The following is a 72089-nucleotide window of genomic DNA, read 5'->3' on the forward strand; positions in this document are numbered from 1 at the left end:
CTTGGCTTTCACGTTTCCCAAGCAGAACTCTGTCCAAAGGATGATCAACTTGAACCCATTGAGGAACCATTCCTGAACGAGAAGATGCTAGCGGTTCTTATGGTTTAAGTGATGCTGATAGCAATACATTTTATGTTAAAATACATTTAATAATTAGCCATGTGCAGTGCAGAGGAGGAATTCTTTCACTCCCTGTCCCTAAGAATAAACAAGCAAATACATACATTGTTGAATGGAAACCTTGTAATTCTGTGATATCTGGGCCGGAATATTGGGCATTTTTCAGCTTGGGGCCACAAAGCATTGTAGAGGCAATTTGTTAAATATTTCTACACAATTGGGGTAAGAATTATTTTTTAACATTTTTGAGCGTATAAAACAAATTATATTTATTATTTCTTTCTTCAGACTAAAGTATACATGAGACTTTCGTTCCGAAGGAGAATGGCTGAAATATACATTTCATATCAATCGTTCACTCCTGACATCACTTTATTGAGTTAAAAAAAAAATGCCCTCAACCATCAGCTAAATTCGGTAGCTACCACGGACATGTAGAAAGCTTAGATACACTGAAGAGTGGGTCCTTGAACATAAGAAATAGTTCTGTTTCTGTAATGTTTCCGCTCATGCTGTTATTTTCCACTGACAGGTAAGAGTGAGGTTTTGACACTCTTACTATAACACAGGGTGTTAATCTTATAATCACCCTGTCAGCGCTTTCTGTCGGAGTGTTAATGGCCACCTTTCAGCCACTCAGAGGCTCCTGCCAATGAAAATAATACCGGCACCCAGCCAACCAGAAGTCACTCAGCTACTTTCTTCCTCATCTTTTTAAAGCAATGAATAAATTAAAAGAGAAGAACGTACTGGCCTCCGAGGCAGAGTCCGTCTCTGTGTCCTGCTTCCTCGTTTCCGCAGCCGGCTCTGGGTCCGGGGGCGCGGCCGGCACTGTTCCCTGGGTCGGAGTCTTCAGGCTGCGTTTCGGCCATCCTAAGTATTTCTTAGTTATGACAAAAATGCATGCAGGAAAAGACCTCGCCTGAACTAGTGTAATACTGAATGCAAATGTAAAGACTCCTTTCAACCAGATTGAAAGAGGCAACTACTAGTATGCAATTGAGAATCACCAAGAACCGGTGCATTTGAAGGGGACGGTGAATGTTCACGTGGGGATGTTTACTATACAGTGGAAGCCTCTAGGGTCCACTTCATACACAACTTTGAAACGGTCAAAGGAAAGGAAATTATAATGCACTAAATGTTTATGTTCTGTATTTGACTCTTTTTTGATGGCCTGCAACTTTTGTCTCTTTGATTAATCAGCAACCAAATTAAAGATTAGGAGGGAAAACAATGAGTTAATGGTGGAGGAAAAATTATCTCACCAGCTGATGATTGCCTTTCTCTGATTTTCATCTCACTCCTTTGATTTTTCTTTCCTCCCTCAGCTTCTAAAGACACTCTTTTGGGTTTGAGGACTTCCATTCTGTGTTTCCTGCTGTCTTTAAGCTTACCTAAGTTATATGCGGCCACTCTATTTAGAAGTTCAAAATTAGTGCTTTGCGTGTGTGTGTGTGTGTGTGTGTGTGTGTGTGTGTGGCTATATGTTTTTGTAACATACTTGGCAAGAAAATGGCTCCATGATATATAATTTCTTATTGAAATATCATGATATTAAATATTACAAATACATTATTCCCAGTGAAATGCCTATTCATAAATCTATGACGATCATAACCACAAAGATCAGAATGAAAATAAACACATAGTGAGCTCAATTTCTCACTTTTTATTTCACCTGAGCTGGTGTGCCTTTTATATCTCTCGTGTGGAATTTAAAAAGAAGTGACTTATAAGCAATAGTACTATGAGTAGTATCGATTGAAATGAAGAGTTTCTGTAATAACTTGTCTGATTTATGTGATGGTAAAGACAAATTTGTCACCCTTTTCTATGAATCATAACACTTAGATGGGGTTTTATTTTTCCTAATAGCAGACTGCACATGGAAAACATATTTCCAAGAAATAAAATCCAAACAAATTTGCAATGTTCCCTTTTCATTGACAAACTTCAGAGACATGTATCAGCAGAACTTTTCCCGGGTTTGGCTGCAAAAGAGAGACAACAATGCACCACCAAGTTTAGCAGCAATTTTACGAGTACATGGCTCACATACTTTTCTGAGAGACGTTCCCTTTCCAAAATGCCGATGAAAACAAACTCCAACTCAAATTGAAAGCTAAGAATCCAAAGTTCAGTTCAAAAAATGAATGGCAATTCCATCAGGGTTGTATTGCATATTGTATTTTTTTTTCCAGAGACAGAAGGCTGGAGTAGGAGGAAGTCATTGAGTAGAAAACCAAATCATGAGATAGTTCAACTGACTGTCTCATTTTAAGCTACGATACTTAACCCAAAGAAAATGTGTCGAATCTAAATCAGTTCTGTCTCAGATGCTTCATGTGGTAGAATTTCAGTGAAATTATGGCCTATGCAAATAACTGGTTTCTAAGGCATTTTAATAGATTAATTATTTTAGCAAAAAAAGACACTAGCTTCCCTTAAGTCTTTAATTTCATCTGTGAAATGAGATCAAATTCGATGAGGATTCTCCCACTTCTTCCAGAAGAGAATCTGTTTTTAACTCCTTAAAATGTCTAGTGTTCTCTGAGAAAAGAGACAGGGCTGGAGAGTCGTAGACAGACATGTGGGTGCAAAGTGATGTCATGTCTTTGTTCTTCGCTGAGGAGGTGGGGAGTGGGGAAGGTTCAGGGTCAGGTGTGACAGCAGCTGGCTACCCACATCCCTGGGACACTCTGTTGACTCAGCAATCTACCCTGTTAGACTTAAAGTCCTGTTGAATGTGACCAGTGACTTGGGGACATTCCATTAAATGATTCTGTATCACATTATACAACCTGTCTCAGACTATAATTTATTTTACTCATCAAAGACATTTTATCACCCTATCGAATATACACCATTTTTTCTAAAGATACAGAGAAAATTTCAGCTTTTTCTTCTTTTGTCTCATATTTAAATTGCATGACTTAAGTGGGTATTTCTATTTACATTTCTATTCAGTACTCCAAAGGAGCAATCAATAATCTGATTCGATTTTCATCAAAGCAGTATGCCTGTAATTTAAAAATAAAGTATTTTCACATTCCTTCTATTTCTCACTATCCTATAACTTGCCCATCCTCAAAATGGGGGGGCTCTATTTCCACGGCCACCATCTTTTTCTTGCTCCTGGGTATTCCAGCCTTGAGTGTCTCACGTTCACCTGAGCTATGTTTTCTAGGTACTAGAAGACACGGCATAATATCAGAGGGCTTGTGTGTGTGCGCACACGTGTGTGTGTGTATGTTGAGGGGTTTTTTGGTAGTTAATCCATGTTGAGTAACAAAAAGAAAAATTCTAATGAGTAATAAAAGGCATCACACAGCTTTGTTTGGTAGCTGTGTACTGACATACAAAAAGACAGCAACAATCATGGTGAGTACATCACCGCAGTTGTTTACAAGCTGCAGCAGCACCAATCGGGTTCCAGGTTGGCTCCACACAGAGGGACTCCACCGGAAGGGCACGAGGGAGCTCCCGGGAGTAGGGGGAGGGCTAGAAACGAGCAGCTTCGGAACGGCCTGAGCTGGTCTCTGCAGCGAGGTTCCCGGACAGCTGGGCTGGGGAGGGGAGCGGGTGGAGACCGGCGCTCAGCTTCGGCCCCGCTCCCACCGCCCGGGCTCTGAGTCCATGGCCTCGCCAGCCAGCGGGAGGAGACGCGGAAGGCACCTGGCGTTCCTGTTCCACCAAGGTCACTCTCAACAAGGAGAGGCACATCTGCAGATTAAATTGTGGTTTGGGGCGGCCAAAACATTCAACTCCATTCCAGTAATATTTATCTTTACAAGCGAGGCACTATGGTTTCTTACCCATGGCCAGGAAACTCATATAAAAATGCGATGGTTGGGTAATGAGAAGAGAAGACAGGAAAGGAACTTACTTTTATAGACACTCTAAAGCCGACCAGATGAAGTCTTACGTTAACATACTCTAATAGCAGCACACCATTAGTGAATTCGACGTTACAGGTCTAAGTCACGGGGCGGCAGGGGACGGCTGAAAGAAACAAGTGTTAAGACATTTACTTGGGCTGATGACAGTTTGCTACTAATTAAATCATTAACTGAGGGTTCTGCAACGCTTTGGCAGCACGCAACCTGCTTGCATCCGCTTCTCACACCTAGTTTGAAGGAGTACTCTTGCTTGCTTTCTATCGTTAAATAAACTCTGCTTAATTAGCAGTTACCTCCTAAGGTTTGCCAAGCGTAGCTTGGCATCCGGTCTAACTAAACACAGGATAAACTAAGAACAAACTTTAAGAAAATTACTTTATGGCCTTTTATTAAATGCGCCAGGTGGAAATGCGAAAGAACACAAAATAAGTCAAAAAAACAAATTTCCTACAAAGATATGAAAAAAATAATTTTTAAAACTTGGGAACGCTCGGGAGAAAAATGAAAGGAGAAATTGAGAAATGTTATGTAAATGGAGATTTAAAAACAAATGATATCCGTAGCTACTCTATCCTCCCGCAAACAAACTTAAAAAATGGAAATAAGCAATCGTCAATCCAACTGGTTTCTAGTCACACTCCAAAATGGATCACCACAGTGTACTGCAGAGAACCAAAGTTTCTTCCCTCACCCAGGGAACCCAGCTAAACCATTTTTAAACTTTCCAGTCTTAAAATCTGCTTGACACAACATAGCATCAGGAGGTCAAACTGACCTACGGAACCGCTCGCTAGCACTGACGGGCTAGAAGACACAGCCTGTTGAGACTGGCCGGACAGCCGGCCCGGGCTTGGAGAGAGCATTTGTGTTGTGAGGCCTGCAGAGAAACGAAACCCGGCCCCTGCTCTCACCCCAAACCCTCTCGCGGAGATGAGAGGGATGTGGCAGAAACAAGGAACTAAACAAGACAAACCCCAGGAAGTGTTTCAGTTGTGCAAGAAAGTAGAGAATTGAGTTGAAGCTTAAGGACGAGGCGGGGTTTTAGGAGCTGGTGGCAGCAGAGGGACCGTCCCAGCGAAGGCAGGGGTGGCCCCGAGGGCGGAGCCGGGCGGGCGGGCACACCCGTGGTACTGGGCGCAGGAGTCCGGAGCAGCGGCTGAGGACCCCGTGGGGTGGGACAGGGACGCTTTGGTGTTGATGGATGAGCAGAGGATTCGCCTGGCCAGATCCGCCAGGTCTGGAACGGCAAGAAATGATGTTGATTAGCCGGGGCGTCACACCAGGGGAGCCTTGAAAAGCTTGCGGGAAGGAATGTAGAACTATTTGTCCTTGAGGCAGTGGGACGTAGCAGGATGACAAGTCTGTGACATAAACCGGGAAGGAGCCTGGAAGGGATTATCTGCAGGACCCATCTCCTCGGTGTTCCTGCGACGTGATAAATACCAACAGGTTTAAGACAGAAGCCGGAATCAACTGAGTCATAGCGACCAGAAAATGTCCTGCCAAAGAAGTAGGAAACCCACAGTGACATCAATGATATGACTCAAACGGCAACAAAAAAAGTGTTTTAATGGAAGGGCAGTATTAATCAAGTGATTGGGAGGAAGTGTCAGCCCCACGGGACCCAAGCGGCTCGGCCACAGTTCCTCAGGCCTCGAACCCCGGGGCTGAGGGCTGCCCGGCCTGCAGCCCGTCCCCCTGCCTGCAGCCGGCACGGCGCTGCCGTCCGCGGCCGGCGTCTGGCGGCCGGTGCATTGATCTCTCTCCCTTCTCAGACCCCACTACGGGGGCGGAGAGGGAGGGGGCGGGAAGGAAAGAGGAGCAGGAGGGGAAGGCAGAGGAAGACAGAATGAGAACGGGTAGAAAACAGAAGAAAGCAAGAGAGGGGCCAGACACAGACCAGCAATCTCGACTGAACTGCTTTCTGAAAGATGGCAGCCGCACGGATGGGAAACCATCTTTGCAGAGCAGAAGTGTCAGGCTACGTGCCTGCAGAGGATGTCAAAAAGAAAGATCATTTTCTCCTGATGAACTCTGGGCTAGGAGGCAATAGATTGCCCAAACACACACACACACACACACACACACACACACACACACACACACACACAACATACAGCACAGACCTGAAAACGGGGGGGCGCTGTTTGAAAAATGTGAGCATGGGAAAACTGTCACCCCCACCCAATGTCCCCGCCGCCCCGTCATGGTTCCCAGTGTGTGGAGCTGAGTGGCTGTCCCCTCTTAGGGACCACCGCTGTCCCGCGGCACAAACACACCCTGCATGTCTCCTCCAGACGGGACGTCGGGAGACACTGAGCCGGTGAACTTGAACCGGGGGCCCCCAGCCTTAGGGACGACAGGCGCAGAAAGGCGTGGCGATGAAAGGCCGTAATGGCACATGGGACAGTTTGAGAAAGTCTTTAAAATCGACACCCCATCGCCTCCCCTAACGCTTCTCTCAGAATCCGAATTGCTGGGGACAGTAACCCCAGAGGGAAGGAGAGATGGCTCTTCCCTGGAGAAACACCGGCATCTCAGAAGAACGATGCCTGGATGTCGACACTTGGAAATCTCCCAAGAAAAAGCCGGTTCATATGCAGTGACGTTCTACAGACAGACCTGCATTCACAAACCCGCCCAGACGGGCACACAGTGTCTAAGTAATCCCTCTCTAGCGTTCTCTCTTTAATATCAACGAAGAACAAAATATCATTTGGGAAAAGCCTGCAACATAAAAAATAAGACCAAAATGCAAACAAATCAGACAAAAGGGAAGAAGAGGAAACTTGAAGAAGTAGAAGAATGGGTTTAAACGTCTCCAGCTGCTATCACCAGCCATCACACAGTCAGAAGAGCTCCTCCATCTGCGACACGCTGACAGACAGGCGGGCAGAAGGCCCTCGGGGATCAGCGAAGAGCTCTGGAACACTGCGAGTGCGGTGCCGCGAATGACGTGCTCTCGGGACTCTCAGGAGAGGGAAGTTGGGTCTCCCAGGAGCGCGAGGTCCTTCCTGCTGGAAGACACCTTTCCCAGCCAGAGCCCGCAGGCACGGGGCAGGCTGTCGGAGTGCAGTCACCCTCCTGGGCGCCTCAGCCACTTTCCACCATCGGCTCTGACACATGGAGACTCGATCAGGTGGTAACTGCGTCATTCACAGACGTCGTGCGTCACAGAGTTGCATCTGGACCCCTCTTGTCATTGTGTTCAACCTTCAGGCAGGCTGCTTCTAAGGAGATGCTGTGTGCGTGCATACATGCGTGTGTGTGTGTGTGTGTGTGAGAGAGAGAGAGAGAGAGAGAGAGAGAGAATGCCGTTAGTAGAATCTCAGGGAGGAGCCGGGCTAAGAAGACGTCCTGCTTTGGGATGTGTTCACTAAAGCACTTTATTCATCTGAAGCTCGAATACTGATTCCACGTGTGGGACATACAGTCTTTACGTTTACTTTCAGTGGAATATAACTTTTTGTTTACCAACTAGTATAAAATATAAGGTTCATGCAGAGAGGCACTGACAATATATGTATTGTATTGACTAAAATTAGTAACCTAAATGTTATTAAATATTTAATTATTTTTCACCATTAAGTCTTCACATTACCCTCTTGTCCTGGTGTTTCAGTTTGGGGAAAGCTTAATATTCTCTCTGTATTACTTTTTAAAGACTAAAAGTAGTTACATTTGTTTAGTACAGGACCCATGCTAATGGGTGATGTTCAATAATATCTTGTTCAGTCTTCACTGTAAAAGTTGTCTTTACTGTGACCAGAGGGGAGAGAGGAGGGAATTTCAGGGGAGAATGGAAGGGTTTGCAGGAACAAACTTAAAGGACACGTGGACAAAAACTAAGGGGAGGGTGGTAATGAAAGGGAAGTGGGGAGGGTTGCGTGGGTGGGCTGGAATGGGAGTAAAAGGGATCAAACTGTACCTGAACAATGATTAAAATTAAAAAAAATGAAATATAAAAAAAAAAGTTGCAGTGTTTAAATCTGTTTGCGTAAGACCCCATCCATCCGATCTATTTGCCTTCATAGACCGTTACACCACTCTCAGCATTTCCTGAAACACAGTGTTGGAATTAGACCCCAAACACTCCAAGTAAAATAAGACTAGAATTTTGTACAAACCCAAAGCGTCGTATTAGGTTTCTGATAGTTTTCTTGCCTGTCACAAAATATCAGCCGGCATCCTCAGGAAGTAAAGAAAGTAAGAGAGAATGTTGTGAAGCGAGTAGTAAACTATTGTGTTTCCTCCATAATTTGTTTGTCATGAATGAAATTTATTTATGACTGTGATAAACTGGAAATTTGGGACTAAGAAATCCACTAGCTTTTGTACATGACTGACCTTCTATTCCTCTGTTTTTTTTCCCTTCTCATTTCTCAAACAATTAGTATTCTGAGGATATATAATTATAAATGAAATATAATACTTGCATTTACCCCTGCTCATCATATTATATTACCTGCTCACATAGTCTTATTCAATTATTCTGAAACTTAGCCACAAACGTGTGCTTCTCTGAAGTGCTTAGTTTTTACTACAGAATCTGTAACCGCATCCTTCATTTCCAAACCATCGTTATGATGGTAAGATCACATTTGCTCAGGACCAACCCAGCAGAAACCCGTCGGCAGTATTTCTCCACCAAAAACAGTTCGTCATGCGTCACATACGCAGTGCTCACCGTTACTTCCCCTCCAGCCCACGCCGCGGCGACTTACTAGGAGCACGACTCGGGTGCCACCCCATGGAGAAATCATTTCTGCCTAGCAACCGAGGTGACACGGGACAGGATATTGAAGAGAAATTCTTTTTGCTTTTCTCAACATATATTGCTGGTTTACACATTTAATAATTCTATTCTCCGTTATTATTCTGTCGAGCTTCGTTCATGATTGTTTTTCAGAGGTTTCCACGCGGTGATGTCAATCTTGGTGTGGGTTCTGTAACGTGAGGCACCTAGCCTGCTCCGCCGGGGACTTCCAGGGTTCCTGCTCTCAGAGCTCCTTAGAGGCTGAGGTCTCCTACTCCCACCCCCACCGGCGGCTACACGCCCAAGCCCAGCACAGAGGGAGCTGGTACAAGTGTCCGTCTCTCCACTCACCCCTGGCCAGGGCTTAGCCACATACCTTCCCAGCGCATCCTGGGGGTCCAGCTTCTCTTCAGTCCGCACCTGGGTGCTGACTGGGACACTGCCCACCGGGACACTGACAGCCTCCTGGGAGTGAGAGACGGAGGTAAGTGAGCTCTCTCTCTCACCCCGTAGACAGAGTTCAAACTCACAGTTGTAAGTGTTCTCACCAAGGTCAGGAGAACAAAGTAAGGATTTCAGCACAGAGATAGGAAATATATAGTGCTGTCTGGCCCTGGCCAGGCAGCTCAGTGGGTTAGCACAGCCTCCCAATACATCAAGATTGGAGGTTCGACCCGCGGTCAGGTCACATACAAGAATCAACCAATGAATGCACAAATAAGTGGAACAACAAATTATTGCTTCTCTCTCCCTTCTCTTCTCCTCTTCCCCCCTTCTTCTTCTTCCTCTCCCTTCCTCTCTATAAAATCAATAAATAAAAAATTAAAAAGAAAATATAATGTATATCTATGTTTCCTTATTTGAATCAGAACAGCAATATTCATTGCTTTTTAAAGGAGTCAAGTTTGTCTTTAAACATCTTCGTGAATGTTCAAAGGAAATGCATGTCATTTTACTTTCATACAATTTGCAGGTATATAGATACACTTTTTTATAGAAATATCTTCTCTTGTTTTTAAGATTTTATTTATTTTTAGAGAGTGAAGGGAGGGAGATAGAGAGAGAGAGAGAGAAGCATCAATGTGCAGTTGCTGGGGGTCATGGCCTGCAACCCAGGCATGTACCCTGACTGGGAATCAAACCTGCGACCCTTTGGTTCACAGCCCGCACCCAATCCACCGAGCTACGCCAGCCAGGGAAGTATATAGATACTCTTATATCTGAAATATAACTACCACGTGTCACTCTTACATATCAGATATTGTCAGCATATTTTTAAATTCTGGTAAGCTCACTGCAGTTCAGATGAAGAAGTCTAAGAGTCTTATCCAAGCAGCTGTGGTCCCTATTTGAATTTTAGCCTCAATTATTAAAACCTCAAACCACAAAATCCCCCTAGGAAATCTTGCATAAGCATTGTTCTCATTGAAAAGGGCTGGGATCAGAAAAGGAAGCAAGAGGTTCATGCTTTAGTTGGCTTTAGAACCCCAAAAACCAAACGGCCAACTCTCCTTCAGATGTGTGTTCATAACCCCTTTTAAAGGCAATGGAAATGATCTGTGTGGATTTGGAGAGCGCACCCCCCCAAGTAAGCAAATTCAGAAATGCCAAAAACAACCAAATGTCTATGCTGCAAAAAAAAATTGGCTTCAACTTTATTTTAAAAAAACAATTTCATGCAATAGGTCAAGTAAACCTATTCATCAGTGATAGAATGTCTATGACAAATTTGAAGGAAAGACTTAAAAAATGTTTTAACCATATTTCTTTTCTGGCTTAACCAGAAAAACACAGTTGCTATACTAGTTTTGAAAAAGCAGTTATTTATGCTTCTCTAAATCAAGTATCTCATAATTCAAAAAGTTGGTTATTTTCCTACCGGGGCCTGATGGGAACATTTTCATATTTGCTAATGACCTAGCATGTAAAACAGACTTTATGCGGAGAACGCTTCTAGAATAGCAATCCCTCAGAGACAAGGTAATTTTCTTAAATAGCCTCAAGAATGTGTCTGATAGACAATATTAATTTGGCAAAGGAGAGGTGAGTAGGGGAGGAGCAGACAGGGGAGTGACTGTTTTTGAGGATGTGGGCAGGGAGTCTTGCCGAAAACACTGAGTACCCTATCCAAACCACAAAGGTTTACTAAACAGAAATTTAAATCAAAAGGCAAACAGGATGTGCATCTGGGATACATTTTTGGACACATACTTTTAATACCACATGAAAGCTGTACCATCCAGATGTGAAAGCAATACAATTTAAACAGAAAAACAAACAATGCACTAAGAAGTGCAATCGGACGATAGCCTTTAACCCAGAGCACCCCCATCCCCCCGACCCCCAGGGAGGGAACTGGGTCACAGATGCAGCAATCTGTCCAGTCGCAGGAAGAGGTGGGGCAGGTCCTGTCGGCCTGGGTTTCCTCACAGTGGAAGAAGCAAAATAGCAACCCGGCTTTAGGAAACGCTGAGCTTTGGCAGCCTCTGCCTTCTGAGTTTCTTAAGTTATCTGCTTGAGACTGAAGTGGAAACTTATTAGAGCCAGCACTGGAGTATCAGATCAACTTCAGGAAGGAAAACAGAGGGGAAAAAAAGTTGTTGGTACATACTGTACCCGGAGTGTTGTTATGAAGCAAGAAGTGAGTAAGGACGTCGATGAGTTACCTAAAGCCAGTCCTCTTATCACAGATACGAAGAGATGATGTCATTAAAACTGGTGCACTTTGGGATTTGGAAGTGAGAAAGTCTTTGCTGAGACTTAAGAAAAGAGCCCGTGTGATGGTAAATAAAACTCTTCATCAAAAAGCTGGAAGGGAAATGTTTAGGGTATTGCTCCATTATTTTTCAGATTCTTAAATTTACTGTCTGAGGTTACAAACGAGAGGGAGCTCAGCAGCCACAGAGTCATGACTGCAGCTTCACGGGTTGTAAAATAGCAAATTTTAAGCATTTACATTCTCCATGTTTCTTAAAATAAACACAATTCTCCAAGTCCAGAGCCTGTAACAATGTCTGGTTCTTCCATCAGGTCGTAATGAACCCGGACAGATGCTGTCTGCCCAAGTTCCAGACTAAGCTGTTGTCAGTTGCTGAAACTTTTCATTGAATATGAGTGTCTGAAATAGGCATTTGGGTTTTTCTCCCCACATAAGTTTTGAAGATCAGAAATGAAAACTTCCAAAGTTTGGTTGCTTAAATACTTGCTTTCTTTAAGCTTTATCTGCAATAGTCTTCAAACTTAAAGTGAAAAATACTAAAAAAAGTTAAAAGTTATTTTTTAAGACTTTATTTACTTTTAGAGAGGGAAGGGAGGAAGAAAGAGAGAGAGAGAGAAACATCAATGTGCGGTTGCTGGGGGTCATGGCCTGCAACCTAGGCATGTACCCTGACTGGGAATCAAACCTGCAACACTGAAAGTTATTTTTGATGGTGACAAAGCCACATGTTTTACAACTTATGCTGGAAGGAGAAGAGTTTGGGAAAAAGATCAGCTTACCAAACACAATTATTTAAGAGAAGTAGATTATTGATATTTATGATTATCTTAGGAATATTTAAAATTTGCATTATTTCAGTAAAAATATTTTTTATTTTGTATAACTTTAAGTATTTTTTGACCATTTTGCTTTCCTAAATAGGACAGAGATTGAGCTGCCATGGTTTGCAAAATGATAATAGCCACAGAATACTATAAACCAGAAAGTGGAGGATAAATACAGGGGCGGGCAGAAGTGGGTTTACCGTTGTAACAGAAATAAATAAAACAATAATTAATAGTGCAAGAATAAGCCCTGTGTTTCATGTACTCTCACCTATACACCTACTTTTGCCAACCCTATATTGATTTAAACCCAAGAGGAGCATATGGCTGGGTTTTCCTTTCTCTTCTGTCTCATTAAATGGGTAATATGGCATTACTCTTCATTCACAATTGGCTTGTCATGTATTCTTCTCATAACAGCTTGTTATATGTTGACACTTGAATTATTTAATTAACATATTATTAGATTTTTTTCTTCTCCTTTAACATTTTGAAACTTTGCTTTCCATTAACATATTTATTTGTTCTTGAATCTTTTAAGGCTATATACCAAGTTTCATTATATTAACCATGTTGAGGAGTGCCCTGTAGTATATCATTAATGGTGGACCGATACCTAACAAAGCCCCACAAATTTAGCGGCTTAAAAAAGCCCAGTGGTTATCTCGAGGTTCAGGCACACTCCACCTGGGTCCTCTCCCAAAGGGGAGCCGACAAGGTGCAGGCTGGGCTCGGGGCCCGTCCCCCGCGCGGACGACGGTGCCGGGTAGAGGTCAAGGCCGTGTGGTCGTGGAAGTCAAGTCTGCCGTTTCCTCGCTGGCTGGGGCTGCTCTCAGCTCCTGGAAGCCGCCGTGGTTCCCGGTCGGGTGACTCTCTCACAACTCGGCATCTTATTTCTTCAAAGCGAGTCAGGGAGACTCTCCCTTTAGCCTGTAAGTGGAGGTCTTATATAGCATACTGCCTGCCATCACGGAGTGGCTACCCTTAACCGTTTCCATGTCCCGTCAGCCTTGCGCCCGCGCACAGGGAGAGGGTTCCATGGACAGGGGCGTCCTACCCGTGGGCCGTGTGTGGTCCAGAACGGCCATGAATGCGGCCCAACCCAAAATCATAAGTTCACTTAACACACTATGAGATTTTTTTGTGATCGTGGGTCGCGATGTATTTAACATGTGGCCCCAGACAACTCTTCTTCTTCCAGCGTGACCCAGAGACACCGAAAGTCTGGACCCCGGCTGGGGCTTACCAACGGAGAATGGAGGTCACCCAGGCGGTCTCTGAAGCCTGCCTCCCACGTGGAGAAATTCCCATTATTTTACTGATTTGGAAGGACACCCTATTAGAAACTATTTCAGGCATTTGAAGCAATACTATAAATGTGAGAGATGCTTATGTTCTTTTTCACATGAAATGAAATTTCTACTGAATATAACTACGTGCAGAGAATAAAAGGTACAGCTATAACTTGGTTCCCTATAAAACAAAACTACACAAAATATTTGCTTCGAATATTACCACTTAATAAGAATGCTTTTAATACAAAACTGATATATTTTAGTGTCTCCCTCTGTGCTATTTTGAAATTCACTTCTTTTGAACATCTGTTATAGAAAATTACTTTTCCTTTCCTTTTTTATTCACTTATTTGACAAATATATATTGGGTCTCTTCTATATGTCAGGCTTTTTGTTAAGCTCTCAGAATGTAAATTACAGAATGATGACGAGTTCCATCTTTGTCGATTACTAGCAATTCAACATTGGACAAATCACTTCACCTTTCCTTCCTTAGTGGACTCAACTTTCAAAGAAATATGTCTAATTTTGATACCACTTCATTTGCAAAATATTCCCAAGTAAAAGGCACACCAAATGCCTTTTGAGAGTTCGGCCTAGTGACGGAGGGACTGTCACAGAGGTGGCACTGTCATCGCTCAGCGGAGCACCCAGAAACACACGCAGAGTGTCACGTCTGAGATGAGCTTTGATGGACGAGTGGGAGTCAGCCAACTGTGTCAGATGCATTTAACAGCGAATGCAAGCAGGTGCATGAGAGCCCATGTGCACGAGAAACTCGGCAAATAAATCGGCCAGATGGAATGCACTGTGTACACAGAGAGCTGTCTGAGGCTAACGTGTCCAGATAAGCACGGGCCAGATCAAATGCGCACAGGCTGGAAAGCTCAGAAGGGGTCCAGAGTAATGGGGAGCAACTGAAAGACGTTAAATGAGAAGTCAAACAATTGCCCTGTGCTTTTCAAAACTTCTTCTGCAGAAGATGAAAACATATGAAGAGGAAATCCCGTGCAGATGGATGTAGGAGGCTATCACACGAAGCGAGGCCAAGGGTGAGAATGGCTGGCCGAGACGGTAAGGGCAAGATGGCTGCGAGATGGCTATTAGGGAGGGAGTGTATCCAGTACGTAATGGCTGATTGGAGATGGGACATGAGGATGAAAAAGAGGGAACAGGTGACTCGTTTCTGATCAAGTCGATGGCTGTTTCGTTGTCTGATCGTGGGAATGGAGAAGTTTGGGGAGGAAAGAAAGATGAGTTTAATTGGGGAAAGTTAAGTTTGAGCTTGAGATGTCTTTGAAACATACTAGGGAAGATTTCCAGTCCATAATATGATCTGTAGTTATAGATCTTAAGAAAAATATACTTGCTGGTGTATATATTGGATATTCATCAATGTTTCCATATCTAGAATATCCTTAAGTGCATCCGGGTAAAGTGAAACACACCCCAGATTGTATAGTGGTATTAAAGTGGTGTTAGAGGAAGTAAAGCCTGAGAACCATTGGCCAGAGCTCCAGGATAAAAACCCGGCCACAAGAGAATCCCAGAAACCAAATGGTGTGAAAGAATGAAGATGGAGGGAAGGAATCACATACCAAATGCTACGGAGAGACAGAGAAGGAACAGCAAGCAGAAGAGACTGTTGGCGATGCTGCGGGTGCCCTCGACATGCAGTCTCGGGGGGCAGCAGGAGAGGAAGCTTTAGCCCGGCGGGCTGAAAGGTGGGAGGCGGGGGATGGAGTGTGAGAAGCACAAGGAAGCCGCGCTTGCAGTAGAGCCGGCAATGGCAAGGGCAGGCATTAGAGCAGCGCTTATAAATGATGTTGGAGACTTTCTCAAGGTGTGGACGTAGCCAGTGATTCACTCAGGCACTCTATGTAAATAGATCTATCGATCCATGTGTTCCTAGAGAGAGAGGAAAAAGGGGAGAGAAAGATATGCAGATATTTATAATATATAAAGATATACATGTATATATCTTCATGACAGTCTTGCTTCATGATGTATTCTTTACCCTTGGTAAATATAAAATATCTATGAACTAGAATGACAAGCCAAATGCTTAATACCTTAGACCATTAGTGGAATCTAGAGGGTTTTAGAAGAAAAAAGTTTTCTCCCCGCCCAGCCTGGCCTTCAACACTGTGGCCTCTCCGTCGACCCCGGTCCTCGGTCCCAGTGCCCCAGCTGTGCCCCGGTGACGGCGTGCGACCCGGCACGGTCCAGTTCCCGCAGCTCCGTCCCCAACCCCCGCCCCGGGGGCCAGCGGTGAGTCTGGCAGAACCCAGGCCAAGGCCTACTCAGGAAACACCAAGGAGGAAAGAACATTCTTCAATTTCAAAAACATCACCACCATCCTACATGGAATAGATCGGGCATGTTTATATACCCGGAGTGAACGGCAGGCAGACAGGAGGAGGGTGGAGTCAGACTACACAGAGCCAGTGGGTGGACTGAACCGCCACAGGCAGAGGGCACAGCCTCAAAGCTCAGTGAGAGGAATTTGTCTCCCAGGACGGCCCTGCCACCGACACGGGAGAGAAGGGCTGGAGACTTGTAGCATCATCCATCATTGCTGCACTGCCTCTCTGCTGTCCAAACCTCCCGCGTCTGTCGTGTACCGCAGTCATGTTCCGTGAGTGCTGTCGCTGGGGGGAAGGTTCCCATCCTTCTGTGCCCCTCCCTCCAGACAAATCCGAGTCGTGTTGTTAGAAAAACAACAACCCCGACCATGCACAACATCAGCACAAGTGTCTCGTCGTTTGGCTCGGACGAGAACAGGAGCCAGACCCGAAGTCGCAAAGTGGCGCGTTCCCCACATCAGCTGGTTTGGGTTTTAACCAGGACAGACGCCTTGTCTTGTATTTTCTTTCACTGTTTCCTTTTATTACGTTTCCTTTCATGGCTTTCTTTTATGCAACTGCGGGCATGAAATATGGCCACCAGATTTCAGATGATTAGTTCATTCAAGGCGGAATATATATCCCTGTTTCAAACAGGGCATCTGTCTGCTCTCGGGAATGTTAAATAATGACAGCAGCACAACAACCAGGCAGCTTAGGGTAGGAAATGAAAACCACCGTGCGCTCTGGAACGCTTGGGAGGACCTCTGGGCGGAATGGCATTAAGTAGTTGGAATTTGTGGTTTCGGCCACCGGGGTTAGAGCGCTGCCTCCTGAGCAAAGTGCCTGATCTTTTTTCAAAGATCAGAAGAAACACTGGCCCTGGGAAAGGCTGGTCAGAGCATCCTCTTTCCAGGCGTCTCCGCCGTAGATATTGATTCTGTGTGCCTTGCAGGGCCGTGTCCTCAGTTACAGCCAGACAGAGAAGGGGGCAGGTCTTCTTGGGAAGAGGCAGGAGAGAGTCTCTGAGGGCCGCATACCAGTTACAGGGCCGCCGTCTTGGGACCCCTTCCGCTCGGCTGGGAGAGACAAACCCGCCGTAACTGTAGATGCCTTCAGCGGGAAGGCACAGAAGCGAGAACACTGATGCAGAAAGGAATCTCGTTGGAGACCCATTTTTCTACTCCACTGCCTGCTGCTTCTCTCCAGAGTCACAGCTCCAAAACTGCATAGCGCGTGATGAATGTAGGCAGTGCACTCACAGAAAAAAGAAAAAGAACATAAAATGAAATAAAGCCCCCCTCTTACTCTGCCTCTGCCATGGGGAAAGGGGAGAAAGTGAATGCTGACGTTGTGGTAATACTGCGTCCGCCAGGTTTAATCTCTGCGATCAGCTAATGTTGGCTTATGTGGCTAATGAGGCTTTAGAAACTCGAGTAAGTGGAGGACCTTGAAATGGGGAAATTTCCTGAATTATCCAGAAGAGAATTCATGTGAGCACCCTTATGAAAGTGAGCTGGAGGGCACTCTGACCACAGACGGAGAGGGAGGGGGCTCTGTGAGGAAAGCCAAGGTCAGCAGAGTCAGAGAGAGGAAAACCCTTGCCACTGGCCTTGAGGTCGAGGAAGAGGCTCTGGTCCAGGAGCTGCGGAGTCACGGGAGGAGCTGGAAGAGGCAGGCAAGTGGTTTTTCCTCCACTTTGCCTCTGGGGAGAGCCTGGCGCTGTTGACACCTTGACCTCAGCCCAGTGCAAGCCCCCTGGGACGCTGAGCCACGGCCCTGGGAGAGGAGGAAGTATTTTTTCCACTCGGGTTTAAGCCGCTCAGCTTGTAGTGATGTGTGGCAGCACGCACAGGAAAGTAGCACACCGCACGTGGTTGTGCTCTCTGAGTGGTTGAACCATCGCCCTGACGGTTGCATAAATCACGTCACCAAGGACTGGTTTCCACTATCGTGTTCCAAGAAAACGTCGTCCCACTTTATGCCACAGAGGGCTCCAGAAAACAGTGAGAGAATTTCGATGGCTGTGACGTAATATAAATAATTGTTACCTTCAGAATATCGTAATCTAGAAAATGAGAATAACATTATATGACAAATTCTTTTTCTGCCAGGCAACCCTACAGAGACCAAAAAAAAATTTTTTCTAGTAAAAATAAAAATGATGTAAACGATGGCCCCATGAGCCCTTTCTGCACCACACTCTTTTTCCCAGCAGAACCTATGAGGGTGTCCGCACAAAATTAAAATAATAAAGCAAAGTTGACTGATAATTTTTCAGTATACTGTTAAATAAATGAAAATGTTTATTGGGAAAAATTAGTTTAATTATCATTAAGGTAAGTGGAATCTAATCAACAAAACAAACAAACAATTAAGCAAGCAAAATACAACCAGAGACATTGAAATAAAGAACAAACTGACAGTGACCAGAGAGGCGGGGCGGGGGAGATACTGGGGGAAAACAGGTCGAGAACCATCAAGGAACAAGTATGAAAGACCCATGGACAAAGCCAAAGCGGGTAAGTTCAAGGGTGGCAGGCGGGGATGGGTGGGACCTGGGGGGGCGTGGGGAGAGAAATGGAGACAACCATACTTGAAAAACAATAAAAAATTATTTAAAAAAAGATAATTACACTTATTTTAAAAATAAGATCAAAGATTTAAACTCAACTTCAAGTATTTTAATCAGTAGAAAACAATCATTTGGGGGTTTTGCTTTTAAAATTGTACCTATTTTCCAAATTTCTTAATTTATCAATCAATTGTATAGGGATCAAGTAAAGCCTTCAGAATTAATGAATTTGACATGTTTTATAACTCATAAATTTCAGTTATGTATAGCCACTTAAAACATTTTCCTGGCCATCTTCCCCAAATATAATTTTAGGCACTCTATATAATATAGGCACTATATAAATAGGCACTCTACTAAATTTATTTTAATGTGAAAGAAGTTCATTCCATACCATCTGAAACAGCACTCGTACTTTCCCACTGGAAAAGTGTATTTCAGTAAACACTTATTGAACATTTCCCTCCATTTCCTTTATCTCATTTCGTATGCTCACAGATTCTCACCTGCATTTCTCTCCGTCTCCCAACTGGTCACTTGGCACTGCCTTTCCTTCAACCACCCGTTTTCTGGTCAGTTACCAGAGCAATCTTTCTAATCGCAGTTATTCCCATAATTGGAAATTTTCAATCGCGCTATATTGCTCTTAAAACCCACAGTCCCTGGTGTGTTGTACAAAGACCTCCGTGAGCACCTGCCATTCTCTCCGATCTCGTGCATTGCTACCCACTCTCCAGTTTAACCCACAATGAAACACTGGAAGATCCTCCGAATTTGCGGTTGCTTCTGGCCTTTGCACAGGTCTCTCTGCCTGAAAATACTTCTCCAAAATAAAGTATCTAGAGGTGGTTAGGTATATGCATCTCCAGAGTCTCCAGGAGACCGATGTAAGCTGTAAAGACCCAAAAAAAGAGCAGGCCTGAGATCATGGATAAACTCCCCTTCACCTCCTCAAGGTCACGTGGAGGTGTGCTTCCAGGCGAGAACGCTGTTGCTTGGCAGTCCTTCCTCTGTCGCGCGTGCAGTGCCCTGCGCTTGGTTCCGGGCGTTAATGAGTGTTTGCCGCTCCCCGCTATAAACTGAGTCTATGAGAAACGTTTCTAAACCATCAGGAAGACTGCAGAGCAGGCTCCTTAGAAGCCACGCTGTTCAAACGTATCAAAGCCTTAGCTTGTCTCACCAGTAGAACGAGGTAAGCAAACCCTGAAGTTTGGAGGATTCAATAAAGCAGAGCTTTAGAAACGCTCCGCACGGTGAGCGGCGCACAAACACAGCTGCTGTCCCGTGCAGACGCGCTGGCCTCCCGGGCCCGTGTCTGCCTCGTTCTCCAGTGTCCTCCGAACGAGGAAGAACCGTGATCGAGAACAGGCAGAGCTTTGTCTCTGACGCGTCTCAAGAGAATGTTACCTAGAGGACGGTGTTCTACAAGGTTTCTGAAAGGCAGACCCAGTTCCCGCGCCGCCCACGGCATCGACTTGGAGTCCAGTTCTGGGCGACGTGTTTACTTCTAAGAAGGGCACGATGCTGATGGGCCAGCAGAGGTCTAGGGCCTTTCTCGCCACGGTTTCCAGAGGTCATTGCCGCGCGCACGGTCCTTAGGCCTTGCGTCTTTCCTCTGTTCCTGCGCGTGCCCGTTCGCCGCGGCGTCTGCTGCCTCCCTGACTCCGGCAGCTCTCCTCCTCCCGTCCCGCTGCCCAGTGGGCTCCCACGTCGTCCCCACGCCCCAGGCCGACCCACAGCCGCCCCCGCCGCGTGCCGCCTCCCACCCGGAGTTAATCACGCGCTCCTGAGCGCCAGCGTCATCTTCGTAGGACTCGAACACTCGTGTGCGCCAGGGCCCAAGTACAGCTTTCTAACGCTCACACAGTGGAAGGGCCGCATGGCAAGCACATATGTTTTGAAAAAGAAATTAATGATGAAAGAAACTCCCGTATGTTTCTGTTGGACATCCCTGGGTAAAAATACCTATTCCAGTATAATATTTATAAATAATTAACTACTGGTTTCTACGTCTTTCTCTCCACTATACTATTAGGTCTCTGAAGGGAAAGGTTGGGTTCTGCTTGTTTGTATCCCCAGAACCCAGCATGACGTTTAATAAAGCGCACTCAGACTTTCTTTTAATGAATTAATAAGTAGAAGCCGACGCACCTCCATTAGAGCAAAGGCTAGAGTCTTCAGTTATTTACACAATTAAGAAGAAACGCTGTAGTCTTGCCATCGTTACATATTCAATTCAAGCATGCTTTTGTCCCAATCTGACAACGAAAACCTGAAATGTGCAAATACCTTCACAAAAGTTACTTTGTCTCTGAGTGATGTCATGGGTTGGAGCTGCCCAGGCCTGCACTCAGTCCCGCTGCGGACGGATACCGTGGGCCTGCGTCACGGTGATACGATGACAGATAGCAACACTTCAGACCACACAGCATGCGGGCGAAACTGGATGGCACGGTTCAGTGAGTCATCACATTTTGAAACTTTTTTGAACGCACAAGCGAAGGAGTTTTTTCTCCCCTCTCCCTGGCTCCCGTCGTGGAGAGAGGATGGACCCCCGCGTAGCGGGACTGAGCAGCGCTTTGGGGCGCACACTCCGAGAGGCTGGCCCGGCTCGACCCGCGGGCTGCGCCCAGCGGGCAGAGGAGAAACAGAAACTCAGATGTAACTGCAGTCAGTGCCACCTCCGTTTCTTAAAGACTGAACTCTGAGCAACCGCTGGTGAATGGAGAAATTCTTACGGCATTCATCGGTATAAATATTTCATACAAGCATGTAACCAGCTCCACATGAGTCAGCAGGGGACTCCTCGCACGGAAGGACTAACTGGTCGCTATCAGGATGTAGAAGAAGCAGAGTATCTAGGCAGACCCAAGATAAAGACCTCTGCTCAACATCTGCACAGAGATTTCGACAAACAGGAACTTGGATTGTGCTGTTTTGTTTTGTTTTTATGGAACCTAAACAAAGCCTGCTCACCCAGCTGTGCCACGTGGAGGGGTCTTTTTCCAGGTTCACATGGAGAATGTAGGTGGTGGAAGAGTGGAGAAAAGGCGGGTCCCAGCGCCCGACGCTGGCCAACTCCGATCCCTCCACGGCACCCTTGGAAGTGTCTTCACAGATATCAGTGAAGCAAAACGAAGAGTTGGATAACCAGCCAGTAAAACTTCATTTTCCTTTTCTTTTTCCCTACCCAATAATGGGAATGGAATGAACTGTATCAGAACAATTTGCTTTGTTTTCTTAACCATTGTCTTTCTGGGCTTATAACTCATTCTTTCTGCATTGTTGGTAACTACTTTTACCATCATGACAGGTGATGAGTTCTTCAAAGTGCGGCTCAGCAACACCACCTCTGCGGCCTGTTTACCCAGAGTGTACAGGAGGTGGTCAGGGGCTTTTCTTTATCAACTCCTGCTTCTGAGTGGCGTCGTAGCTCAGTCACCTGCCAGTAGTTGGCGATCTTTAGAAGCGCGTGGATCCTACGTGACCAAACCCACAGAAGGAGAAGCAGAGCAGGAAGGTCACTTTGCGTTTCCTCTGGAGAGCAAAGGGTTACGCTCCCACCTGGAACTCTTCGCATACACTTGTTAAAAACTAACATACCGTCTTACCAAAGGCATACATTTGTTTGGAAGCACAAAAAGGTTTGTGTAAGAATAAAATGTTCTCCTGCCCTGGCTGGCGTAGGTCAGTGGATTGAGCGTGGACTGGGAACCAAAGTGTCCCAGGTTCGATTCCCAGCCAGGGTACATTCCTGGGTTGCAGGCCAGAACCCCCAGCAACCACACATTGATGATTCTCTCTCTCTCTCTTTCTCTCTCTCTCTGTCTCTCTCTCTCCCTCCCTTCCCTCTCTAAAAATAAGTAAATTTTTAAAAAATCAAGATTAAAAAAAAAAAAAGAATAGTATGTTCTCCTGCCCTGGCTGGTGTGACTCAGCAGATTGAGTGCTGGCCTGTGAACCAAAGGGTCACTGGTTCAATTCCCAATCGTGGCACATGCCTGGGTTACAGGCCAGGTCCCCAATGGGGGGCACTGGAGAGGCAACCACACACTGATGTTCCTCTCCCTCTCTTTCTTTCTTCCTTCCCCTCTCTCTAAAAATAAATAAATAAGTAAATAAATAAATAATTTAAAATATTCTTTAAAAAAAAAAAGAATAATATGTTCTCCCGAACCACCTGTGCCAGCAATGCTGTGTGCCGTGAACAGTCAGATTGTGTGGTGTGACTGAACTCGGAGATGCAGAGGATGGCTTATGTCACCTCACTTGCCAAACTGCATTTTTAAAAACTCTAACACTTGGCTTATTATTTCAAGAAAATTGCCTTCATTCTATTGTTCTTATTTTATTTGGCAAGTTAAGCACTGGTTACCAACTGCATAGACCTCATATGTGTCCAGGTTGTTAAAGCAAATAAATGAACACACACACCACCCAAAAATTCCCCCAGGACATTTTCTCAGGGGCAGGACAGCAAACAGAAACTCAACAAACAAGCACTGGAGACAGTAAGGTGAAGGTGGGTGCCCCCACCCCCCGGGGTGCTGGACATGGTGTTGAATGGCGGTTTAGTGTGGACAGTAGACCTCATGGAGGGGCAGAAAGAAAATGGACCGGAAAGAGAACCGTCCCTGGTGAATTGGCTGGGTTTTGGCAGTGATTTTAAGAGTTGTCAACAGAATAAAGGAAAGAGGAACCCCGTGGGCGACAAGAAGACGTTTGGGAAGGAATACATTGCAAAAGCCTGAGGGGAGAGACTCCCTCCTTCGGGCAGCCCTCCCTGACTGCAGGAGCACTCCCCTACTCCACCGTCGTTAAAGCAACGGACCGGACCGCGTCAACTTCTTCCGCGGTTGGCGACACCAGGGAGAAGGAATTCGCCTCCCCACAAATCACAGCTGCTGTGACCTGATTCCGTATACTTACCAAGTCTCAGAGCAAAGAACGGGTAACGTGACCCCCCCTTAAATGGAATAGCTCGGGGGGGGATCAAACGCGCACACATTTGTTGTAAAGTGGCGTGGCCTCTATGAACAACCGTAGGGTGGATGTTTCAACAACAAAAATCAAAAGTGGAATTAGGGTATGATCTGGAAATCCCAAGTCTGTCTCTGTTTATCTATCTAAAAGAATTTAAGTCCGGATCTTGAAGAGGTGTCTGCACTCCCACACTCCTGTCCATTTTTGAAAGGGCAATGCTGTCCGCTGCTGTACAGATTAGCCAACTCAGAGATCCTGTTGAAACCAAGAGTCCTACAGAATGTCCATCCCCACAGGAAATGGATTTCAAAGGGAGATTAAATAGACATAACAAAGATTTGCTTTCCGCCCGACTCATGAGAAATTTATTAAAAGTAGTCATTCCCCAAGTTGTTCTGAAAATGGCTTTTAGAAATCCCTGAATTAAACCATTCCATCGGACCCCAAAATTCAAAGTTCAAGAAACTGCCGACCCCTCTGTTATCTTACACAGGGTTACCATAGTGCTTTATCTTTATTTTCATTAGGAAGACAATAAATAGTAAGGCCAAGTATGCTGTATATACGTACAGTGTTTTTCCTTCTTATTCTAAGTCTGAAAAATAATACATCTGTTCAACATCACGACCGCTCTGGAATTCTCATCGAAAACTTTCCTGACAGAGTATTCCAAGAATACCCTTTCGTTTCCTTTCCACGGGCGGCTTTAAATCCACTGTAAACAACCGGAGCTCAGCCTTTCCCTCCGCTCCTTAATGCCCTTTCTGATAAATCAAAGAGCAGGGACATCTTAAATGATATGTTTGTGCGTTAGATATTTAGTTTATCACTTATTTCTTCCCCCCGTCATTCTCCCAGATACGAGCTGCCTGTGGACGGAGATTCAACAGGATGCGTGCTGTCAGCCGCTCTCTGTCAGCGTTGCCTGGGCGCCGGATCGCACAGGATGTGCCCGCTGCTGCTGCTGCTGCTGCTGCTGCTGCTGCTGCTGCTATTTTGGTCCTGGTTTCTCTGCTGGAAAAACAGATCTGCTTTTCTGGGAAGCCTGACCCTTCACACTGGCTGGCCTGGAGAAACTCGTTTGCTGGGATTCTAATAGTTGAGTGCTCTCACACTGCCTTAAGTGTTCATCGTTTTTCTCCATGGCCCCTCCAACATGTCACTGCTCCAAAACATTGGGGTCGCCGTACTGGCTGCAGCGTTTTGGCATGGGCTTACTGGAATCAAGGGGGTCTATGGGGGCATCTTCACTCACATCATTTATTTTTGCCTAACCTACAAAGTCAATAAAATCTGATTTTGTTCTATCCTTTCCTGTAAGATTTCACAATTCTCTGCTTTATATTTCTCCCTGCAGGTTAGTGTATCACTTTTTTTTCATGCTAAATCTCCACTCTACACGTTTTAACCGTGATACAGCTTGCGTACATTCATGTATATATAGATTATGGCACTACCTACGTTAATGTAAAAAGCAGTTTCCCCTAGCTGGTGTAGCTTGGTGGATTGAGCGTGGGCTGCGAACCAAAGTGTCACAGGTTCAATTCCCAGTCAGGCTACATGCCTGGGTTGCAGGCCATGACCCCCAGCAACCGCACATTGATGTTTCTCTCTCTCTCTCTCTCTCTTTCTCCCTCCCTTCCCTCTCTGAAAATAAATAAATAAAATTCTTGAAAAAAGAAAAAACTTAAAGTTAGGTAGAGAAAGTCCTATTTTGTTTAAACTCAACATGAAGACAACACAAACTCGGTCTGGATAGTGCTTGATGTATAACCATTCTTCTATTAATGTTATGAGAATAGTATGTACACAATGAAGCATGATTATTAACAGTTAATAGGTGTTGTAGTTTAAAGCATCTCCAGTGAACAAAAAAGATATTTACTATTCCCCATAAAGTGTTTCTGTTTTCCACTTTTAACGATTTTTTGTTCTAATTTTTCATGTTTTCTTCTTTGCATCTTAAAATACATACATTCTGAGATCACAGATAATTACTTAAGTGCATATTTCTGTTTTGACTCATACTCTGGCCAAGAACCGAAGCAAAGGATGAGGACAGGGTTGACTGACTTTCCTCCAGAAAGAAAAGGAAAAGGAAAAGTCAGTGTAAACACAGCCATTCGGAACACTGCGCATTTCCGTCCTTTGGAAATTTTGGAAAGCGACAGCTCCACGCGGCGGCCCCGGACGGTGTGAGTCTGCGCCCTGTGAGTCCTGCGCGTGTGACCCGCTCCGCTCCGTGGCTGCGGACCCTCTCTCTGCCCGCTCTCCGTGATCCAGACTGTGGTCATACTCGAAAATTAAACGGGACCCTGCCTTCTCTTTCGTTGTACTTTCTTTTCTTTCTGCTACATTTTTGACGATTACACTGACCTTGTAGTTTCTCCACGAAAAGATCTACCTGCGAAGAAACAAAGAAGAATCCATCACTCTGAGTCCCTTTAATGGACCGTGCAAAAAGGATTTGGTTAGAGAGAAGAATTAGCTCACATAACACCCTGCCCATTATCAGGGGAAATCTTGTCATATCCTGGCCAGCGCACCGTTTGGGGCCGGGGGCGGGGGGAGGAGGGGGGAGGGGGGCACGGATCTTTCATTCGAGGCCCTGAAATTGTCTGAATAGTCAAAATACCAGTCGATAGCAAGTAAGCTGTCCGCCAGTATAAGGTGCAGCCTTTTAAAAATGGGCTGTGTTTGTCAGTGGGTTGGCCGAAAAGTCTGTGTGATTTTTTTTCCATAAAATAAAAGATACATTACTTATTTTCACCAATAACTACTGATTTGGCTATTGATGCACAGAGGCCGGGGGTGCTGCTAAACATCTTCCAAGGCATAACACAGCCCCACAGGAAAAGAATTATTTGGCAACAACGTCAGTAGTACCAAGAAATTCTGCAAACCACTCTTGACACATTTGGTGACAGCACCTTCTCCATGCACCACACAAACCTTTTTCTGCATTTCAGTTGCATTTTTATGTTCCTTGAAATAATAACGCATAATACACGAAAAATGTGTGGTTTCTTGCATCTTCATTATTAAAAGGGCTGCACAAAAATAAACCAATTTTGATACGGTTTTTCAGTGCACACTGATATGACAGCTGTCACAATACAGTCTAACAAAATTCTTCCAAATGAAGTTAAAGACAAGGTAGTACTACCAGAGCCATCATATGGAAAAAAACGTGACAGTCTTTGGGGCCAACCCAATATAGTCAAGCAGATATGTTGCTTGCAGGGTGATTTTGGCAGCAATAATGGGTTTTATGTATATGTGCCTTTTCAGAAATCTGGCAAGCGTACTATCACAATGAAATTCATTGCATACAAATGTTAAAGCATATTTCCAGAAGAACAGAATGTTTGGAAGCAAATGATATAGCTAACAAGTCTTATTAAAGTGACTCAAGTGAAATTTAGTTTTCTTTTATTGCCTGACGGGCTATCTATGAAGAAACTAGATTATATACTCGTGAGTTATTCTTTTCTAACTAAAAACAGCTCTTCTTACCTCTTCTCACAGAGTTCAGCGGGGGCTGTTCTGAGCGTGTTCACACGGGAAGTCGCTACACTCCCTGCCCAGGCCAAGGCGTGTTCAGGCCAGCTCTCGCCTGCAGCCTGACCTGAGGGACAGGCCCGGTCAGTGGTCTGAGCCCACCAATTACCCAGTCGTTTAAGCAAGAGACCTGTGCAGTTTCTCCCGTTTCAATCCAAGTGTTTGGTGCTGTAAAATATAGAGATATTATCTTAGAACGGGTGACAAAACTCCCCAAGGAAAGCCCTCAGCCCATGGCCATTAACGAAGCAACAGAAACCAAAGGGGCTGAGCGATCCCCCCCCACCCCCCAGTCCCCCGCACCCGGCCTTCTCTGCCATAGTCTCTCCACGGGCTCGATTGTAAACACATACCACCGTATGGGTACAATAGATTTTTGGCTCAAAACTAAACATATGTAATGTAGCATTTTTTAAATTTTCTTTTTCTTGTTTAAACTTTTTGTGCAAACTTATTTGCAAGGAAGGTACTTTAGTTGAGAGCTTTTCTCTCTTTAATATGTTCTGTCAAATATTTCCTTTGTGTCTAATAAGATGCTAAGCATTGTGGGGGTATTAAAGACTAGGTTTGGGGCAAACAAGTTACACACTGCAGATAAATCACCTGAAATTGTATAAAACAGGCATCATCTAGTCAGAACGCACAGGACTTTGAAGAAAGAGCGATTGTATAGGAGTCAAGAAGAGAACAAGGAACAACCCTACTAAAGCTCATCCATAGTAGGTGCTGTCCCCACGTAGCACCCATCACTGGGTAGGCGTTCCAAAAACACTTATTGAACAGGGAAAGGAGTTTGAGGACTGAGTAATCTGAACTGTATAATGCATCCTACAAGTTGGAATGTGAGTCGAATGTATAACCTGGTGAGTTGAATAAACCACAGTTCTGTGGCGATCGTCCAGCTTTGGTAAAAATGAGAGTTTCCGACCGATGTCAGAGACATCTCCGGGGCCGGTGAGGCATGGTGGACAGGACCCTGAGGGAGAGCGGGGGGTGTGAGCCCAGGGTTCCAGAAGTCCCCCGCGCTGTCTCACCCGTGGGTCCCGCCCGGAACCCTTGCAGGGCGCGGAGGATGGCTCCCACGGGCTCATTCAAGAGCAGAAGGGACGGAGCGTGTCCGACACTCGCGTGTGAAGCTCCGTCATATTTATTTTTTTTAAAGATTTTATTTATTTATTTTTAGGGAGGGAGATAGAGAGAGAGGGAGGGGGGGAGAGAGAGAGAGAGAGAGAGAGAGAGAGAGAGAGAGAGAGAAACATCAATGTGCGGTTGCTGGGGGTCATGGCCTGCAACCCAGGCATGTGCCCTGACTGGGAATCGAACCTGGGACACTTGGGTTCCCAGCCCGCGCTCAATCCACTGAGCTATGCCAGCCAGGGCTGAAGCTCCGTGGTGTTTAGAACATGCAGTTTTAACACCTGTCCTTTTGGGTGCGTCCTCCTCCTCATCATCCTGTTTCCCACCCTGGCTGCTCCCCTTCCCCACCCCCACCCCCAGCACTTTCATAGGAGGAAGCAGCATCTGAAGTTGCACGATCCATCAGAAAACAGCCTCTTCGGACAGCAATGTTGAAGTGAGTGCTCCCCAAAAAAGTGTGGGCGAGCCTCTCGTGTCCTTGCCTGACTACAGACAAGAAACACATTTGTGCGGTAAAGGTGGTTCAGTCTGCTCGATGTTCCGGGGATGGCATTGATCCAAAGTCCCCATGTCCCACCGGCAGGACAGAGGCATCCTGTAGTCGTGGTGTCCCTACAGAACGCAGACCACCTGGGAGGGCGGCCCCCCACCGCACCCTCGGGGGCACTGTTGACAGAGAGTGCACATCGCATCACCATCACGGGGGTGGTGGTCCCCGTGCCGCAGCTGCTGGCCTGTGACCCCCCGAGAGAACTCCGCAGTCGGCTCTTTCTGGCCTGTCGCCCCCAGAGGATGCCAAAGGCTCAGCCCTGCTCGCTTGGAGGGCTGACTGAAGGAAACGCCGCGGGCCCCGGGGAGTCCTCGGAGCTCGTGGGGAGGGAATAATGCAGCCGGGGAGCCTAGCGGGGCATCTGCCGCGTGGCTCAGGTCTGGGGACAGTCAGGCTACACGGGAAGGGGAGGGCACAGTTCACTCGCAGTGCGAGGCCGACCTGACACAGGGAAACAGCAGCTCCTGCTGGGGAAGGGGTGTGGTCCGAGGGCTCTGGGCCAGGGCAGGTAACTGTGCTGCCCCCCCCACCCGCCAGTTACCTGCGGGCAGGTGACTCCTTCTGCCCAAATTCAGCTGAACTGGTGCTTCCTGGTTGGACCTCCCGTTCTTCTTTATGGTCAACAAATTACCAGAAAAATGTTGTCTTCTCAGATTTTTTTAAATAAAACTGTATCTGATCTCAACATATGTAATGTTTTATTTATTTAAAATAGAAGTTAAACTTGTATAAGTACGTTAAGATGATTTCTGCTGACTCAGGACTTACCCAGGACCCTTCTCTAAGAGAGTGATTTGAAAATTCCTCCTAGAGCCCTGGCTGGCGTAGCTCAGTGGATTGAGCATGGGCTGTGAACCAAAGCGTCACAGGTTCAATTCCCAGTCAGGGCACATGCCTGAGTTGTAGGCCATGACCCCTAGCAACCGCACATTGATGTTTCTCTCTCTCTCTTTCTCTCTCTTTCTCCCTCCCTTCCCTCTCTAAAAATAAATAAATAAAATCTTAAAAAAAAAAGAAAGAAAATTCCTCCTAGAGACAGAGCATCACAAAAGAAAACGCTCATTGGTCATAAAAAATATCAAGTATAAAACCATTCTTTGGGGAAAAGGAGCATAATTTTTTACACTAATGACATCTAGAGATTAATCTGTCTGGGTCTCCTAGACACAAGTGAGGAACTTCAAACAAATTCAATTTTCCCCAAAATGAGCTCATGTTCCCCACCCTCCATCCACCCCCCATCTCCTTGTTTGTATATTTATTCCTAATTTACATTTTAAAAATCAAAGTTTAGAAAACCATTGTGCTCAGTGTAAATATTTAGACAACGTAGGCAAGTTAAAAGACGGTCAGAACACCTAAAAACGCACCACCCAGAAATAAACTGAACAAAACCTGAAACGAAAACCTGTCTTGACTTCTGGGTATTTCTGCCCTGGGAATATTTCCCTCTGTCCGTAGTGGAAATTGCGCATTTACAAACATACAAGACCTGACAGACGTTCTATGACAAAGCATCTGTTGTTCAGACTGTTTTGTTACCTCTACCACTCAGTGTTTTTGTATGTCCATAAAGTAGAGCTACATTATTTATTTTGATATTGGGATCATAACATGACAATTTATAATTTTTCCACCACTGCATATTAACTTTTCCAGTCTGGTGGGTAAAAAAAAATGATATTTCATTGTTTAATTTAATTGCATCCCTGCTATTTAGTCAAACTGGAACATTTCCAAAATAGTAATGACTATTTGTATTTACTTGTTTGGGAAAACGCCTGTTCAAGCTCTGTGACATTTTATTCTACTTAGTTGTTTACCTCTGTTCTTAATAATTTCTGAAGGCTATCTGTGTAGTCTTGATATTAGGCCCCTTGTATTCTACACGTTATAAATACTATTCCCAGATTGCCATTCACTATGTGGAAATAAATTTGCATGCAGTCGTCCCTGTGATCTGCAGGGGGTGTGCTGCAAGCCCCCCAGTGGCCGCCTGACCCCCCAGAGAGTACTGAACCTCCTCTGTGCTGTGCCTTTTCCCACATGAACATACCCGTAATTCAGTTTCATCTATAAACGAGGTGCGATAAGAAATCCATAACTAATAACAAAAGGGCACACTTATCACAACGCACCGTAATAACAGTTACTCGAATGTGCTCGCTCTCAAAATATCTCGCAGTCCCCCCTGTTCTTGCGAGGCTGCGAGACCACGCCGCGGGGGTGTGAGGAGAGAAGGGAGGTGCTCGGAAACGCCTGCGATCCCAGACAGGAGCATCGCTCATTCCCGAAGTCCACAGTTTGGAGCCAGAGCTGCGTGCGGGACTCCAACCACAGGGAGTGGAACTTCCGGTTAAGGGGGACGAGTGTGCGTGAGCGAATCTGAACGGCAGCATTGCTATTCCCATAAATGGAATTTTCACCTTGGGTCCCATGCCTCTTTGTGGACGGCTGCCTGGCATCACACATCGCAGACAGACTACACAGCCTCTTGCATTCTGGTCGGTAGGCAAGGGCCGGGCCCAGTGAAGTCAGTCAGTATGGAGGGCTGTGTGGGCACAAGATGCGGCAGGCGGGAGGAAGGAAAGGCGGACTGAGAGGATGGAGAGAGAAAGCACTGCCTGCGGGAACATCTCCCCATTCAATTGCTATTGCCGTGAAAGCAAAAGGCCTGCAAGAAGGTACTGAGCTTAGAATGCGAGCGCTTCCCACTGGTTACCAACCATCTCGGTCCAGCAAGGCGCAAACTCTGGGCCTCCGATGTGCGGATCTGAGCCATCATCTGCATCTCAGCAGCAGCCACAGGCTGAGCTTCAGCTGTCACTGCACAACGATTGGTCCTCCCTGGGCGCTTTCAGAAGTACGACTGGCTCCCATCTGATGAGAAAGGTCGCCCTCCAGCGACCAGGCTCTCTCGTCACTTTCCCAAAGTCACCTGACCAGAGCGTGGTCAGAAGCATCAGAACCAGACAGACGGGGTAGGGGGTCGATTCCCTCCACTGCACCCCATAAGGAGTGTCTTCACCGTGTAACCGACGCTGGACCAGCACACCCAAACCCGGCCCCCAGGTGTCGCTGTTTTCAGAAGGGCAGGGCCATCTCTGCATCCACTGCTCCACGACGCCGTTTCTCCTGCCTCCAGTGGCTGACCACACCCACTGGGATCAACGCCCTTCTCAGGTGAGCTGGGCTACCGTCTGTCTGCAGGTCTGTCTCAGAGACCGTTCTTCCCGTTCTTCCTTTTCTAAGAAAATGACTTGACGTAGTTCCCTTCTAACCCATTATTTAAAGTTTAATTATCAGAGCACCACGGCCTTTCCAAATTAGATGGTCTAATGTTATCTCCCAAAGAGATCATTTAAAATAAAATTTCTAAAATATAACTTCCAAGCCCTGGCTGGCATAGCTCAGTGGATTGAGCACGGGCTGCGAACCAAAGTATCCCAGGTTCGATTCCCAGTCAGGGCACAAGCCAGGGTTGCAGGCCATGGCCCCCAGCAACCACACATTCATGTTTCTCTCTCTCTCTTTCTCCCTCCCTTCCCTCTCTAAAAATAAATAAATAAATCTTTAAAAAAATAAAATAAAATATAACTTTCATTAGTAGCAGTAACAGAAAAATCCTAAAATTCCTGTTGTGGTGGAGGAGGAAGAAGAGTGTGTAAGGGGGATAAGCGGTAATGGAAAAAATACAACAAAAATAAACTCGATCACTGCTGTATATGTTAACAACAATGCAGAAGGACAGTAAGGTACAGTATTGTATAGTATAGTATTGTATAGTACGATATAGTGTAGGTAGATATTTTTTAAATGAGGTATATTCAGAGTGGAAAAACAAATAATTTCTGCATAGAAATGTTGAAATAAAGGTAAACCCAGTGAAAAGACTGCAGTTTCAAAAAGCCCAATCGAAATGTGACAGCCTTTTAAACTCTATGAATAGTATTATTCTTACTTGTACTTCTTGTGCAGATTATGTAGACATTTGCATTTTATTTCTACACACACTGGCTGGTGAATCAAGGGTGGCATGCTGGGATTTGATATGACTTTATTGTTCTGCATCCTTCAACAGAAACTGTAACAAAGCAGCAACGGCTCAAAAGTAAAACACCTGGACACAGAAAAAAGTTCTAAAAAATAAAAAGGAAGAATCCTGGGTCGCCTCTTTCTGAATAGCAGAGGGCTATCACGTGTGCAGCGTTTTCGGTGTGACCCTCGGGGTCGCCTTTGTCTTCCTGCGCCCTAAACCCACCTCTCGCAGACGGGTCTCCAGCTTGAGGGAAACTCAGACTGCTCTGGCTAAATGAAAGTCCAAGCTGGTTTCTCCACTCCTGTAATAAAAACGACGTGTGCCGTGCCGGGTTCAGGTGTTCTGGGTTTTTGAAAATACGCAGTACATTTGATAATGAACTTGCGGCTCAGAGGGCCTGCAGGATGCAGAGCACACGGCGGGGAGAAACAAGTACGCGCGGCACCAGCGGAATGGGAAGGCTGCCCAGAGCGCGCCCCCTGCTGCACGATTAGTTTGGGAATTAGGGGTTTGCGGTGCTTCCCCCCATCGAGGGGGACTTGGCAGCGTTCCCCAGGACTGCAGAGATAGGTCGGCAGGAGGGGAAGAATGAGGCCCAGGGCTCACAGCCCCCCCCCCCCCCCCCCCCCCGCTGCGCTGGGACGTAGAGAAGGGTTCAGGACCCAACTGGGCTCCGGCCAGGCAGAAGGAGACCGTTTCTCTGTGGCGACAGTAACCATGACCGGTTCAGTGCCCTGACGTAACAGGTCCGCGCTGGGGGAGGAACTGGTGGTGAGGGGGTCTTCTGCTCAGCCCAGAGCTCCCTGCCGTCACCGCCAGGCACCCCAGGGGTCTCGAGGGTAAGACGGGATGGTGCCGATGGAGACGGTGGCGATAATGAACGATGACGATGCTGAACTTGGAAATGACTAGAACACTGTTGCAGGGGGCAGGAAACATTATCATTATTTTCACAGAGCATCTAAATGCGTGAGTCTAAGTGGGATAGACGGGAGACACTGGCAAGGAACCCCTTTCAAAAGGAAATCCACCAGAATTCCCTTTCATTCAAACACAAAGGAAAACAAAAAGGACTGTAACGTAGAAAAGCAGTTTCTGAAAGCTGCCGTAAAACAAAATGCTTGAATTACATACTCAAGGTCTGCCCAGCAGGTATCCAGCCATGTACTATGAACAATAGAGGCATTTACTGAAGAAGATACAAGAAACTTTGTACACAGGACAATGACGCCTCAGTCCCCTTCCAAGGAGGCACCTTGGGACCTCACACAGTTCTCCCAGTCACCACCAGCTGTCCCGTCATATTTTCCTGAATCTCATCAATGGTCTGAAATCTCTTCCTTTTCAAAGGCGATTTTAGTTTTGGGAAAAGCCAGAAGTTGCAGGGTGCCAAGACTGTAGAGAAGCTGAGTCACCTGAGTGATTTGATGTTTCGCCAAAAACCTCTGCACCAAACGTGATACATGAGCAGATGTGTTGTCATGACAAAGCTGCCAATCACCAGTTGCCCATAGCTGCGGCCTTCTGAATCATCCAAATAGTTTCTGTGGAGGAATGTTCTACCTTGACGCAAAATTGGATGCAGATTTGTTGTTCTACTCACTCAGTCATTTTGAATGCAACGGCCACACAGTACACATGCTCACTCAATGGCATCTACCCCCCCACTGACTAGCACAGTGAAGTGGTCATTGTTCACACATGCGCTCTGCAGTCCACTCTCCTTGGCTGCCAGGTCACATCGATGTCACACAAACTATTCTTGTAATATTAACAACGGCTAAACTTTTTCCGGTCAGACTTGTATTACGTAAAATAAAGCACTACTTGAGGCTTGCCTGGTGAGCCCCCTTACCTGTCTCCAGACACCACTTTTGATTTCTTACTTTGCTCTCCATCATTCTCCCGTCCCCTGACATGAAATTCCAGTTTAATGTGCATTATGACTGGTCTCGTTTTCAGTATCTTGATATAGCAGAAAAATGCCATGTATTATCATTCCCCTTTATGTCTTCTTTCCTTCTTTTTCTCTGCTTTTTTTTCTCTTCTTTTATTCCTTCTTTCCTTCCCTGCCCTCCTCTCTTTCTCCTACCTGTCTCTTTTCTCCTCCTCTTCCTCTACCTTCCAGACCTGGAAAGAGGTCCAGCAGGTCAAAAAGCCTGCATTCCCTCCGGTCAAAGAAGTATTTCTCTTGGAAATATAAGACAGGAGGGAAAAGAACCCTCTAACAGAGAAACTACCTAGGCGCCAGTCCGATGCCAGCCCCTGGCTGCAGACCGCCTCGTCTGCCCTTTCCGCCACACTCGGGAGAACTTGCGGACGGGGATCGCACCAGCCCGGTCCTCCTCCAGGCCCGTGTGGGTGAGGCCTGTCCCGGCGTCTCTGGCCTTCAGAGCCTGTGGGCTCAGTCCCGGGCTGCTGTGGCGCACCCTGTGCTGTGAGTTAGTGCAGTACGTAAGCCAGAGAGACGCCTGACCCAAATACAGAAAAGACTGTACCGCTGACACTCAGTTGTGACCAGCAGTGCCTCCTCATACGACCACTCTGTAAAATGATGCTACGCCTTGCAGTAAGATCTTTGTAGACATCTTTTGCACTAAGCTTCTAAAAAGCATTTAATAGATGTTTCCTTCAGTAGCATGCCGTCTTTTTCAGGATGGGCAGACACGGCCCCTGTGTTTATTGCCTGACGTAGTGGATTTCTCTTACGCTGCAGCTGTGCTGGGAGGACAGAGGTAGGACTGGATTTGTGCGATCACAGTATGGTGTTGATTTCCCTGTCCGTGAGCAAGGGTAAGCCATCAGGGCTGGGGTGCCCTTTTCATCCCGGACTCCACAACAGGACAGAAGGCAGATCTGCATTAAAATGTCTACAAACTGAGCCTGGCTGGCATAGCTCAGTGGATTGAGCGCAGGCTGCGAACCAAAGTGTCACAGGTTCGATTCCTAGTCAGGGCACATGTCTGGGTTGCAGGCCATGGCCCCCAGCAACCACACATTGGTGTTTCTCTCTCTCTTTCTTTCTCTCTCCCTTCCCTCTCCAAAAAATGAATAAATAAAATCTTTAAAAAAAAAGATATAGTGAGTGTCTCAAGAACCTAACATAATAGCAACAGACAAGTTTTAAAGCTCTCAAGTATATTAAAATTAGCCAATCATTTAAAAAAATTAAAAAAATATTTGCAAACTCACTTAGAAGAGGAGTAAGTTCCGAAGATCTAATGTAAAGCACAGTGACTAGAGTTAATAACACTCGGTTGCACACTGGAAAGTCGCCCAGAAAGTAAATATTATGTTCTTACACACAGAAAAAAATAATTACTGTGTGAGGTGATGGAGTTAATTAGGACAGTGGGAATCATTTCACAAGGTACACACGTATCAAATCATCACATTGTATGCTCTAAGTACATTATAATTGCATTTGTCACGTATACTTCAATAAAGCTGTAAAAATAAAAATAAAGTCTCATCTTCATAGCCCACCCCTCTCTCGGGGGCTGACAGGTGAAACTGGATGTCATTTAAATGTGAATCTCACATAAAGGAGAACAAGTTTTTAGTGTACTATGCCATGCTTATACTAAAAATATTGTTTATTTGAAAATCAAATTTAACTCACACTCTGGTATTGTTTCCCTCGGAAACCTGGCTGCCCCACAATGTAACACGCTTCTCCCAACGACCCCCCCATTCTGCTTTTCTCTCCTTTGCTCTTATCACACCCTCTGACACAACACTGTTCATTCATTCTCTCGGCTGAGCCGCCGCCCGCGTTCCAGCACCGACATGTTGGCTCCGTGGAAGTGGAGATGCTTCCACTTTTCTTTCATTGAAACTCAAGCACCTACAGCAACACTTAGCTTGTGAATTAATGAACGGAACATCCAGCTCAAAAGCCTCTTGCGTATTCATCAGATATGCAACCAGTCCATGTGGAAAACTAAATCTATCATATTTGCTGTTCGTCTTTACTTTTGATTTTTTTCTCCAGTTAGTAGGTTGAAATTGCTCAAAGATATGAATGATGCAAATTATTTGTCAAGTACTTACTATGTTTCTAAACTCTAAGTCATGTGTCCATGATACAAAAACCTTATGAAACTGGTACAATTTTTACTTAGTTTGGCAATCAGAAATATGAAGCTTAATAAATAATCACATCCACATTCATATAATCCAATTATCAAGCAAGACTTGAGACCTAATTTATAACTTCCCATGCGTAAAATACTTTCTTAATATGTATTTTATATTTTTATTATCTTATAGTAATGGAAACTTTACAGATATATGAATAACATTCTTGCATTTATAATAAAAATTCATTTTTACAAATCCTTGTCTAATAGACTGGCAAAACGCAAGGGAAAAAAATTACTAGTGAACAACTAATTTAAATGAATCTTTACTAACAGATTAAAAGCAATTTAGCCCTTCACTTATATGGCCCCTTAATTAATTTCTGCAAAAATGATAAGTAATTATAGTATTAAACAATACAGTTTCACAAGAGCTTTCATTTGGGGTTTGACCAGCGCAACCCCACATACACGCAGGGAGAACGAGAAGAGAGGGCAGCGGCGTGTTTTCCTATGTTATTTAATCTCCTGCAGGCTCCCGTCCAAACTAAGCAACCAAAATGAAACACAGCTTCCCTTCCCAAGAGGGTTCCCCTTGTCCCTTCCCTTGCCTCCCTTCCCTCCACCCCCTTGCCTTCCTTCCTGTGCTTTTGACTTTCTTTCCTCTTTCCTTCTACCCACAGGCACTTCTGACAAGGCCTCAGATGGGAGTGTGAGATCGGGAACAGGCCTGGAGAACTCTCTGTGCACAGACCTGGCGGTCATTCAACACAAACGCAATCGCAGGGCTTACCCGTGCATGAAATACTTGCTTTCCTGAGAGCCACCAAGTTCAAACTTCAGGAATGCTGGAGCACAGTGTTTCTCTGTCAGAGCTGGGGTCTTCAACGTCTCTTTCCTCCAAATGACTGCTTTTAAAGTTTGAATACAGTACCAAAGGCTCACCGAGTGATAGATAGGACAGCACAGATTTTTTTTTTTTCAAAAGCATCTTTTTAAAAATATTTTATTTATTTATTTTTAGAGGGGGAAGGGAGGGAGAGAAAAAGAGAGAGAGAGAAACATCAATGTGCGGTTGCTGAGGGTCATGGCCTGCAACCCAGGCATGGGCCCTGATTGGGAATCGAACCTATGACACTTTGTTTCGCAGCCCGTGCTCAATCCACTGAGCTATGCCAGCCAGGGCCGGACAGCACAGATTTTATTAAAATCCACTTGGACAGCTGCATCTGTCACTGGTATTCTTTGGCCGGAGTCTTGGGAGTTGTAACACACCCACCCCGAGGCACGTCAGAGTGCGGCTTGTAGGGGAGATATTGGACGTCGGGGTGCACCACGCACCGGGCGCAGAGCAGCGTGAAGCCCCGAGGCCCAGCTTCAGTGAGGGGCGCAAGCAGCCAAGCAGGGCATTGTAGTGCCATCGATAGGGGCACTCCATCTTCCCTATGCCTCTTGACTGCAGAGGAGCTACAAATACAGGGAAACTAAACACTGCGTTTTGCCACGCATGGTGTGCTCCAATGCATAACGCACACCCACGTTTTTGCCCAAACTTTCAGGAAAAAAATCTTCAGTTTTAATTTTTAAATTCAAGTTATTATTTACATTTAGAAACAAAGCTGTATTCCAGGGTATTATATTGCATATGGATATCGTTTTTGCTTTCTAGAGTTAACACCTTTAACACATAAGCATAAATAAAAGAATTAAAAACATTTATGTGGATAGGGGATTAGTGCTACCCATGTAATAATGTGCATCCTTATTTTTCCCTCAAAAATTTTGGCAAAAAGAAGTGCGTATTATACACAGTGAAATACAGTAGCACATTTGTTTTATTTTGGGCAAGGAAGAAAATGTTTTGAATGTACAAATTTGGTCAATTCACTGATGCTCAAAGAAAATACACACACACACACACACACACACACACACACACCCTATGTCAGTTAAATATTTAAGTTTTGAAATCTGGGGAGAAAACTCTTTCACCCTAAATCAGTTAACATACTTTTAGTGTTACAGAGTCACTGACTTCAGTTACCATATTTTACTCTACATTGCATCCTTAGAAGTTAGTTTTGCAAATAGAGGTTCAATAAGTATTTGTTAAATTGAAATTTAATCATAACGTTTATGATACTAAGAAATGTTATGCAGTATTAAAGTGTAGGTAGAAGTCTTTGATCTTCCTCAAAACAGAGAACAAAGTGAATAGACAAGCAGTAAAACTATTCTAAAAATGTAAGTTAAATTTGTTGGGTGTTCCGGATGTGCAGACACACTGCTAAGGACTTTGAAAGCATTAAGTCATTCAGTCTTCAGATAACCGTGAGAGGTAAAGATCCATTTTATAGATGAGAAAACTGAGGCATAGTTTAAAGAACCCACCCAACATCACATGCACTAGCTCCCTGTAGCTACAGAAGCTCTGTCAAACTTGGTGGTTTGAAACAAGAGAAATGTATTTCCTTAGAAGTCTGAAATACGTACCACTGGGCTGCAATCAAGACGTCAGCTGGGCTGCGATCCCGGTGGAGGTTCTAGGAAAGAAGCTCTTCCTTGACGCCTCCAACTTCCAGTGGCTGCGAACATTCCTTGGCTCGTGGACACAGCGCTCCCGCCGTCCGGGCGGCGTCTCCAGATCTCACACTGGTCCATCTTCACAAACGCATCTCCTCTCAGCGTGGATCCAATTTCCCTCTGCGTCCCCCTTGTAAGGACACCTGTGATGGCATTTAGGATGCATGCAGATAACCCCACAGCTTCCTTCGTTTAATTCGTCTCTGCAAAAACTTTCACAATCCGAGTCGCATTCACAGGTTGCATGGACGGGGCCCCTTATTTCGTCCAACGCGGGATTAGATCTAGGACTTCAACAGGCAGCCTGCCTCCGGAGCCTTTGCCCATAACCACGATGACGTTGTACATCTCCAGGGTGTGACTTTTCTCTGTAGAGAAAGAACGTACCACGGATGACACCCTTAGCAAAATGCTGGACTAAGCTCAGAGACAGGCGGGACTACTAGGTATTTACGGGGGAAGAGACAAGATAAAACTGGCCTTTTCGGGCAGATCGTGTGCTTCGGCGCAGCGTGTAGTGTGCACTAGAGAGACCTGACCTCGGGGTCTAGGGGGCAGGGGAGAAGCTACTGCAGTCATTTGTGCACAGAGGGACGGGGACCTGAGCCCAGGTGAAGGCGCAGGAAGAGGGAAGTTCGGGCAGGAGATATGAAAGAAGAACCGCCGGGACTGGGGACTGAGATCAAGAAGGCCTAGTGCCAAGGAGATCGACTGCCAGGATCGGAAGGACAACCGAGTCGGAAGAACTTCCCACGCACTCAACAGCGTTAATGAGCTCTGTCTGCGGGCCAGCCGCAGCGTGGGTGCAAGCATGGGGAGCGAAATCACAGCCCGTGTTTTCAGAAAGTGCGGTGGAGGAGAGTCAACAAACAAACGGTTACAACAGTGTGGGGCGGGCACGACCTCACAGGGAACGTGGGAACACGGAGGAAAAAGCACCACACAGAACAGGTAAACACGTCGGGGAAGGCGTTACATTTTTAGCTTCTTCCAGGATCGGGCTTAACGCAAAGATCCGAGCCCAGGTCGGAGGTGCAGTCAGGAAACTCCAGTGGGAGAACGGTCCGCTGAGACAGGGAAGAGAGGGAGGCACAGTTTCTAAGCCGGTTATTGGCTGGGTGGCCGGAGCTCGGTCCCGCCGGCCCTCTGGGAGCCGGTGTAGACAAGATGCCAGCGTGCTACCCCACCCCAGGGGCTGGCACTGCGGAGAGCTGTCCCACCGAAAACCGATGAGAGGCTAGAAGGCCGAGTTGTTGTCACTGCCGTGGGGGTTCCACCACAGCGTCTGGCTAAAAATAAGTACTTGCTTTTTACATTTAAGTCTTCCTTTAATAACCCTTAAAATAAGGTTTCAGCGACCGTGAAATGTTCTCATTTTGTATCCCTAGGGAAGAGGGGGATTCATTAATCCCGAGACTGCCTCAGGGCCGTTCAATCCGATCACCGCAGATGGATGTCACGCAGGGTGTCCGTCTCCCAGCACTAAGTGTGTCTGTTTATTCCCGTCCCTCCAATGGACTGTGCAAACAAGACAGCGCATATCTGTGTTGCCATTCACTTCTAGTTCACCTCGTTTCTTCAGACGTTCCATAGAGATTTTTTCCTTCTGTTTCGGAGGGAGGACCGTTCCACAACATAACAGAACTTTAAACTGGATTTCTGAAACAGCCATAGGAACGAAAATCCCGAGTGGGCTTGTGGAGATGGAGTTCCTTTCCCCGCTCCCACCCCCCGCCCAGGGCGGACCTGGTTTTCCCGCAGCGGCGAGTGCGTCCCTCGGAACTCCCCCGCGCGGGCACCTGCTGTCACCTGTGACCTCCCACGCCCTCACACCGGGTGCATTTCGGGCACTTTGCGGGCTGGCAGCGGGTTGGGCCTCGGGAATCATGTCACCTGCAGCTCCTATGGACTGTCCGGTAATCAGAACAGAGTGGAGATTGAATTCCTCGACCTGAAAGCCTTCAGGAAGCTATGGAATGTGGTCACTGGTATCGCTGGTATCTTTTAAATGTCAAGAGAGCAGAGTTTCTCTTGTCAGTTGTCACAGCAAGGCTAACAATTAAAACCATCTGCTCTGCATCTCACTCCCCAAGGGCACCTTTCATTTTTCACCGGCTTCCTGTTGCTGACAGCGCGGTTCCTCCCCGCTTCCCTCTGGGACCGTGAGGTCACCGCCAGGCTCAGGCTGGTCAGTGAACTGCTGGTGTGCCCCCAGAGCCCCCAGTAACTGGGCCCCGCAGCAGAGGTAGATTGTGAGCATCAGCTCCTGCCCTGGCCACGCTGTGAGGGCCACGCACACGCTGCTGCTGGACCAGATCTCTGTGGACACAGCTTTGCTGCTGACTTCCTCATTGAAGGAACAGGACAGAAAGAAAGGGGAAGAAATAGGGAGAGGGTTCAAAGAAGGGGGAGGGGAGGCGGACGAGGAAAGAAGGAAGGAAGGGAAGGAGGGAGGGAGAGAGGAAAGAAGGAAGGGAAAAGCAAGGAGAAGGGAAGGGAAGGGAAGGGAAGGGGCGAGGCTAAAAAAAGAAAAAGGCGAGGGAAGGGAAGAAAGAAAAGCAAGTCTGAATTCAGGATCCTTATTTTAATGTCTCTGACGGCGTTGAAATGTCTGTGAATGCAAATTTTTTGTAGTGTTTATCTTAAAAGAAGGGAAAAAAGAAGGATGGTGGCAAGTAGAAAAGAGCAAGAAGTATACACAGCAAGCTGATAGATTCCATAGACTAGAAGAAACCTAAAGGTGAATTGAGTGCAGTCATTCAAACCAACACTCTTGCTGATGAAATGTACTGAAGGGGTATTCTTTTGGTTTTTTTTGTTTTTTGTTTTTGTTTTTGTGATTGTACCACAAAACAATTAGGAAATTAATCCTACTACTGAGAAGAAAATCACCTTCCCATTCTGCGGATAGACTTCTTTTCCTGTCTGATACCCAAGGGTATCAAATATTACATACTTACAAAAACTGTGAACTCATACTGCAAAATTGGAACAAATTTATTCACCAACTCAATCCAGACAAAAGCAAAATTTCTAGAATTTCTGCCAGCATGAAGATCATGCATAAGCTAGAAAAACGCACAGTTGTTTCTTCAAGTAGAAATTGTATAATGCCTAATCGGGTTTGTTAAAAGGCTTTTGAGCTGTAGATGCTCCTTTCTGACCGAAGCTAATGAACAGGTTTTGAGGGAGAATTCTCTCTGACTCTGCAGGCATCGGAATCAAACAAGTCACTCCAGGGCCCCAGACGTGTAGTGTTGGCCTGGCACCCACAGCGTTCGGTTTATTTTGGATCAGCAAATGAGTCACTTGGAGGTTCATTACTTTAGGTCCCTCGGGTCCTGTTCTGTAAATTGCTGCCCGAGCCTTTCCTGCGGTCGCACCTCAGGTGAGGGTCCCTGTAGGTAGCCCGTTTGGCTCATTAAAAGCAGAGCGTAGTAAGCATCCTCCTCGGGATCATCAGTGGGTACTTCTGAGCTCATAAAGCACGGAGTGCCCGCGCCCCACGTGAGGCTGAAATGCGCGTCAGACCAGGTCTGCTTCTCCCCGTGGGTGAAAACGCAGAGCTGAAATCGCAGAAGCCAACGAGATCACCCAACAGCTTCTGTTCTACGTGCATCCCGGGGGGCGAGAGGCTGGGACAGCGTTGTTTTCCTAATAATCATCAAGTGGTCATTTCTAGAAATACGTTCTTTCGTAAGCTAGATTAACGTTGTTACAGTGTGCTCCTAGATCCTTCTTCTGAACCTGTCACATACGTGACTCAGTCTGGAGACACACTTTTGCACAAACTGTGTCTCTGGGGAAGCAGCGCTACTGCGATCTCAGGCCACAATGACTAAGCTGCGCTCTCGTACAGCTATTTGCATCGACACGGGTGTTCCTCCCACCTTTCGTTGCTGGCAGAGTGACAGAATGCCTCACGGCCTCCTCGCCAGGTCCAACCCAACGAGAGTGAGAAATGCAAGAGAGACATTAATGAATCATGAGAACTAAAACAAGAAAGAAAAGAAAACTGATGGACAGCAGCATTGAGGAAGGGGTGAAATGGGAGTGAGTATTTGCATGAAAGGGAAAATAATATACAATGTAAATAACCCCCTCCCCCAAAAATTAAAGGGACCTTGCATGGAAAATGGTGATGGTTGGCCTTAAACTGAGATATTTGATGAACCTTTCTGCACTTGATATCCAAAAAAATGTAAAAAAAAAATAAAAATAAAAGAGTTCAAAATGAGGGACTCAGTCCACATACTTACCTAACTTCTCTCCTGATAGCAAACGAAAAGAGAAAAACGAGAGCAAATGAATATTAGTTCTAGAAAAGAGAAGCGAGCCATCAGTGGAATTTCTGAAAGATAAAAAACAGATGGGATCGAATTCATGACAAAACCAAAAAAAAAGCAACTGGAATAAAAAATCCTGTGATCAACAGATGAGTCAAAAGAATAGACTATCATAAAACGTTTCTGTGTTCAAGTCTTATAAAAATATCCCTGCGCGAGCACGCACAGGCTGCAAACGCACGCAGACCCTGGGGCTGCTGGCGTCGTGATGTCTTTCCTCTCCCAACAACAACAATAAATGTACGAGACCCCGCCACGGGGCTCGCGGGACACGCGGTCTAACTGGGGGAAGGACATTCAGGGGTCTTTATGCGCCGAGAAACCACCGGTGGTCCCACGTAAGAGTTGCTGCATCAGCGCCGAGGTCCTCAGGGTCGGATGCTCAAGTGACAGAAAAATGCTGCCTTTGCCCTTCGGGACAGACCCTAGCAAGTTAGGGGATACACATAAGCAAACTCCCCTCGGAGAATCCGTTTTGCATCGGCAGTGAGGACAGGCCTTTCCAGGAGGCAGATCCCTTCTTGTAGCGAGAGCGCCCTCTGAAACCCCTCTTCAAAGCCCCCAGTGCGCGCGAACCAGACGAGAGCGGAAAGCTCAGGGTTGCTCAGCACGTTCCGGGCGGCCCCATCGGGACTCTCCGCCAGGAAACCCCCCCCCCCCCACCCACGGAAAGTCGTCTCCGAATGCGCTGCCGCCCCTCCAGATCCCGTTGGGGCGTTTATTGGAGTTCTATTAAATTATAGGTTCCTTTGAGCAGAAATGGCACCCTGGCAATACACCGTTTTCCAGCTCTGGCACAGGATATGCGCTTCCATTTCATCAGCAGAACCAGATGGACTCAGTTAAGGGAACGTCCCCAGCGTTCACCCTTCGGGATCGTATTCCCTGCTGGTTGGGGATAAACATGTATTTGCGGGCCTGACCCTGAAACCCCCGTGTCCCCCTCTGCCTTCCCGTTCCGGGGCGGCCTCCGAGCCCAGTGTTGAAGGGGGCAGCACTTCCAGACCCAAGAGGTCCGGGGTCGCCGCTGGGGGGGACGAGTTGCCAAGGAGAGCCTCCCTCCGCACTTCCCACGGAGGAGTGAGGCGGCAGTAAAAGACCTGGGCCTTGTCTGCTACGGCAGCACGGCCGGTTCCAAAATCTGTTTCAGCCCTGGCTGGCGTAGCTCCGTGGATTGAGCGCAGGCTGCGAACCAAAGTGTTCGCAGGTTCGATTCCCAGTCAGGGCACATGCCTGGGTTGCAGGCCACAGCCCCCAGCAACCGCACATTGGTGTTTCTCTCTCTCTCTTTCTCCCTCCATTCCCTCTCTAAAAATAAATAAATAAAATCTTTAAAAATAAATAAATAAAATCTGTTTCAGCACCCCGAGGCCCAGTGCCTGCAGAACCAGCCTGCAACAGGGGCTGATGACGTAGCACCCGGGGAAGGAAGCGGAGGGACTGATGGGAGAGGCTGAACGGTCGTCAGTCTGTGTTACCCCAGTGTGGGGGGCAGGGGGGGGATGATTTGGATGAGCTCTCTGATGCAATCACTTGAGAGGTGGACCCTGTGCCCACAGAGTGTCAAGCGCCAGGGGGAAAGGGTGGGAAAAACCGTATTAGTGTGTTTAGGCTGTTAATACTTGTGTTGGACAAATTGTTACAGGAAAAGGGATGAGTTCAGAAAAGAACTGTCTAGTTTGCAAATGATTATCTTAGGGAACACAGGCTTGGGACGTTGTACGTTTGGAAAGCCAGCAGCTTCCAAGCGCAGAGGGGCGGGGAAGGGGCGTTAAGGAGGCTGTCAGCAGCAGGCCCGGAAAACACTTGTCCGTGGGCACGGGTGGAGCAGGGAAAACACGGGATTCCGGGAAAGCCCTCCTCATCTGGCTGTTTCCGGGTAGGCTGGAGTAGCAGTTCTTAAACAGAAAAAGAGAGGGTTCGAGGCAAAAAAGCAATGAAGCGAACTAAATAACATGTCTCCTAATTCACACGAGAGTGCACTGAGTGTTATTGGCCGTTTCCCAACCCAATCACAGAGCAGTTTAGTGCCTCATCGGACATTTAACTTCGTGTGTCAACTCGGAGGGACCACGGGGCCCAGCTACTCGGTCAGACATTTTTCTGGATGTGTCGGTGAAGGTGTTTTTAAGTGAAATTAATGTTTACATCTGTGGGTTTTGAATAAAGCAGATGACCCTCCGTAATGTGCGTGGGTTTCATCCGATCAGTTTAGAGCCTTTGTTGAACAAAGGTGGATCTCCCCCAAGGAAGAAGACAGTTTAGATATAAGTATTTAAAAGGATTGAATGAATGAATATGCTACTTACTCTGGCCTCCACAAGAGCTGTTAAACAGCAACCTTTGGCCTAAACGAACCCACGTAAAACCCAAGAGACCACTCCTAGATATGTACGGCTTTTGAGATCTGCGTTCTCTGCTTCTGGCCAGGGAGGCAAGTACACCGTGGTGTTAAATCCCTTTTCCCCTTATGCTCAAGTTAGTTTGCTGATTAAGAATGGAAAAACCCAAGCCCTGCCTGGGGTGGCTCGCTGGGTTGAGCACCATCCTACAAACTGAAAGGTCACTGGTTCGATTCCTAGTCGGGGCACATACTCGGGTTGCAGGCCAGGTCCCTGGTTGGTGGGCATTCAAGAGGCAACAAACTGATGCTTCTCTCTCACACGGATGCCCAAACTAAGATAACAGTTGTTGCATTGTGAAGCTCCTGTGTCTACGTGACCCCCCAAAAGTTGTTTGGGATGCAAAAACAATGGAGCCCCCATAATACAGTGCGGTCCAAGTCCCAGTCCGGGAACTCAGAACTCTTCTGCGAGGTCAAAGGTGGGCTGCAAGATTTGACTCGTTGTAATTTTCCTTCCACGTGGCTGGCATCTGAATATCCTAGCTCTGTTCACCCCCCCACCCCCCGTACAAACGTTTTTATTCTCATGAAATATTTTTCACTCAGCAAAACTTCTTGTTGGGTTTTTGTGGTTGAGGCGAGGCTCACCCCCAAGACAGAGGTTTAGAAAAGCAAGGAACGAGAGCTTGGGGACCTGAGAGTGGTGGGGGGGGCGGCGGGGGGGAGAAGACAAAGTGTCTTCGCTTTAAGATTAAGGTCTGATTCTCATTAGAACCATCTTTTTGAGTTCTTTTAGTCCCTGGAAACATAAGACCGGCAGTTATTTTAATGGGTGATCTAATTCATGCCACTGCCTCCAAGAAGAATAAAATCTAAACCATACAAGATAAATAATAGCCTAGCATATTCCTAAAATTGTCCAAAGGGAGAGACTCCGCAATTTTCTGTCTCCATATTCATATAAAAAACTTGTTTCTTGCTATTAACTTATATTTGATTTTTTTTCACTTTCTTCTCTTCTCTTTTTTCTTCCTTCCCTCCCTCCTTCCTGTTTCTTCTTCTCTTCCTCCACCCCATCTCTGTCCTTCTTTCAGTAATCCTGCCTTTCTTCCTCCTTCCTTCCTTCCTTCCTCGCCTCCTTCCTTCCTCCTTCCTTCCTTCCTTTCCTTCCTTCTTTTTTTCTTTCTCTAATTATCTCTGTGTATTCGTCCGCCTAGGCGGGCACACTCCAGAACCGGAGGCCGGCTGGTCTAAATAACAGGAACACGTTTTCTCGCAGTTCTGGAGGCTGAGAAAGTCAAAGATCAAGGTGTGATCGCAGTTGGTTTCTGCCGAGGCCTCCCTTCCTGGTTTGCAGATGGCCACCGGCCTGCTGTGCCCTCACAAGGCCTCGTGTGTGTGTGTGTGTGTGTGTGTGTGTGTGTGTGTGTGTGTGAGAGAGAGAGACAGAGACAGAGACAGAGACAGACAGAGAGACAGAGAGACAGAGAGAGAGAGAGAGACAGAGACAGAGCGAGAGACAGAGACAGAGACAGAGACAGAGCGAGAGACAGAGACAGAGACAGAGACAGAGACAGACAGACAGAGACAAAGCGAGAGGCAGAGAGAGAGAGAGAGAGAGCGCGCAGGAACTCTGGTCTCCCTTCCTCTTCTTGTAAGAACGTGGGTGCTATCGGATTAGGGCCCTACCTCTATGACCTCGCTCAACTTGAACTATCCCCTTAAGTCCCCATCTCCAAACACATTGCGGCTACTCTTTAACCTACACATTTGGGGAGATACAGTTCTGTCCTCAGCACCACTGCAGTCGGACACACCTGGACCCCAGCTCCTGCTCGCGGGGCTTCAGCTTCAGGCAGGCGTCCACCCCTCGGCTGTCGCCTCCTCCCCATCCAGTGAGAACGACAGCACTGAAAACCCCAGGGGCCTTCCTGAGCATTACACGAGTCCGTGTGAACACACTCTCACCCTCAATGTACTTTAAAATCAGTATAATGACTTTCGCCAGCCTTTTCCAGTCTATATCACCAAAGCGTGTTTCCATTTCTTTAAAAAAAAATGCTTGTCTAACATTTTTGTATTCCCTTTCACCGATGGAACAGATCCCGTCCCCTTCCTGCGCCGCGCACACACTAGGCGCGGCTTGGGCGGCCGGTGGTGCCCGGACCGTCTCTGCTCTCGGGCGGCTTATGGTCCGGTCTGGCCGGGGGGCCGGCCTCCCGCCCAGGGAAACAGTCGCAGTGCCGGTCACAGCTCCGCCGGCAGGAGCAGATTTTGAGAAGGTTCCTTTCCTGTGGCAGGAAGGGAGTGTTTATGCTGGAGGAGGGGCAGCGGAAGCCTGGCTTTCAAGGTTTTTATTCTCTCTCCTAGACCTTCTTGAAGTCTTCACGATTCGGCCAGCTTTTAGGAAATAAAGCCATTCCCTAAGGCTGAAATACTTCAGGTGAGTTAAGATAAGTTTAAGAAAAAATTTTAAGGCCCGGGACATCTAGAACACACAAGTCAAACTAAAGCAGTGGAGCCTTGCTGACCATCGAGTGGTTCACTCGCAGACTGGCCAGATTTTCAAAGGGACGGCTGAAATGTAACGGTTTAACTCAGAGAACACTAAGCAGCACATTGGTACCTACTGGAAATATCTTGTCCTGTCAAAGAACAAACTACAATAACCTCCTGGTACAACTACTATAATGAATAAGAGTACAAATATTCAAATCACACATACATGATTTTAACTTGTAACTTCTCTTCATTTAAACTTTATTTTTTTCCATTACCATTGAGCCCCCTCATACCCCCTCCCCCAGCAGTCACCACACTGCTGTCCACGTCCGTGAATTCTTTTTCCTTTTTTGCTCCATCCCTCCACCCCCTCCCCTCCCCCCTCCCCACTCGCTGTCATCTGCTCTCCATCTATGATCTGTCTCTGTTTTGCTTGTTAGTTCAGTTTGTTCATTAGATTCCACGTATGAGTGAGATCAGATGGTATTTGTCTTTCTCTGACTGGCTTGTTTCACTAAGCATAATGTTTTCCAGGTTCATCCATCCTGTTGCAAAGGGTAAAATTGTCTTGTTTTTTACAGCCAAGTAGAATTCCATTGTGTCGATGTCCTACAGCTGTTTCATCCACTCATCTCCTGGTGGACATGCGGGCCGCCCCCATACCTTGGCGGTTGTAAATAACACTGCAAGGAACATAGGGGTGCTTATGTGCTTTTGAATTAGTTTAACGCATAAACTTCTGTGTTCATAGGAGGATTGTCACTCTGGAAATAAGTGATATACGCAACATATATTTATTCAGGATATTTTTAAAGTCTATATAAATATTCATTGCACAGAAAACTTGACATCTTATCATGGACTACCTAACTAATGGACCCAGTAGACAAAGTAACCAAAAGGTAGCCCAAAGTAAAGATGGTAGGACGTTTTTAAAAAGAGAGAAAGGAAAGGAAAAGAGACATGTAATATCTTAAAAGTGTCATCGTAATGGCCCATCCAACACTGTAAGGCTCTTTTTGACTTCTTGCTCGTATCCATGCCTCATGCTAATTGACGAAAATAGAGCTAATAATAGAAACCCGTAATGATTGTACAAATGATGCGTTTCTACGTTTTTATTCATTTAGCTGTCGAACTGTATAGTGAAGCCTTGGAGAGTTTGAAGAGAAAGAGATGTTATCAACTCTCCGACGTGGCCCCTTGCATCTGCAGGTGAGGACGCTGAACCCCAGGGAGGCGGACAGCCCGGTGCCTCAGGGCTCATGACCTTCACACCCCAGAGCAGGCCCCTCCCTCCCTCAGCTCAACCCTCCCGTTTCCTGCCCCAGGGTTAGAACTGCGCCATGGTGATCATCAGTGAACTATTGATTAGTTTTCTCAGCAGTCCTGACAACCAAGTAATACATAATTGAATATTAGTAATATATCTCCCAAGTTCTAGACCATTTAGTTATATCTTTATACTCCGTGCATAGTAATGTAAATGAACCCCATGTAATAGAATTGTACCCTCAAAAAATCTAAGTAGATTTTGAACAGTTGCTGGAGAGTCTGACATAAGTAGGAAGATGATTCTTTTTCTGAGAAAATAAGAAAAATATTTGAGGTTGAGACAAAGTCATATTTCTAAAATAAATCTTCAGAAACACTACAAGTCACTGTAAGTAAAATATTCATGCACATTCTCAATGATGCACACAATTGAAGGTAATTCAAACAGAATTTTTATAAAATTGAACTCATGAAATATTATAATGGTTTATTCATCATTTTTCATATAAAAGTATACATAGCATTTTAATTATTACGTTAATGATTGAACAAAGTTTAAAAAAATTTTATCAAAACCTATTACTAGATTTTAAAAATTACTTCCCAAAGTTTCTCTTGACTTAAATAGATCTCTATACTTAAATAAAATTGCAAAAACATATCTTTTTGCTTTGACTGGTTTTAATAAACTATGTTTTTTCTATTTTAATTAAAAGGAAATACATGCTAAATAAAACTTGAAAGGCATATACAAAATATTTAAATCACACACATTCCCATAATACAAAATAATTGCTATTAATATTTTACCAAATGACTTTCCATTATGTGCAAGCACATGCATGTACATGCCTGTGCACATATACATTGCATGTGCTTAGGTGTGTACAGACACACATAACATGCAAGAAATTTTAGGGGAGGCTTGGGGGGAGGTTTTACCATAAAAAATTATTTCCAAGTTAAAAATATATTCCTAATAAATGAATTTTACTCTTCTCACTTATTTGCAGACTTAAACCCTCTGCCATGAACACAGGCTTTTAAAAACCGCAAGTAGAAAATGTTGTCTTATTAGATCTTTACAGTTTATTTTCTGACTTGACAAGATTCTTACAAAAGATGCATATTTTTTGCTAGTCTTTAAGCTGAAGAATAACAGTGTAACCACCTGTATAAAATAAAAATGTAAATAGTAATCATGCTATCTCCCCCTTTTCACATAGCTCTTTATGCTGAACATTTTGTATATTATTTCTACGAGTGATTTTATTACTTTCCAACAGCTATGTAACAATCATTCAACAAGAGTCCTAAATTAGACCTTCAGACATGAAGTACTGTTATGGGTCATTCTGGATGAGCTTACTTGAGTCAAACATTTGTCCTTATTCCTGATGGAATCATCAGTGTCTCAAAGGGTTTCTGTGCATGGATCTCTTCCTTATTTGGTGCATAGTATATTTCTTTCATCAATTAAACACTAACATTTGTTTGACGTTAAGCATGCAGAATTCCTCTAAATAACAAATAAAAAGTATGGATTTAACAAATTACATTTCCTCGTTGTCTACATAACTCGTTGAAAGCTAGTTAATCAAATTCTTTCAAAAAATCAAATAAAACTTTAAATCTAGCACACCCATTTCTCTTAAACGCTTTAAACATGGTAATTAAAAGAAAAAAAACACCAAAAGTGATTGCATAAGAAGAGATTGCAAACTTACAGATTTAAATTTTTATTTTCATCATTTTAATTCTTGTTGCTCACTTTTGCTTTTTATATTTTTTCTGGAGTGACCTTTCTAATAATGCAGGAATTCTGCCAGAGTAAGAACCACCAGACAAACAGACACCCTGACACCCGCACGCACTGCGACGCCAGCCGGGCGGTTCTCAGTGGGCGCAGGAGCGTGAGGGCGAGGTCGGGGGCAACGCACCTCTGAGCCGCTAGCTCTTAGCAGCATCTCGTTTTATACACACGTCTCTGTTGCTACCTCGTGGGACGTCTGAGTCCGGGGCTTTCACGTAAATTTTCGTTTCACGGAGCTTCGGGCTTCTGAGGCACTGCTGTAACTTGGAACCTCCGCAGGACGGCCACAGCTGGCGCGTGGCTCTGCCCTCTGCCTTGTGGTTGCCCAGGTCCGCTCCCCGACCGTGAGCTCGCCCCGGCCTCAGCGCTTTCATCGCTGACTGCCACTCGCTGCCCGGCTTCCGGAGATACCTTTTATCAAATCAAGGAGGTGACCTGAGAGTTTTATGATGAATGAGTATTAAATGAGTTTTTTTTTTTTGAGATGACTGTATGGTTTTTTTTTAATCCTGGCAATGACGTGTATCATACCGCTCGTTGTTTACTGTTACAGCGCTCTTACATTCAGAGGAGGAAACCAGTATGGTGGGAGGGTCAGCGTGTTCAGTTTCCAGTGCTTCTGGTTGCCAGGGGCAATGGGAAATTGTCAGGCTCTTCTTGGGGAGTCCTTCCCAGCACGGGGCCTAGCTCAAAGCCTCCGGTCTTTCCTACATTGTATTTCAAAGGAAACAATCATCTTTTGCAAAAAGGCCCCAAGCTAGCAAAACTAGGCCCCTCTGATGCACCCACTTTCTCTGGGTCGTGTTGACCTAAGAAACTGTATGCGCAGAAAGGAAAGAATGAAACGGATATCCCGCTACAAGACAGGAATGAGGCCTGGGTTGTCAGTTCCTTTGGCGCATCTTCAAACACAGCTGAGTGGAGAAGGTGACGGGCCAGTAAACACTGCTGAGAATAAGAGTAACGGTGAGCCGAAGAAACAATGTCTTTGCTGAATCGAAGCCGCTGCACTTCCCTCAGTACTGCTGTGACCACCTGCCCACAAAGGGTGCCGCACTGATCACAAACCTTCCCACTCTTTTGCGTTTTAAAAGAGCTTCGCTTCGTACGAGCAGGAGTCATCTGTGACAAGAGTTTTGTTGTTAACGCTAGTAGCAATCTCTTCAAAATAAGTCATTGTAGTTTAATCATCCAACTTGAGGTTTTCTTCTGGGTAATATAGTTTCAAAGTCTAAACCTTGAATGTATTGATTTTACTCATTTGGTCCAGAAAAGGATGTTATTTTTTCTTTTACAATGCTCCAGTTTCCAGGGTCATGTCTGGGTAAGATGTGGGCATTATTTAGATTAGGTAGACAATGGGCCCACGTAAAAGAAGATGCAGTATTGTTCGTAATTTTTTTAAATTGAACTCTAGTGTTACAAACCTGAGATTCTGGTCCCACAGCAGGTACTCCTGACCAAATGGCATTCGCTCAGTCGCTTCAGTTCTTTGTCCTTTTTTTGACCATGTGAAGGCTGCTAGGACTGCGGTGTTAAACCACTGTGAAAACCCATTGTCCGTATTTTCAGCGTTGTCTCCAGTGCTTGTTGGAGGAACGAAGTACATGCTGAGGAGCAAATGCAGGGAGGACCCACCCAAGGTCAAGAGCATCTGGGGAGGCCAGGCCACCAGGAACGCTTTGGCTGGCACGACCCAGGAATCTTCGCAGACAGAAGGGCTCCCGAGAGGAGAGAAATGCAGCTCCTGGGCTGCATGGCCCATCACTTGCTGCCGGTGGAGGTCCGTCCTGGAAGGGACCTCAGTCCCAGCTGAAGCCAGTCCCCGTGGGAACACAGAGACACGCACGATGGTTCCTCCCACACCCTGTGGAACGCTTATGGGGGAGCGATGCCTGTGTGGAAGAGCTGTAACACCTAGACTTCCAGTTACCGGGAAGGAGCCATTCCCCCCACTTCTGCGTGGAAAACAGCAAGGTTTCCGTGCACCGACGGCTCCAGCCCCAGTTAGAGAGGAGGGCACGGGACTGTAAGGTCGCTAAGCAGTGACTCGCTGATCGGCTGAACAGGGAAGACAGGATTCTCAATGTGCCTATATATTGTCTTCTCTTTTATACAAGTGTCAAGACCTTGCCTCGGAGCCCAGGAGAAAACGCGTATAACAATGCGCAGCTCAGTCACATTTTGTGTGGCTACACACGAAGGTGCTAGAAGCCCCTAGGGAGACAGGGGGCCATCTCAGGCGTCTTCTGGAGAACACAGAGCAGCAGAGGACAAGTGCAGAGAGGACCACGGGGTGTTGAGGGAAAAAGACAGTGACTAGGGTGCCCTCTGTATTTGGAGGCAACATGCATGCAGAGAGTCACAGAATACATGACACAGGCGGTTTTTTTAAAATGAGGGCCTAGTGATGGATAAAAATTAAAAACTGAAGGATACAGCCCTGGCTGGCATAGCTCAGTGGATTGAGCATGGGCTGTGAAACAAAGTGTTGCAGGTTCGATTCCCAGTCAGGACACACACCTGGGTTGCAGGCCACGACCCCCAGCAACCGCACATTGATGTTTCTCTCTCTCTTTCTCCCTCCCTTCCCTCTCTAAAAATAAATAAATAAAATCTAAAAAAAACCCCTGAAGAATACGGATGATGTAATATGATTGAAAACAGTTAACCATATACGTCAATCTAAACAATTGTAAATTAAACTACGAAATTAAAAGGGCAGTTTTAAAAACCATTTTTTAAAAGATAAAATACGTAGTTTCTAATTTAATAATTTAGCATATTAATTTAGATTTAAAATAATAAAGTTTCTCACACTCTGTGGAAAAAGTCTAACCTTAATTTTTTGACAGCACAAATTCTTTGTAAGTTATAGAGTAAACGTACAAGCCAGGGAAAGATTCATGAAGGAAAGGCAAAGGTTATGAAGTTGGTGAAGACAAAGGAGATGCCCAGGTAAAAAGTGTGTACGTACAGGCATTGAACGAGAGGGTTCTCTAACACGGATAAGAAGGGATAACAGGTAGGAAAGTTCATGAGCAGAATAATGTTTTATACAGCTATACAAAATCAAACCTACCAAATGAAGTAAAATAAACAGACACATATTGTAGTCGAGACTTTAACATATATTTAAATCTTATATGGTTAAGTAGGCCCAAAACCATGAAAACATAGACCTGTGTATAACCTGAATGAGGTTGCCTGATGCCTAGGTCCTCTGCCTGTGCAGAGGACCTAGTACACTTCACACTGAATAAGCAGTTTACTGAGGCCCCATGATACATGGACAAATGTCATTTTGTCACAGGAGAAAAAGAAAACCTCGAATCCAAAAATGCTAAAAATACATGTATTTTCAATAATACAAGAAAAATTTAAGTTATATATTAAACATTAACAACCCTGACTGGTGTGGCTCAGTGGATTGCGTGCAGGCCTGCAAAGCAAGGGGTCGCTGGTTCGATTCCCAGTCAGGGCACATGCCTGAGTGTCTGACCAGGTCCCCAGTAGGGGGTGCACAAGAGGCAACCACACACTGATGTTTCTCCTTCTCTTTCTCCCTCCCTTCCCCTCTAGAAATAAATACATAAAACCTTTTTAAAAAGTAAATAAAATAAAATAAAATATTAACAACAACAAAAAAGCCAACACATATATACTTGAAAATAATCCCTAAGTAACTATAGTGCTGAGGAGGAATATAAAATTGCACCTAAGTGTATTTAGACCCCAGGGGTGTGAGTGCTGCATTTCACACCTGTGGGTTACCCAGGGCTGTGCGCGGAGCTGAGGTCAGACTGTAACTAGGTCGGCTACTAAAGAACCCTCGGAACAAACAGATTCTCAGTCCGCGGTCCTGCCCCGGCACCACTCTTACGCCCACCTGGCCCTTGACCGGGCAATTCCTCATTGTTACAGGTCATTTCTCAGCATCCTCAGATTTCCATCCACACAGATGTCCTTTCTCCAAGGAAGCCCCACCCTACCTCCCAGACCATGTCGGTTCTTGATTTCGTGTATCTTCATAACACTAGATGTAACGTATTTTCTTTATTTCGATTACTGATTCATACAACAAGGACAGGTTGCTATGAAAATGGAGCCAAAGAAAGGCAGTTAATAGGAATTAAAACTGCAGCTGCCAAAATCTAAAAGTAAACACAAGGGCTTGAAGATACGCACGAGGAACTTCCTCACAACAAAGAGCAAAAGGAGGAAGCGAAAAAGCAAACATAAGAGAATCAATCAGGAGGTCCACGATCTAACAAGAGTTCCTGAAAGAGGGAATAGAAGAAAAATGATGGGGGAGGGGACAAATCAAAACAATAATAAAAATGAAAATATCCAAAACTGAAAAGAGTAATGAATTTTACACTAAAACTGTTAGATGTTTACCTCTGAGGATAAAAGCTTGGGTGAGAGGAAAAAATTTATAATTTTAGTTTTTATTTTTATTCCTTTGTATGGTTTGATTAACAGCATTAATTTTTAAAGTTAATTTTCTATAAACTTGTAAACAACATAAATAGGAACATTAAAGATGAGATAATAATTACGTATCGGTTCATTTCTTCCTATTTATCTTTTGAAAATCTTTCCACTGTTTTCGAAGATGGTGCTTGGAGACTCCTTCCTTTCTCCTCCTGCTCCAAGGCAAGCAGTGGCCACGCCCCTGAGCTGGGTGAGCGGGGGCTGGTGGAGGGGGCAGGGGAGCAGGCAGGACCTGGGGCCAGGGACCGGCGACAGGCTGGGGGTGAAGGACATGAGGCACTCGGCTCAGGGTATGAAAGTCACCTGAGTGCCAAGAATCTCAGCATCCAAGATAAATAATATTTAATGCACTATTTTTAAAAAATAACAATTAATACAAAAAAATCCATGGTGAAGAGAACATCAGGAATTTTAATAAAGCCGTGATAGGAGAAAATAAGACGTGCCCAACTTTTGTCCCCGGTGTTCAGAGAGAGGCACACACCCCAGGTTTCACCTTTCACCCCACCTGACGGCGAGGGGACGGCAACATCAGAGCCGACTCCAAGGAGTCGAGGTCCAGAGCGTCACTCCCCCAGCCACAAGCTGGTCACATCTGTTCTGTTCAACAAGAGTGTGTGATCCCCTGCATGTAAGGTCCCTTTGAAACCGCAGCTCAGCTCAGCTAATACATTGGCCTGAACCATACGAAGTTGCTGTTGTTCTCTTAGGAGTTTATACTCTGGATCTGTGCCGTGTCTGCGTTATAATCGCGGAAGTCCCCCCGTATCAGTTCTCACCCCCTATTGTCCTCGAGGAAAAAATAATGAGACCCTAAGTCAGTAGTATTCTTTCAGGGTAGAAGGCTGTCTTTGTAAACAAAGAGATTAGTGAACAAAGAAAGTGATGGGAAGGAAAAATACTATGATTATATTCTGCCACGGGATAGAGAGAAAGGTTAGAAGATTTTTTTCTTTCTCATTCGTTTCCAGAGAGGAGAGGTTTTTTGGGTGGGAATCTCTGTCTATTCTTTCTCTTTGTTCTGCTGATGTGAATTTTTTCCCACGTGTGCTCATTTTTGCTTATGTAACATGTCCCTTTTTTTGAAAAATTTGTGACAACTTTTTTTTTGACAGATCCTACTTTGGGGATTTTTTTTTTTTTTGCACAATTAGCACAGGAGGACCCCAGCCCCTTGTGGACAGCAGCCCAGGGGTCACACCTATCCTTCCGTCCTCACATCGGCAAATGGGCCTCAACTGTGAAGGCTTTGTGGGTGTCCGTGCACCTTTGGGAGCCTTAGCCTGAGCTGGAACTATAGCTGCAGCAGCTGCGGCAGCCCAAGGCTCAGCTTTCAGCCTTGGCCTTTGGCCGGCAGAGCCTGAGACCCTTGGCTGTGGGGGCACGAGCACTTTTCCAAAAGCTTGGGGTGAGTGATTAGGCAAGTTGATTAAGCTTGTGGCACTGCCACTTGGGACCTCGGGGTCCACCTCCTTGGGCTTTACGAGGGCCCTGGTAGCCCAGCATGCGCTGTCATGGCCTTGACGTTGTGGGCCTGTGCCTTCCTCAGGCCCTTCTTATTGTGCCTCTCGGCAAAGCGCGTGATCCTCGGGAACTTGGGGTCTACCCCCTTGAGAGACCCGTATCTTCATGATCGACGTTTCTTGATGCCGTTCCTGTGCCCTTTTGAGACCGGTTGTACGTGGTGTGGTTCTTGGACTCGGTCATACCTACACCACAGCTCACAGAGCCCGAATCGCCTGGGACTGGAGAGAACATTTTTTTTAAAGCCCAAGATAAAAAAAGTAGATTCCTCCAGAAAGTAGTCACATTTGTTGCTGCCAGGTCCTTGGGAATCCTACCACCATTTCAGTGATTACAGAATCGTGTAAAATCCAGTTCAGAGTTTCGGCTGCGTCTGCTAAGACAGAGAGTGTTCATCGGTGCTCCGCCCCGAGGGAGCCGGCTGGCGTGTGGCTACGGCGCAGGACGTTGCTCTCCCCTCCGCCTGGCCTCGGGGTTAAGACAGGTTTCTTCGAATGCTTCTGGGGGTGAAGAGAAAAAGGGATCGTTTCATTATCCTGAGGATGTAGCTTGGGGCGGCTCCCAGCCTGACTCCCACTCTGGGCAACCCCGGGCCTTGAATTCAGTCTTTTCTGCCCTGGAGCAGCCTGCAGAACCAAAGGTCAGGTTCACCCCACTCCACAGAGGCCTTCAAAAACACAAGTGGCTTCATGCACTGCCTAGCTGCCCCGGGAGCCCACTTCGGGCTAGCAGTTGTCCTGAGAAATCTTCTGATTGTATCTGGTTATTTGATGCTTTTAGGAAAAATGACTTCACCCAGCATTTTTACTTGCTTTCAGCGGGAATGCTGGTTCAAATAACTTAGTCATTTATGTTACCAGAAATTAAGGTCATCAATACATGGAAAATAATATTTTTCATATGAAATCGGCACATTGTTGACGCAGTGAGAGTCGGTGAGTCCGGCACCTGGACATGGGCGCACCCCGCCTGCCGCCACCCCTCGCCCCATTATCTATCTGGGTTATGTTTTCCGATTCGCACGGGCACTGAGTGGCCGTGAACCATGCACTCGAAGTCCAAACGGTGCCCTTGGAATTAAGATCCCTGTGCGAAACGTTACAAACTCGATGGCTCTTGATCCCCAGACATTTTATTTGATACTTGAGTATCTCTCCTCCATTGCAAGACATTCCTCAACTTGATATTAAAATAAATCTCCAAAAATGTGTCCCAAATACATTTTGCTTGATGATTAGGATCTTTCCAAGCCAGGAATTTGACAAAATATATGAGGTAATTATAACAGGAAGAATCATAAAACGAGGACACAGCTCAAGCCATAAATATCAGAGAAAATGAGGATCCTCTTCTCAAAACTATGCAGCGCGAAGCCAACCATTCGTCAATGATCAGGAATGCGAAACAGCCCCAGTCCTTCTACAAATGCGATGTGAGGTCGCAGCGTTTGCACACCCCATTCTTCCCCTTCTCGTTAGCTCTTCCTCTGAGCAGAGCCACAAAAGACATTCTTTGCACATGATGCCTCCTTCACGGGCTCTTAAAAGTCCTGGCACCTTGCGTGCCGAGTGCACCGTGAAGCATTCCTTTGTGCTGTGCACAGTGCCATGGGAAGGAACTTATGCAAATTATAGCCACAGACAAAACATATCCTGGTGACATCATGATTCCACTGAAAACTTTCCAGCACTAAACAAACAAAAAAAAAAGTTTCTCCCATCCTTCCCCCCCGCCCACCACCACCCCCAGCAACACCAGGCACATCCAGCTGTTGTTTTCCCGGCAGGGAGGCTCTGGAAGCCCCGCCCCCTCTCAGTCCCCGACGTGTTTTCCGAGAGCTAAAATCAGTTCCGCCTGTTAGGGTCCAGGCTGCTGTTCTTTGTTCCGCCACTCCTTTCTGATTCAGATTTTTGAGACGTTATTAAAAATAATAAACAAAGCATTCAGAGCAAATGTTGTTAAGGAATACACATATTCTTGCTTGCTGTCCTGACAAAATCCCGAACAGTTGCAAGCTGTTATTATAATGAATGTATAATTAAAATCATAAGCCACGTACAGCCATTCAGAATTTCATCATAATTCGGCATATCGAATTCAAAACAAGATTTTAAACTGATTCTGGTGGGGAAACGGAAAATGTCACACTTCCCAGCTTTGTCGTGTGGTCTTAAGCAGAAATGACTTTGGCCAGTGCAGACTGGAAACAGTGATTATTGTCTTCGTAGAGGAAACCGCCCCCTCCCAGCACCATCATTGCTCTAGCGCCCGGTAACCAGACCTTCGGCACGCGGGCCCCAAATGCTGAAGAAAGTTACAAGACATGCAGACAGATGTTTTCAGATTATATATGCCCAGTTATTTGGTTCTGGACCCTCCCCGACACAAAAGAAACTTCTGAGCTCCCCAGAGCGGAGGCCACAGTGCCTCACACGTCCCTGGTAGTGACAATTTGCACTACACGCTGTTACACAATAAACCACACACCCCAATTCAGACGTGTCGACTTCTTGGAGAAATAGGTAAAACGCACGTATGTGTTTTTTCACAGTAATCTTTTTTGCAGAAACAAAACCTCAGTGTGAAATAATGTCTGTTGTGAAAAGATTTTTTTTTTTTTGCTAAACATATGCAACAATTAATTGGACTAAAATTCAGGAGGTGAATTTCTATTCCAAGCCTCTTAGTAGGCCCATTTTTTAAATAGCAATCATAATGATAATTTATCAACAACCTGTTGAAGATGACTGGTGGAACTATTAAGAAAAATAAATAAAAGCAACACCTAGGCCCTGATGTTACTTTAGGTCTTTAGTCAACTTTCTTAACATTTGCTTGGTTGCCTTTTCCGCACAATTAGAGAGTCAGACTTGAATGGGTGCTTTTCCAGTTCTTTCCGCCATGTGACCATTATTCAAAGCGCCCCGACAGACGCTGAGACCGTGGGGCTACTACAGCCAAAGCCAGGGGTCGCTGCCGCAGGCCTGGCTGTGGGTCCAGCCTTGCTGGGGCTGGGCTGGGGGGGCCTCCAAACCGTTGGGTGAGCAGTGCACTAGGCCAGCAATTTCAACATTTATGCCATGGCACACGAGCAGGCCGCCAAAATTTTTAAGACATTGCGGTACCTGAGATTTTAGTCAGGGGCCCTGGCCTCTTTCCCCTGAGACTGTCAAGTTAAAAATGACAACAGCCAACACAACACTAGCCATCCAGTGTGAGTGAATCCAAATCTCCTGGTCAGATCGGGAAAAAATATGGTATGTGCTTTGGTGAGCCGCAGAATTTTAGTCACTAGCTTATGGGTATAGCAACTTGAATAAGGTTGCAAACCACCGCACAGGTGATTGAAAGGAGGCTGTAAACGTTTATCATTTCAGAAGAAAAGATCCTCAGGTGCACAGAGGTAGCACCACTGAAACCAGTGGTTGAAACACCTTCTAGTTTCGGAAGCAGAGCAGGTGGTACCTGGAAGGTGACAGCAACGCGCAGCCTCCTGTGGACGGCGGTGGAAGCTGCGTGGCGCAGACTCACAGAGACGAAGGGAGTGGGGGACGTTCGGGGGACCGTGGTGGAAGCAGCTGTGAGTGCACCTGCGGGACAGGGAGGGCGGGCTCCGAGGAGCACGCGCGAGCCTGGTGGAGCGGGCTGCGTGCGGAACGCGATCCTGCAACCTCGCTCTGTAACGCGAAAGCGATCCCACGCTCCGGAGCGGAGGAGTCGGGGAAGCCACGGGTGCCTGCGCTCATTATGGACTCAGACCCATTCCCGGGCCCCAATGATGTAAGTTCAGGACTGGCACACGATTATGGAAATTGAGTTTTAAATTAGAAATGGGAAAGGGGGGAAGGGTCACAGAAGACGAAATTTGATTTCTCCAAGAAACGTGATACGTCCTTCAGCCTAGAGGAGATCGTTAGACCTCAGGCTCACAGATGTGGCACGTAATTATTTCTATTTGCAAAGGAAATGGAGCCTTCTTATTTCCCCTTTAACTAATCGAATCATCGTCTCGGCCGTCCCAGGCACAGCCGCACTTGGCAGTCTGTCGTAGCATCAATACTCATTATCTAGACTGTGTTACTTCACAGAATCCGCTTAAATGCTTGCTCAGCCCTGAACTGTTTCCGCTTCCCCAGCGCCTGGGCAGGTGCCTGGCGCAGCTCCGGCGCCGCCTGAAATTCGTCGTGTTCTTCTTCGCTCTTTTTTTATCCTCTTTCGATCCATGGTAAAGCGTCTGCTTTTCTGCATGAGGTCAAATTCTGGACAAATAAAAATGTTGACTAGCTTCATTTTTTTTCCTACTCAGCATATATATGTCTTCTTTTTAAAAAAATTCACTCCAGGAAAAGGTCTCATCTTCTGTCCTGTAGGCTACTTTATTCAGCAGAAAAGTGCCGTAGACACCAGTGGCCCAGTTTTCAACATCATGATGTATTTAGGCATTTTGTTTGACAATGAAAAACATGAACACGGTTATGGAATATATGTATATGTACATATTTTCATGGCAGATAGATATAGGAACTATATTATATATACCGGTATTTATTTTCCCATGATTACAATTAGGTAACAGCACCCCTAAGTTTAGCGATAGAAAAGAACTGAAAATAAGTTCAGTAGATTTTTTTCTGATGCATATAAGGTATTTATATTTATTTCATCTGATATCAGATTTGTTCATTTGTATGTTTTAAGGAAAATCTTTTAAAAATCCTTTTGATTTCTGTAGAATCTGCAGTAATATACCATTTTTAACCCTGACATTAGAATTTCCTGATTTCTCTCTTTTTACCTCAGCCCTCTTGCTAGGATTTATAAATTTTATTAGCGTTTTCCAAAAAAAAAAAAAAAACACCCCGTGGTTTTGCAACGTTGTTCAATTCTGGCTTTTTTCTATTTCTTTGATTTCTGTTTTTATTATTTCTTCCACCTGAGTTTGATTTTATCATATTTTTCTAACTTCTCACAATAGTTTTATGATAAACTTAAGGTAATTACAATGGTTTCTTAATGTAGAAACTTAAGGCTTTAATCTTAATTCATTGTCCTTTTATAATATAAGCATTTAAAGGCATAAATTTCCCTCAAATCAAACTTGAAATCTCCCATATCAAATTTTGATATGTTGTATTTTTATCAACATTCAATTCAAAATATTTTCTAATTTCTTAGTGATTTCTTCTTCGACCCATGGGTTGCTCAGAAGTTGATTATTTAATTTTCAAGTATTAGAACTTTTCTAGCCCTGGCTGGCGTAGCTCAATAGATTGAGCGCAGGCTGTGAACCAGGCATCGCAGGTTCGATTCCCAGTCAGGGCACATGCTTGGGTTGCAGGCCATGACCCCCAGCAACCGCACATTGATGTTTCTCTCTCTCTCTCTCTCTCTCTCTTTCTCTCTCCCTTCCCTCTCTAAAAATAAATAAATGAAACCTCTTAAAAAAAGAACTTTTCTAGATGGCCCATTGGTGTAGAATCCAATCCCACAGGGTCACAAATGTAACGACTAGCATTACCCAGCCCTTCGAAATCCACTGAGGCTCGCCTCCTGACTTGGTATAACCTTCCCAGCTCGTACTTAGCCTGGCGGCTCTGTTTCTCTGGAGAACCTAGAAACCTGACTGTAACTACTGCGAGAAGCATGTCAAAAATCTTCAAATATTATCGTGAATTTCCCTGCATTTCCCTTTTCATCTATCAGTCATTGCTCTGTGTACGTCAAAACCCTGCTTTCAGGCTCACGCACCTTTAATTTAGTTCCTCCTCATGTGTGCATCCTGCGAGTGATGTTCCATAGCCTTCCAGCTTTACAATGAGTGGTATTCACAGGTATATCATTCTTCATCCTTTTGCTTTTATTTTTAATTATATTTTATTGATTGTGCTATTATCCTTGTCCTGATTTTTCCCCCTTTGCCCCCCTCCACCTGGAACCCCCCACTCCCTCAGGCAATCCCCCCACCCTTGTTCATGTCCACGGGTCACGCACAGAAGTTCTTTGGCTGCCCCGTTTCTTGTGCTGTACTTGACATCGCCACGGCTGTTCTGTAACCACCTATTTGTAGTTCTTTGTCCCCTCACCCCTTCACCCATTCAGCTACACCCCCTCCCGTCTGGCAACCCTACAGTAAGTAACCTCTTTTCCCTTGCTTTTAAGAGTCTGTCTTTGCATCCATCATAATTGAGAATCTCTGTGCTTCCAGGACTTGCATGTCTATTTCCTTTACCAAATTAAGGAACTTTTCTTTCACTTTTTTTCCAGATAGATTGCCAATTTCTTGCTCTTTCTCTTCTTCTTGCACTCCAGTGAGGCAAATGTTGGACCTCTTGAATGTTTTTCCAGAGGCTGTTTATCCTATCCTCATTTGGGAGGAATTTTTTTTCTTCTTGTTCCGCGTTCCATTGTTTTTTGCTTCCTAATGTTCCATGTCATTGATTTGATTCTTGGCTCCATCCACTCTACCATTGTTTCCCTGTAAATTGCTCTTTATTTCAATTAGTGTATCCTTCGTTTCTGACTGGGCCTTTTTATGCTGCTGAGGCCCTCACTGAGTTCCTCGAGCATCCTTATAACCAGTGTTTTGAACTCTGCATCTGATAGATTGCTTTTCTCCATTTCATTTAGCTCTTTTTCTGGAGTTATGATTTGTTCTTTTATTTGGACCATGTTTCTTTGTCCTGTCGTTTTGGCAGCCTCCCTGTGTTTGCTTCTATGCATTAGGTAGAGCTGCTTTGTCTGCGTGTCTTGGTCGTGTGGCCTAATGCAGTAGGTGTCCTGTAGGGCCCAGTGGCACAGCCTCCCCTATCACCCAAGCTGGGTACTCAAGGTTCACCCTTCATGTGGGCTGAGTACACCCTCCTCTTGTGATTGAGCCTTGGTTGCTGTTGGCAGATCGATGGGAGGGATTTAGCCAGGCCAGTCAGCTGCAAGGACTGGCTGTGATCACTGGCCACCCACCTCTGCCCTCCATGGAAGATCAGCTGTGCAGGGGCAGGGTCGTGGTGCTGTGATGTGGTCTGTAGCTGTCCACTGGATACATTGGCCCTGGGGTTTCCAGGGTGGTGCAGGCCAAGGTCAACCCCCAACCTGTGTTTTGCTTGGGGCACCCTGCCTGAGCTGTGAAGCAATCTGAGATGGCTGCTGCTTGTGCTGGGCTGGGACACTCCCAGGAGAAGCCAAGCTGTGACTCTAATCTGGCTACTGCTAGGGCTCACCAAAGCCAGCTCCTGCTTACTTAATAGGATTTAAGAGCCAAGACCAGCCATTCTTATGCAAAAGCGGCTTGGGTGGGCCTGTAAATGGGGTAGGGCAGAGCCTCTGGGGACCTCCAAGGGGGGGTCACACAGTGTTAGCCAGGTGGATGGAGTCTCAGATACGGCACCAGCTTGCTAGCTCTGTGGGGGGAGGGTTTAGCAAAGGGACAATGGCCTCTGCTCACCCCAATGCCACATACTTTAGTCCCTCCCTATACACCACAGGTGCCCTTCAAGCTGCCACCCTGTGCTGGAGCTCAGAGGGAGTGAGTCTGAGTAGGTGAGTCTGTGTGTGGGCTCTTTAAGAGGAACTGCTTGGGGCTCCAGGAGTTTCTTCCACTTACTCAACCCCCGCTGGGTTTTGCAGCCAGAAGTTTGGGGGACTTATCTTCCTGGCGCTAGAATCCTGGGCTGGGGGTCCTGGTGTGGGGCTGGGACTCCTCACTCCTGAGATAACCCTCCCCAATTTTTATTCATGTGGGTGTGGAGCCAGCTCATTCTGCATCCACAACTCTCCTACCTTTTACTTTTAAATTATTTGTGCCTTTGGTGTTAAAATGCATCTTTTGGAGACAGCATATATTTGGGTCTTTCTGCTTTATACAGACTGACACCATTTGCCTTTTAATAGGAAAATAGTTCATTTACATTTAATGCAATTATCATTATGGTTAGACCCACGTCTGCCATTTTGTGCCTATTTTTTTCTTTTTCTCATGTTTTTGTTGTTGTTGCTTCTTTGTTTCTTCTTTAAAAATTTTCTTTTTAAGTTAGTTATTTTTAGTATTCCATTTTTATTTCTTTATTGGCTTTTCAGTACCTTTACAGTTTTTTACAAGTTGGTCTAGGAATTACAATATGAATCTTTCAGTCATGACAAACTGAGTAGAGTCGATACTGAACTACTTTGTAGATGATACATAGGACTCCGGTAACAATGAAATGTAATTCACCACCTACATTCTCTGTGCTTTAATGACTTAATTCTTGCTTTATACGGTCATACATCTTCTCAAGCAGTTGTACTCCACCAAGGGGTATTTTGCCTCCCAGGAGACATTTCGCAACATCTAGAGACGTTTTCGATTTTCGCAACCGTGAGAGGGACGCTGCTGACAGCCAGTGGACGGAGGCCAAGGGTGCTGCTCGAGGCCTTGCAATGCTCCAGACGGTCCCCCAGCTGAAAGAATTATCCCTTGCAAAACATCTATAGTGCCGGGGCAATGAAGCTCAAACACATAGGGCCTAATTCAGTTACTGAGAGTTGCAGCCAACAAAGGACATTTCTTTGCCGTATTCAGACATCCTCTAAGCACGGCAGTCGTGTGCACACCTCAAGGGTTAAACTCTCCAAGTTCATGCATGGCGGGTACTTACTAGCCCGTGATCAGTCACCGAGCTTACGGAGTGAACCCATCATGCCGTGGGGTTCCATGGGAGGAATGTGAACGCAGCTGGAGGGAAGCCAGAATGAGGGGGGCTCTCCCGCCAGCCGCCTTCCCTTTCCTTGCTCCCCTGGTGGCGCACACACTATCCAAACAGCCAGTCGTTATCTTCCAGCGAGGGCAGAAGAGGAAGACGTCAGCAGCTTGCGTGTTCCATAAATCTTAATAACTTACACCCTTCTGCACAAACGTATTATACACATTTCTTAAAGTATAACATGTGGGTGCCTTTTTCGGAGATTTTGGTTAGCTTGACTAGACACGCTGATAAAATAACAAAAACGGTAACTTTGGCGAAGAGCAGAGGATTTTGAGCTGGAGCCGGTGTGAATCTCTAGAGCTTCCTGAGCTCACAAGCCTGCCCTGCCAGCCCTTCTCCAAGCCTCATCCTGTGGCCGTGCTTTAAGTCTGTGAAGCGGAGACAACACCTGTCTCATAAGGTGGTGGAGACCCCACCTGCCCTGGTACCCAGAGAGAACTGGGCCGGCACCAGGCTTTGCCCTGCCGTGCGAAAGTGGCTCGTGGGCCCTGTGACTCGGCCCCCGCGCACGAAGAACCACTGCATCCCCAGTAAACTGGAGTCCGTGCTGAGCTACCTGCCCCTGGAGGTGATGGTGCTCACGTCCCTGGGGACAGGGGTCTGTACTAGTGAGATAAGGCCCAGGCGCCCTGTCCCGTGGCAGGGGGCCCCAGGAGTGGTGATGATGGCCGCTCACGCCTTCACCATCTTCCCAGGGAAGAGCCCTGAGTTCAGCCTTGGGAGGGGCTGGAGGGCTGCACCCTGCTGCCAGCCAAAGCCTTCTCCAGATGCCACCGAGGCCCACTGCTCCCGCACCCCCGACAGGCTCCCGCAGGGCCCCGCTGCCCCACACTCTCCAGTCCGCTCGTGCGTACGGACTTCAGGGCCCGGCCGTGGGCCCTCCACTCTGCGGGGCAGCCTCGACATTGGCAGCGACACTAAAGCCCCTCGTGTTCCTACCAGCCTCAGGGGCCGACCGGAGGGGCCTTCTCTCGTCCCGGGAGGACCATCAAATGAAAACACACTTGCACACACATCCACACGCACGCGAACAAATGGCCCATCTCCCACCTTGCACACCGACACCGCAGCTGCCGCCCCGACAGGGTCTTCCATCACGCGAACGCCTCCGGCGGCGGCGTGAAGGCCGTTTCCAGCCCCGGTCGGGCAGGCTGCCTGCAGCACATCTGACAAAACAGGCCGGGCCTGCGGGCACCCCCGGGGAGCAAGTGCCACAGAAGGCGTCCAGCTGGGCCGAACCAAAGGTCTTCACTCACCACCTTCCCCGGCCCCAGCGCGCGCGCGAGGGGGCTGACGTGATTTGTTAGAAATTGACGGGCGTTATGATTCACCTGTAATTAAAAAGAATGGCTTGATTTGGCTCGCCGCCTGGAGGAGGATGAAGGCCTGCGTTCTGCCAGGTTATGAATTTTTCCACGTCCTGAACGGGCTCTGGGATGGAGGGGCTTTAAAGTAGAATTCTCCTCGACCTGTGTTCACTTGTTTAAAAAAAAAAAAAATCCAGTGTTTTTTTTTTTATTTCTTTACACCTTTGTTCTTCTGCTTTCCAGCCGTGCTCCCAGGAAATGAACATCGTGGGGGTGGATTTCTGAGTCCACCCACGTGAGGACGTCCCATGTAAAAGCTTTTCGTTGTCCCCGGGTGGCCGAAACTAGGGAAATTTATTACAGATGCCCAACGCTGCTTTTCCCGGAGACACCGCACGTGCAGACAGAGGAAAGGGATGCGGCTTCTGCGGTGCGTGGTGAAGGAACCTTCACGGCGAGGAAACCGGAGGTGGTCGTTAACTGCTGTCGGCGTCCGGAGCTCGGGAGGATGGATAGAAGGGGGTACCAAGCAGGGTTTGGGGGGTTTTTTGTGTGTGTGTGTGTGTGTTTTTTTAAACCAATCCTTCTTCAGTCCTGCTTTTTATTCCAGGAAGAGTGTAAGGCGACTTGAAGATACACGAAGACACCAAGTTGATAGTAACTGGATGAGAAAAACAGAACCAAAGGAAAAACAAAGTAAGAAGTGTGAGGCGGTGCCAGGACGGACCAGGCAGACAAACCGCACAAACACACCCCCGTCCTGAGTGTTCGCGGGCAGGAGGCTGCCCGCTGAGCCCTGTGCCTCCTGACGGTCAGTGGCCTGGGTTCCGGCGGCCCCAGGAGCCCCACAGCAGGGCCACACGCATTTCTCAAACACGCGAGATCCAACATGGCCTGGGCTTGGGGGGGAGAAAATAGTGTCCCAGATTAGGTTCTTGGGGGGCGGAAAGTGTTCAGTCACAACGGTAAGTCTTGGTATTTGCCGAGTATTCATGCGTTTTTATTCTGGTGTCAGTGCGGATGAAAAGGACGCTTCCTTCGCCAGAACTGTCGCCGCAGGTTCAGAGGGGAGCGCGCAGCCCGCAGGCCGGCCTCGGGCAGCCGGAGCTGCGCACGGGGGGCGACAGGCTCAGGCGAGGGCCTGGGGGCAGCGAAGGGGGGTTTCACCCCCGCCCCGCCCCCCACGGAGCGGGGCGCACTGATGTGCGGGAAGGAGAAGGACGAGGCCACTGAAACTCGAGCTGCTTGGATGCTCCCTATAATATTCGGTATTTTGAAAAACACTTTACACTTGCCAGTAAGTAAATCCAGACGGGATTCAGATGAGTTTAGCCAATGACGCTACGCCGGCGCGCTGACGTGGAGCCTCGGGTCCGAGGGAGTCGCCCAAGGCCTTTCCGTGCCGACGGGCCGCCAAACTGCGCTGGACCACGCCCTACATCCAGCGGCCCAACGGGTCCGGGCCCGAGGAACACGGCCACGTTCGTGCCTCCTGTCCTTGGCTCCGCCCCGCAGGTCACAGGCGCTTCCAAACAAAGGGGGAAAGTCTGTCCTCCTACCTTGGCCGCTTGCTTCTTCAGCGATTTCTTACAAAGCAGCCCGTGGGCAGCTTTTTCAGACCTGCTGCCTGGTTTCTCTTAGGCCACTTCTGTTGGTGTCAGGCTGTGTTCCCAGATCGGGATGAAGAGCCACATTCCTCAGCTTCCTCGCCAGACAAGAGCTCCACGGGAACCTGGAGCCCGGGGCAGAACACACACCATCTTAAGCCTGCGCTGATGTATTCTCATTTCGAAGCAAAACCAAAGTTATTGTTAAATCATTTCGCTATCTCTAGGACAAAGAGTGTGCCTTGAGTTTGGGAAACTAACTTTCCTGATTAGGAAAATCACTTCCTTTGGGCTGTTGGCTAAAAAATCAGATCCCCCAGCCACACGCGGACTTGCTGTGTCAGAGTCTCTTAAGAGGGTTGAAACGCCTGTGTGTGTGCGCGCGATTACAACCTCAGAGACCCTGGAACCTCACGCAGCCTCAAGTTAAATCTCACTCTGCCACTGACTAGCTGTGTGACTTTGGGCAAGTGGCTCACCCTCTCTGTGCCTTTATTCCTTCATAGGCCAAAAAAAGGCCCTGCCCCTTGAGAAATCCCAGATTCAAAAGCGGTTTAGTAAAGAAGGACCTAGCAAAGAAAAAACTAGGAAGAGCCACAAAGAACCTTTGAATCAGTTGATTTCTTTAAAAAAAAAAGCTATGCTAAGAAAAATTGCCTACCTTTCGAATAAATAGATGTGGGCTCTAAAACTGCTGAGAATGAGACGATAATTTTCAAAACAAGGATGCATTCGCAGACTACTTTTAGGTTCCTGAAAGGAAATAATCATCACTCTTAATCACACAGAAATGGGGTACAATTTAGGAAGGAGAAATTATAAATAAGTCACTCTAGCGTTCCATACCGTTCATGCTTCCAAATATTCCCAATTTTAGATCTAAACACTAACCTCCCAACAGCGGGACTTTATGCAATGTTTTAAGTTGTTCATTTTTTTTAAAGATTTTATTTATTATTTTTCTAGAGAGGGAAGGGAGGGAGATAGAGAGAGAGAGAGAGAAACATCAATGTGCAGTTGCTGGGGGTCATGGCCTGCAACCCAGGCATGTGCCCTGACTGGGACTCGAACCTGTGATGCTTTGGTTCTCAGCCCGCGCTCAATCCACTGAGCTACACCAGCCAGGGCAAGTTGTTCATTTTTAAACAGCTCACCCAACGACAGAAAAGATAACCCCGTGTTCCATATGAAAAAAAAAATCCGCTCGAGTGCACTACGCAGTTATCTTAAATGCAAACCCTCACAGAAACAACACATTCCAGAAGATGCAGGCAGGGGCTCGGTCTTAACTGATCAGTGGGAAAAAAATGGGAAAGTATATCAGAATGAATAACGAAGCCAACCTCCATAAATAATGACTGCGTTTCCCAACTAGGTCACCGAGACTGGCTGCTGACAAGCCAGATGGCACCAGTCACTCGTGCCTTTGGCTGGTCCCGGCCGACGAGGCCCCGGACCGGGAAGTCTGGCCTGGGAAGGCCCCACCGCCGTGCACGGAGGGGCCCTCCTGCAGCTGGGACAATGCCTTGAAATTCCTTTGTTATTTTGCAATGCCTCGAAGTGCGTTCAGTCTTGTCCTCTGTCACCCTAGGGCACTTTGGGGACCGAAGTTATTGTTTGCAGACCTGGGATACACTCGGCCACATCACAAAAGAAACAGATTCAGTTCCAAATATCAATGCACTCATCCCTCTAAATTGCAAAAGCAATATTCCAGTGGTTTCTGGAAAGAGTAATTTAATTGTGGGGTCTCTTTCTAAATAAAGGAGCCAAATTAATATTTTTTTTGAAAAAGCAGGAATCTATAAGTTATTAATTTTACTATGAAACTAGTTTACTAAACCGGTGATTTTTGTTAGAAGTATATAAGTAGTTGATACTTTCACATAATTATGGACAAAATATAAGGCATTTTAGGTGGACGATAGTTAAATCCTAAAGATAAATGTTAGTGTTGTGACCATAGGTAGTTAACTAGTTATTAATAAGAAAGAGAGAAAAGGGAATTAGACACTGAGCTTAATAAGCTGGGGCGGGGGAGGGCAGGAGACCATTGGTCTCGCTGGGAAGCTCCAGCTTCACAGCCTAGCGGGGTGTCCGACCTGCGGCCCACGGCCACGTGCGTCCCGGCGTGGCTGCGCCTGTGGCCCAACACAAAGTCACAGATTTACTTAAAATATGATGAGATTTTGTGGGATTCCGTGTCACAGTGTATTTAAGGTCTGGCCCCAGACAACTCTCTTCTTCCAGTGTGGCCCCGAGACACCAAAAGGTTGGACACCCCTGGCCCAGGGGATCGTAGCATGGCCCCGCATAAATCTGCACCCCTTCCTTCCTTCCCCCTGTGGTGGGGGAATGTTGGGGGGCACAGGGCGAGGAGAGCACATATGTGGTGCAAGTCAGACGGCGCCGGGGAGGCGCTTGACCTGAGAGGCACATCCGTCCAGCCTGGAAACGGGTCATCGGCTAGGAAGGGGACCCATCAGAAGCCCTCAAATGCTTGGGAAGTTGATTGGTTATTTTGAAATAGCTTCTGGTCTTCTCTCTCTCTCTCTCTCTCTCTCCCTCACCCACACTTGCCCTATTCGCTCCCACATTCTCTGTCTCCTGGGAACATATGCCCATGAGCATCCAGCAGCTACCAGGGCCCACAGCAGGCTGC

This window comes from Phyllostomus hastatus, unplaced genomic scaffold, assembly GCF_019186645.2.
Source record: "Phyllostomus hastatus isolate PE091 unplaced genomic scaffold, TTU_PhHast_1.1 phas_contig_159, whole genome shotgun sequence".
NCBI classification, from domain to species: domain Eukaryota; kingdom Metazoa; phylum Chordata; class Mammalia; order Chiroptera; family Phyllostomidae; genus Phyllostomus; species Phyllostomus hastatus.